Genomic DNA, 72,089 nt, shown 5'->3' on the forward strand with positions numbered 1-72,089 from the left:
TGGCCAGTGACTAGGTCTGCCTGTGAAGTCCCAAGTCGCTTCCCTCCACAGCTGTGATTTGACCAGAATGTCTGGAAGTGAGCTTACTTGGGCTTCTCTCCACTGTGTCTCCTCAACAGATTTGGTTGAGACCTGGTCTTGTGTCACTTTCAAAGGCTTCTGGCTAAAGCCTTCTCAGAATGTTCCCACACTCGAGGAACAGCAAGAGCCTCTTGCTAGTGGGAGGGAAACATGCAGAATGGGAGACTTATTGCAGTGATGGGAAAAAAAATCTTGTTTTTTTTTTTTTTCTTTTTCAGCACCAGGAATGTCAAGTAGGAAAGAGAGACTAACTCAAGTAAGACTATGATTATTGACACTGTGATAGAAGAAAGATTTTGCTAAGTTAAGTCAACGGAAGCTGCTGAGTTCCTGTATCTGGCTTGGTATCACTTCATTGGCTTATTTGTTACCTGAGCACGTGTAACTATTTTAAACTACATTTTGCTTTGGGGCACCAACGTGCAAGGTTTGCTCGGACATTTCCCTAAGTGTTTGTCCATTTTGTTGGTATTGACAAAGAGAATTCTATCCCTTACCCCTCTTTTCCCTCGTTGGCTTTTATGTCCACTGACTGGTATTTATATAGTATCTATTATTTATGTGTCTAACACTGGTTCAGATGTTGGAGGTACAGAATTGATCAATATAAACTCTCTGGGATTAAGGAATCCACATTCTCCAGATTTCTAAAAAAAAAAAAAAATCCCTGAGCAAGGCAATGGTCTAGTTATGACTAATGGGAGTTGGGGATTAAAACAGAATGTCTGTAAGACTCTAATTGTATGACCAGAAATATTTCCCTCTTAACCAGCACATAAACACATTGGGAAAGCTCATTTCTTTTGTACATGTGGGGAAAATAAAATACATTGAGGAATGTTGAGGAAAACTTTTTGGGATTTCTGGAGTGACATTAGATTTGCCAGGAGGCTGGAAACGAAACAAACTTCTGCATTCACTGGACCAGAAAAGAGCAAAGTGGGAGCAGGCAGTTCTGAGAAGCCTCCGAAGCCCACTGTTTGTCCTTTCCATTCCTGCCTGCTGGGCAACCCCAGACTGTAAGTTACATTTCATCAAAGTCCGAAAGAGGGAAGTCAAAGCACTTTTGAACCTACTGGCAGGCACACCTTGCTGTCTCTGTGTCTTCACACACAGGCACACCCACAGGCAAAGTCTACATAACCAGGAAGTAAAGACCGATCACAGGCTAGGAACAATCGTAAGTTCCACTTTTCTTTTTTGAATTTAATGCCATGAGAGCATGCATTTTTCCCAGCTGCTAAACACTTCTGAAGCCATGAGTCCTTTCATAGTATGAACACACCAACCCACGCACTATTTACAGTTTCCTTTGTTAGTGATACTGCTGGGGTTAACATCTGTGTCTGGGTCTGTGTTTAGATGAAGCTCTGATTTTTTTCCCTCCTTAGGATAAACTCCTGAAAGGGGAATTTCGTAGTCAACGATACAAACACATTTAAGGCAAACATCTCTAACTCTTCCTTGCACATAAGAAAGAGGGATTTAAATGTACACTGTTTACTTCTAAAAGTCACCCAATGGCTGTGTGTGATAGTGTCCTCTCATCTTGTTACCAAGGAGAGCTTCATGCTCCTTGTTTTGGATCTTAGGTAATTTCTCAACTAGGGGAAATGCAAATGGAATCTGGTAGCTGCCTGAGAGAGCTTAGCTCAGGAACAAAGTCCTGTTTTGTTTTGTTTTTTTTTTTTTAATGATTTGCCTTTCAGTTCCCAAGTCAGAGTAAGAGAAGCAGACACTAAATTGGAGGTTGAAACCATCACTTACAGCTGCTCCTGATAAAACAGAGCAGTCTCAAGTGCTCTCCCACTGGCAGCTGCCTCCTCTCCCCTTATCTTTACTTTCCCTGTATCTCCTCTCATTTCTCATTTGGTCCCAAGCACAGAGCCAAGAGGGCATCTGGTCTGAAGCCTGAGATTCGCTCACCTTATCACTCTGCCTTGCTTCCCACCAAGAGGGCCTTTGCTGCCACTTCCCCTCCTCCTACCGCCCCCTCCCATCTTTTAGCAGTTTATAGCACGTTCCTCTCTTGGATACAGAAAATGCAGGCCCTCAACGGGATCTGAGTGTGCTGTTTGGAACTGTTTATGGCTGATTTTGGACTCTGCAGGCAGGGCCATAAATACACAGTTAATCTGCCTGATAGCAAGAGCAGTCACCTTGGCCCCAAGAGATTAACCACATGTGAAAACACAGAAAACCCATTCCTCCATACCAGTTGTGTGATGTCGTTAGCTGTGAGCCTGGCCTGAGAGGACTGGGCAGGGGACACAGATGCCACAGCTGCCTCACTGGGACCCTTCACAGTTGTTCAATCTCTGTGGTGCTCTCCTCAATCCTTCCCTGTCCTTGGAAAGGATCCATCCATGGTTTAAACCATGGTTTTGCCTCTCTGCTGTTGGTTTTTCAAAGCTTTGTCACTTCTTATTAGGTCGTTTTGGGGATGCAATGTCCAATAAGGTGGTTACTAGTAGCCACGTGGGGCTACTTTAATTTAAATGAGGTAAGATAGTGGAGGTAAGAAGTTCCCTTTCTCAGTTAGACTTAGCACATGTTAAGCGTTCGGGAGCCGAGTGTGGCAAGCGACTCCCGTAGATGCAGGGCATCCTGCGGTTACTGTAGGTTCCCTTAGGCAGAATTGATTTATGGCATTTGTATTGGGAAAGAAGGGGAATGTATTCCTCTTCACTGCATATTTTGGACTTTTCTTGGAAGCGGATAATAGCTGACATTATTTGAGCTTTTACCCAATAGTGGGAATATGCTGAGATCTCCACCTCATGAAACCCCAAGATAAGCCTAGAAGGAAGATGGATTATGATTGTGCCCATTCTACAGATGAGAAAAGAAAGTCTGCATAATGTTCATGGAATCTGCAAATAATCTCAAGAATTTTGAGGTTATAACTGTGCTATGACTTCACCCAGTCCGCGTATTACTGTGCTCCATAGCTGTGGGAAGTTTTGAGGGCCAGCAGCTGAGCTCCCAAGGCTCTACTGCAGTTTGGAGATTTCTCAAACACTACAGGGTCCTGGGAGCGATGGTCTGGTACTGGGATAGTGGTTTCTCGGAACTGGAGTCAGGGCTATGTAGTCTAGTTTTAGCTGGTCTTGGAAGAGAACATTCTAGAACTCATAACTTCAGCTTTGTGGTTCTCGTTGAGAGTCATCTGAAATGGGGGTTTTTCTGGTGGTTTTTAAGTTTTTCAAGGTTAAGACAAAACTTGGCATGGAGACCAAAATCCTTGGAGAGAATGGCTTCAGTCACTCTGAATATTCTCATGAGTTTGGGGTCCTGGTCACATGGAGGGGTTTGTGGAGCACTGAAAGGAGGGAGACATAGCACAGCTGCTGAGTAGTTCTGCGGAGGACCCGCTCACTTTCACAGGAAGGCTTCCCGTCATCGATTGCTGTTTCTTAGCAACCCTGTTTACTAAAGCGGCAAACACAACCTCTGAGCTTTCATGCTCTGCCATGTGAGATTTTAATACAGTGTGGAATAGTAGACAGACCTACCTCACTCTGTTTACCTACTAACTCACGCGCTTATTCTTTCTTTGTGGTATGGAGGTGAGAGGATGACTTCTGGGTCCTTCACCATGTGGGCCCTGGGGACAGAGCTCAAGTCATCAATCAGGCTTGGTGGCAGCATTGTTTATCTGCTGAACCATCTCGCTGGCCATGTCAGAAATGGCAGAATTTTATTCTTTTTTTTTTTAAGGGTGAATGGTGTGTATATCCTACATTTTCTTCATTCATTCATTCATTCATTCATTCATTCATTCATTCATTCACAAAGGGCACTTAGGTTGATTCCATGGTACTGTTACTGTGAACACTGCTGGACTGGTCTGAGAGAGTACAGATGTCTTCTTAGCATATTGACTTCATTTCTTTTGAATATTCATATGAAGAATGTGCTTCCCGAATGTATGGTAATTCTACTTCTAATTTTATAACAAGTTCACACTGCTGTCTCTGGGAGCTGGACAGTTTACCCCCCACCAGCTGTGCACAGGTAACCAGTATCTGCCTTTCACACAGCTCTGGTCACATCTCCCGCTTCTCTGGAGCGTCCCTTTGGCTGTTTGTGGCACTGAAGTTTTCTCCTCTGACTGAATGTGCGGCAGCACCCCAGCACTTTGTGAGCTGAGTGTCAGGACAAGGTGTGATCTGATTTCCCCGAAATCTCCCTTGTCCTAGAGATAGCCTCCTGGGCCAGATGGCTCTTTGGGAACAAAGTTCAGTTCCCACCACTCCTCATCACATTGGCAATCTCAGAAGGTGCAAGTTCCACATATCCTGGTGGTGACAGATCAGAGGAGGGCCAGAGGCGACAACACAGCTGCTGCTGGAGGGGCTGAGAGGTGACTGATTAGGCCAAGCTTAGATGGAGGGCCCCCATTCCCACCCTCTCCAGCATGAAGCCTAAGCAGAGGCATAGAACTTTCTGTCCTGAGCATTTACAACCTTGTTTGGTAAAAACACTTTTGCAGACTTTCTCATCCTATCTGTGTGAATGAATAACTCTTTAACCAAAATGTCATCTCTGGGATGACAGGACGTGGGTTTGTGTCTCTGTATTTGTGAAGTTCTGGGTGATACTTAGCAGTCACAACAGGGGAAAGCCGGGGGTGGGGCTTAAAGCAAGAGCACAGAAAGATGTTCAGGATGTTTTAGTCAACAAAAAAGAATTTATTAACCTATTTATACAATTCCATCCACTTTTAGAAAGAAAAGTTATCTCTGTAAAACATACCTTTCTGGCTGGGCACTGGTGGTACATGCCTTTAATCCCAGCACTTGGGAGTCAGAGGCAGCCAGATCTCTGAGTCTGAGGCCAGCCTGGGCTACAAAGCTAGTTCTAAGACAGCCAAACTTACACAGAGAAAGCCTGTCTCACCCCCAAATAACCTAAACCCTCCTGCTTTCTTTTTCATGCATGAAGCCCCTCCCTCTCCCCCTTCTCCTCCCAACTCCCTCCCCTTCCCCTCCCCCTCCCTCTCTCCACATAAGGGAAAAGCCCAGAACATTCTGCAAGTATGTTAATTGATGGTTAGATCTCTGGGTTCTGGTTATGGCAGTTAAGCAACATTTGAGCAACTTAAATAGAGGTGGTGGGGCAGGGTGCAGACTCCAGGACAGCCCAGTACTTGGCTATCAGAAGGTCCATGTTGAAGGGATCTCCCAGATGAAGGAACCCAGAAATAAAGGCTGGCTGGTGCCTGCTCATTGTTCAAGCACTTTCCCAGCATTGTATATGGGCTTCCAGAGCCAGCTTCTGAGAGGGAGAGAAACTGCTTATCCTAGCCTGGTTCACATGTCCTCCTGTGTTCCATGAAGGCCAAACAATGATGGGAAGCCAGTGCTATTATCAAAGAAAGGAGGATGGATGGATGCTGTGAGGGGAGAAATAAGATGATGACTGCCAGAAACCATTAAGGGTCTTTTTTTCACTGCGGCTTCCTGACTTTTTTTTTTTGTAACAAAAATTTAAAACTACTTCTATTGTGTGTGTGTGTGTGTGTGTGTGTGTGTGTGTGTGTATCTATATCTTAAATATATCTTATACATATATATCTTAAATATATCTCATACATATATATCTTAAATATATCTCATACATATTTGTTGAGATAATACACCTTTTAATTGTTCAAGGTCCACTTTGGACCTCCCTGGTTGCTCTGAATTATTTATTTTGTATAGCTCACCTCATTTAGAATAAGCTGCACTAAGTTATTCTTTGTTTACACATGGTATTCTTTTAGAGTATCTGTGAGTTTCTCAAGGTTAGGATCCATGCCTAATATTCCTGCCTACGTGTTTAAGCACCTTGTACATAGTATTTACTCAATAAATGGCTTTTTCAATGTTATTGCTGATGACGTCTGCCAACATCACTGCACTGAGCAAAGGTCTTTGTATAAAGCCTTTCAGTTAATCATACATATCCATGGGATATGTTAGCACCATGACCCAGAGCCAAGAAAACCAGAGCTTAAAGAAGGCAATGGCACCCTCAAAGCCACCGCCGATTTGCAGTAACTATCATATCCTCCTTAGACAATCTTTTAAGGCAAGAGCTCTTCAGTGTTTGACTTTTAATTTTCTACTTGAGACCATTGTGCAGTGAGTAAATAAAGCTTTATACTATGTGGGTGAGATGACATGAAGCTTAGTTCACAGAAGGGTTAATGAAGGATTTGTGAGGTCAGAACTCTTGGCCCATGTCAAACCTGGTGGCCTCAATGAACCTCAATGGTTCAGAAGGGTAATGTGGGCTTGGAACGTAGCTGGGTGGGTTTGAGCTGCATCAGGGACATTCTCAGGTCCAGAAATACTGCATGTAGCCAGTTCCCGGTTGCTTTGTGGGTTGAGAAAAGTTCCTGATGGGGCCAACGTGCATTGGTATGTTGTCTGATGTGAAAAGAAGACAACAAGGAAAATCTATGGGAGAAACACTGGAAGCTTCTGGAGAAAAGGATGATTGTTTATGACCAAGAAGAAGTAAAGAAAAGCACATTTTCTGTAGGACAACTTGGAGACGTGACGTTGAATTAGCAATATTCTTCCTATTTAACTGCTGATACGGGGCCACAGATCCATCACCAAACTGCTCGAATATTTGCAAGCATACAAAACTATGACCTCTGCAGAAAAGTATGCCAGAATGTGTTTTAGGATCCATATCAATACGGCCCTGAAGATTCACAGAAATGGTGTTCTAGTTCTTGGATATTCTTCAGTGGGCTACATCACCACCCGCCAAGTATGTTTACTGCTAAGAAGTAAACAATGGAAACAGGAAACAGCTGTGGGATAAACATGATCCTGATGTTTTACTCCCACATTTCACAGGGGTCAAGGTCTTAATGTGACTTCATGCTTCCTCCTCTTAGTAGTTTAGCTCTCCATACTTCTCTTAATTGACAAATTATAGTTGTGTATATTTATGGGGTACAAAGTGGTGTTGTGATTTTGGGGGCAGAAAGGAAAAGGATGAATAGGAGAAGGGCATTCCTTAGCTACACTTTAGATTGTGATCGCTGGCCAGCTGGCTTGCCTTCATAAACACTTTTGTCATCAATAGCATGGACTGTGATACAGAGAGCTTATCCTCATGTCAGGGGAGTGTATACAGCACACGACCATGGCCAGATTTCAGCAGCTGCATCTTGCTCTTTCTCTGAGTTCTGATTGGCCAGATTTAGCTGGGCTTTTCCTCTGTTTCCTAATACTACAACCACACCACAGAAAGACCCTTTGACAAATAAGGTCTTTTAAGGCCAGTTCTTTCTTGTACGAGGGGTAGGACATTAAGTATCTGTTGAGCAATTGTTCACTATCATCTCTCTATGTTATGAATGTTATGAAGGCTATTGGCCATCATTGTAGGCCACAATGTCATACAAATAAGCGCTCCCTGGCTTGAAAATGAGAGAACTATTACCTTTGGTTGTTAATTTCTTCCTTTTTGTCCTCTTCCTCCTCTCTTTTTTCATGCTGTATAGTTCTTGTTTTTGTGTACTAGCTGTACTTTTCCAATAATTATTCAACCAATCTTATTCATGTGAACATGTTATACATGCAAGTAGTTTCCTAGCTTTGGCTATCTAAAGTCCAGGCCAGAGAATACTCTAGTGTGTTTTTTTTAACGTAAATCATGTGTTGACTCTTTAGGCACAGTAGATAAATCAAAAGGCATTCTTGTCCTTAAGACTATCATCTATCTATCTATCTATCTATCTATCTATCTATCTATCTATCTATCTATAAATCATTTATCTCTATCTATAATTTGGTTCCTTTAGAAAATGTCTTGTTATGTAGTTCTAGTTGGTGTAGAACTCACTGTGTAGATGATACTGGCCTTGAACTTGCAAAAGTCCTTCTGCTTCTGCATTTGAAGTATCAGGATTGTAGGCATCCACCACCATACCTGTCGCAAAGCTCAGCTTCTTACAGACTATTCCTTTCTTAGTGTCTCAGCAGAAAACTTCTTGAGAATCTAAAACCCATGGGCTTTGGTGATTCAGAAGATAATGAGAACAAGGAATCGTAGACACAGATTAATAGATAGACTGAGAAGACAAGTGGGGATCAATGAAGCCAGCAGAGATCAACAACGCCAGGCAATCTTTACCATCCCTCAATAGGAGAGAGTGAATGAAGAGCCAGCCTAGAGGAATCAACTCAGGTAAGATGGAATTCCGTTGAGCTCATTCATTGGAAGGAGCTCATTCATTGGTTTTCAGTTATGCTGGAGATACAGTTTAGGAAGATGCTCCTCCCTCTCTTCTCTTTTCCCGCCTTATGCTGCAATCTGCCACCACACAAACTAAGTGAAGATTTTGTAGATAACGTTGCTGTGATGGTTGGTGATTGTTTGCTCATCAGATCTTAGCTTTCAATACTGTGTTTTGCACTCTTTCTAAAAAGGAGTTATTTTATCATTTATTTATGACTTTGTGTGTTTTGAGTGCCTGAAAAGGTCAGAAGAGAATATCAGATCCCCTGGAGCTGAACTTACAGGTGATTGGGAACCACCTGATATGGGTGCTGGGAACTGAATACCTGTCCCTTGAAAGAGCATCATATGCTCTTAAACACTGAGCCAATCGCCAGCCCTAGAAACTTAAAAAATATTATGTATATGTCTAATATTATATACATATATAATATTTTTTATTATTGGAATATTGGAAAACAAAATGCAATTGGATTCCCTGAAACAGGAAGTATAGGTGGTTGTGATCATGGGAAGTGGTTACTGGGAACTGAACTTTTTCCTCTGTAAGAACAGTAGATGCTCTCAAACACTGAGCCATCTCTCTCACTCCTGTATTTTGAGCCTTAGAGACTGACTGAGCCTGGGAATTACAGTCTGCACGGATCAGTCACTGAGATCCCCAACAGGAAATACGATCTGTGTGAATAGAGGCTTGAGGTGGCGACAGGCTCTTTCTGCAAACCTTCCACTTTCTACTCACTCACTTTCTAGTCAGGATTGGTGACCTTCCCTATAGAAAGACTTTTCTTGATTCTTCCCTTCTGGACCTGACATGCTTCTGCTGCCCAGCATTGTCCTGGATCCTCCCCTTAGGATGTGAATTAACCTGCTTTGCTTCTTTCTATCATCCGTAGTTTTCTGTGATGGCATTTCTTATCCATCCTCTCTGCCTGTCCCCTACCAGCAACCTCAATAGAAACACTAGATAAAGAAGCGCCTGAGTGGGTTCTTTAAATATTTAAATATTTATTTATTTATTTAGACAAGGTTTCTCTGTGTAGCCCTGGCTGTCCTGAAACTCACTCTGTAGACCAGGCTCACTTTGAACTCAGAGACCCACCTGCCTTTGCCTCCCAGTGCTGGGACTAAAGGCGTGCACCACCACTGCCCAGCTACTATTTGTTTATTTACTTTTGTACACCGGTTTTGCTCTACATAGCCCTGGCTGTAAGGGAACCTACTATGCAGACAAGGCTGACTGCAAACTCTGAGAGATTCACTGGCTTCCTGAGTGCTGGGCTTAAAGGTATGCACCACCACTCCCAGCTCTTGTCTGAGTGTTTTTTTGTTTCTTGTTTTTTAAACCAAGATGTATAAGACATGCAAGATGTCAATGGCCATCTTCAAAAATGTACATATTAAAATGGTATGGCTCACTTCATTCTTTTCTTGTGAATGCGTGGATTTATTTTTGGAGCCAAACGTAATCTCCATAGGTGGAGAGTTGGATCCTTTATCATTAATTTTGGATGCTAAATGTGTGTCTTTGGCAGATGGAAGTTGTTGACAGATTGCTGGAAAGGCAACCAGAGATGACAGAAGTGTGAAATAAATGGTCTTGGGAGCTGAAAATTGATCGTCTGAATGCGCCCTTCTTTCCACTGATGATCTGTGGTATAACGAACTGATTTGTCTCTGCTCTCTCCCTTTATTCTGACACAAATGGGTTGTTGGAATTTGAGACAGGAAACAAGAAAACAATTTTACATCAGTGGATGGAGAGAGTGTGTGACCTTCTTGTCTGGATGAGTAAACTTTTTCCTAGTGATCTTCTTTTTGACTTCAGCAAGCTCTGCCCTTCTCTACTAAGGTTGATTTGCTGGTTTCTTTTGTAAGCTGGATGATGCTTGTCCTATCTTCACCCGGAGTGCATAGTGAATGGGCTGACACACTTGTCAGAAACATCTCCTCTTCGTCTCTGGAGGATTTGCCTGTCTGTGAAACAATTAGACCGTTTATTTCATAAACTTGCCTTTTTGATTTCATTTTTAAAAGTTAACCTCATATAGTAAATACTGAGTCATAAGAAGTTTTCTATCTATTGTATAATTAAATAGGTAATTATAAACACACATTGTATTCTGTACTTCAAAGATATCACTTTCTCATTCTGCTTTTTTTGTTTCCTTAGCACTCTTTTGTAAAAATCAACTAGTGTTTCTTGTTGCTCGTTCACCTTTTCAGAATTATTCCACGTTTATAAAATCAGAGTGTACCCCGTTCTGACCACACACGCACTTCTTACAAATGGAGCATACTGTACATGTTGCTTGAACTTCTGACTGATATGACACATGCCACTTTGCAAGCATTTCAGGAGGTCCTCTTTTACCCTGGCTTTCCTAAGTAGGTCTATTTTTGATCATTTAAAGCTAACAATGTTGTATTTTTCCATAGGTTAAAATCTGCAACCCTGAAGAGGAAGCATATTAAACTCCCAAGTAACTTAAGCTCAGATATAGATTGGTTTATTGACAAATTAGATCATCATCTTTCTTATCTGTTTGTGGGAGAGGTGTTGATCTTAGTCTTTGGGAGAGAAAGATGCCTAAGATGAGAGATGCCGAGAGGAAATTTCCATTCCCCCCCAATTTGCAGGGTTCCCTTCAAAAATGTAAAGAACTCAGAGGACCAATGAGAGCCATACTTGAACCAATATAGCAATAGCTATATGGTTTCCAAAGACAAACATATCCTAGCCTTGGGAGAGGTGAGTGGTCTTATGAGTACTATTAAGTGTGGTTGGAAAAATGGAAAAATATATGAGTGATTTCAGGGGTCTTGTTTGAAGCATCTTACTTATAGTCAACAATGTAGTTGTTTCATCCAATGCAGCATTGGATGAAAGAGGGAACCATTTAACAATGGAAAAGAGACAAGGGCATGAGGGCACACCTGTATCTTATCTCTTTAGCTCATACCTGAGTACTGTGCTTACTTATAGTCTACCCTTCCCCTCCTTGTCCCAGCTCCTCTCCCATGCACTCCCAGTCTCTTTGAAACATGATCTCTTTAATAATTACTGTCACCACACACCCCTGCTCCCTGGAGAAAACTAACAAAGGTTCAGGTTCTACACTTGTAGGATGATGTCACAGGTGAGGCAGGTACAGGATAGAAGGAGGCCTGTCATTGGAGGAGAAGGAAGGATGGGTGGGAGAGAAGTTTGAAGGAAGAGGAGGAGACTAGGGGAGAGAGGAGGAGACATGGCAGAGGAGAGGGAGAGAAGCCTTGGCAGGTGATGTTAAGATTCTGCTCTGTGTATTTACAGGTTGTTATCAATGTTCCTAAGGGATGGATGGTACCGGGCTTTGTATGTTTAAGTGGGCAATTATATTTTATCAATTGGATCTAAGATTACTGTGTTGTGTGTTCTTTTATGTGAGGGTTTGAGTGTAAGAAAGTGTGCGGCTGGGCTGTGTTTCCGCCAAGATATCTAGCAGATATCTTGGGACACCCAAGGTGTAGACCCAGCAAGGTAAAAGATAACCATTACTCTTTATTATTTTTATATTTTTACAACAACATACACTCATGTCTAAAGATGAAGAACCAGTTTCCACAGATAAGAGAGAACATCATCTTGCTTCCTGAGTAACAAGGCTGGGTTTGTTAGTAACGTTAAATGAAGAACACTGAGCATGTAGAATGTTGCTCGATTTTGGCGAAATACCCTTACTATCCGTTTTCTTCTAAGGAGATGTACTCATAAAAGATACTTACATAAGCAAATCTACATGGTAGGATTATGGATTACTGATTTCCCCTTTGTTTATCCATATTTTCTAATTTCTCCAGTAAACATGTCCATTTTGCAAAAAATAATTTTGAAAAATGAAGGCCCAGTTAACTGAAAGGCATGTAAAGTGATTTATATGGCTGATTTCAACTCTACTCCTATCTTCTTGTTTGGCTGGATGTCCCGTTTAGGTATGGCAGTTTACTGTGACCCATCAAAGCAATAGTTAATGTGGCCTAACAACGCTCAAGAGAATGCAACCTCCTGCCTTGAGTTTAGCTCCTGAAGGTTCTGTTCAGCATCATCTTTGTTTTCCCCCCAGCTTGGAAAATCCCACTTGTTCCTCATGTTATGCACAGTGGCTTTATAAGGAAATGGAAAATTGTATGACGCTCATTGAGTTTTGGAACTCATGCCTATTTCCATTCTGTGAGACTAAGCTTTTCTCTCGCAGCTTACACTGGTGCATGTTTGCTCTCATTCTAGAGATACGGATGCTTTCTAAAGAACCTGCTCTTTATTTTTTCAAGGAGTGTTGGTGGTGGGTGGTGGCAGGGTCCCTAAGTTCATGTTTGACTCTAGTGATCTACACAACAAGGTAGTCACTATTTTTGTTTTTGTGGCCATCTGAAATCTGAGAATGTAGATGATAGAGGTGACTGTCCAGCAACCACAGTTCTTAATTTAAGTCCTTACACAATACCTGCTAAGGAAGGAGGGACAAAAATTATTTACACGGAAAACTCACAAAGCCTTCAATAAAGCAAAAATCTTATTCAACAAAACTGAAACAAAATCATCAAAAATGTATGAATGAATTTCCTGAGAACTGAACTCAGACTGCGAAGGAGGACATTCATTAAATTATAAGGCTGGAAACAATTCTAGCATTTAGTAGGACTTCAATGCCTACTAAAGTAGCTGTTGGTTTCTCTTTTGACAGCCAGTTGATTGGTACAGATGGTTTTGTCTAGGTTTTCCTGCATCTATAATCAGTTGGAGCTTTCTCTGCTTCATGTGGCCTCTTCTAGATGGCAAATCATACTTCTTTGTCATAGTGAAAGCAAAGGTTCAAGTGATAGCAAAAGTTTTTAAGACCCCTCTAGGTCTAGGCTTGGAGTAGATACGATGCCATTTCAGGCATATTCTTTCGGCTAAAAACAAATCACAAGGCAACTTCAGAATCAAAGGTTGGGGCTAGACTCTTGATAAGCATGGAAAGACAGACTGCTAAGAGCATGGTCAGGGAAAAGAGAGAACTGAGAACAAACATACATAGTGTGTGTGTGTGTGTGTGTGTGTGTGTGTGTGTGTGTGTGTATGTGTAATATTGGCCCTTGTAGAATACCTGGGTTGAGTTCTCTGTACCCACATGATGGCTAACAATTTTTCTGTATCTCCAGTTTAAGGAGATCTGACATCATCTTTTGGTCTATGTGGGTACTAGGCACACAGATGGTGCACATACATACATGCAGGCCAAACTCTCATCTAAACAAAATAAATCTTTAAACAATGTAAACTTGTGAATTTGGTGATTGCACGGATGACATTTTCTGATTAGATGGGTCATGCACAAGACCTTTGGTCACTTGATGATTCATGGGATAGCCAATGGGAGGTTTTCTTCACAGTGACTCTTGTAGTGTCTAATGCCTACAGAAGGACAAGTGGCATTGAATAAGATGAAGAAACAGACTAATTTTCTAGTAACAACTTTTATTATAAATGTGACAGAATTTAAAGTCCAAAATAGTTTTAATTTTTTCTATAACTGAGGCTTAAAATTAAGAGAGTGTTAGTAATTATAGGGCTGACAAGGGACACTGGAACCTAGAGATACCAGTGACCATATACATGGCTTGACTTTTTTAAAATTTAATTTTGGTTTTACTTATTCATTTTATATCCTGATCACTGCCCTTCTCCTGGTCATCCCCCAATCCTTGGCCCCCTCTCTCCACTTCTCCTCTAAGCAGTTGGGGGCCCCCTGTGTATACCCTGACCCTGACACTTCAAGTCTCTGCTAGGCTAGGTACTTCCTCTTCCATTGAGGCCAGACAAGGTGGAACATATCCCACATACCGGCAACAGCATTTGGGATAGCCTCCATTCCAGTTGTTCAGGACCCATGTGAAGACCAAGCTGGACATCTGATATATATGAGTGGGGAGGCCTAGGTCCAGCCCATGGATGTCCTTTGGTTGGTGGTTCAGACTATGAGAGCCCCAAGGGTTCAGGTTAGTTGTCTCTGTTGGTCTTCCTGTGGAGTTCCTTTGGGGGCTGCAATCCTTCCTCCTGTTCTTCCATAAGAGTCCCCAAGCTCCATCCACTGTTTGGCTGTGGGTGTCTGTATCTTTCTGAGTTAGCTGTTGGGTGGAGCCTCTCAGAGGACAGCATGTTCCTGCCTGCAAGAGTTACAGAGTATCACTAATAGTGTTAGGGAATGATGCTTGCCCATTGGATGGGTGTAAATTTTGGCTGATTATTGGTTGGCCATTCCCTCAGTCTTTGCTCCATTCCTCTTGCCTGCATATCTTGTAGACAGGATAAATTTGGGGGTTTATAGTTTTGTGTGTGGGTTGGTGTTGCTCCACTGGGATTCCTGCCTGGTTACAGGAGGTAGCCTCTTCAGGGTCTATATCCCTAGTGTAGCGAGTTACAGTTAAGGTCACCCTCATTGATTGTTGGGTGCCTCCCTTATCCCATGTCTCTGTCTCATCCTGGTAATGCCTCCCACCTCCTCACCCCTGAATGTGGCAGATTTCCATCCATTTTCATGGTCATCTAGCCATCTCCCCTGTCCGTCACCACACCTGATCCTGAATCTTCCATTCATCTCTATCTAAGTGAGATTCAAGCTTCCTTGCTTGGGCCTTCCTTCTAGTTTAGTTTCCTTTGGTCTTGGCATATTACCTATATTTTATGGCTAATATCAACTTATAAATGAGTACATCCCATCAATGTCCTTTTGGGTCTGAGTTAACCTCACTCAGGATGATATTCTCAAGTTCCATCCATTTGCCTGCAAAATTCATGATATTTGTTTCTAATAGCTTCTATTGTGTAGATGTACCACATTTCCTTTGCTATTCTTCAGTTTAAGGACATCTATGTTGTTTCAAGTTTCTGGCTACTAAAAATGAAGCTGCTACGAACATAGTGGAGCATGTGTCTTTGTGGGATGATGGATCCTCTTTTGGGTATATGCCCAGGAGTGGTATATCTGGGTCTTGAGGTAAGAACTATTTCCTGTTTTCTGAGACACTAACTTTTATTTTTAAGAACCTCATATTCAACTGTAAAGAATTAAAAATTCTTGTATGCATATGGAAAAGTTAAGATTTCTGGCAAATATTTAAATTATTTTTGCAATAAGAAAACAGAAATTATGCCCCTTTTAGTTCAAGAAGTAATTGAATTCTTTTAAAGACATTAAGTATTTCTTTTCCAAACTGTCATCTAGATTTATTAGTTAATGCTGAGATTTCATCGTGGACTAACTGCTATTTCTGTTTTTGATCATTGTTATTATTTTTTTTTTTTACTTTATTTCTTATGTTACTATAGTTCTCCTTGGCAAGCTTCCAGAATCACATTTTTAAGCTAAAATATATATATCTGTATGGTATAAATTTTCTTTCTGTATATTATATCTCTTATCATATTAAAGACAGTTTCCTCAGATTTATTTTTCTAATTCACTAAGTCTTTCTTCGGCTGTACCTAGCCTTTAATATAGCCATTTTTCGTTCAATACTTTATTTTAAATTTTGATTCTCCTATTTGGCCTAAAAACATACCCTGGAAATGACACACATCTCTGTGGCATGTACAATTGCTGCTAAATTGTGGTTTGGGAGTAACAGTCCTTGTTTATCTTATCTGCTTTTTGATGACGCTGCTGCCAGGGTGGATGACTGGATTAGAATTAGAGTTTATCTGTCAGGATGCTAGATCACAGCCTTTGGTTTCCCAGTTGCATTTTCTTTTGATGTTTAATAGCATTGATGACAAGGCTCTGTCACAGTCATCTCTGAATGGGCTTACCACTTAAGGGAGGCTATAAGCAATTCCTTTTTTCTTTCCCCTTTCCCAACTCCTAAATCTTTCCCACATCCTACCCATGCAACTTCGTATTCTTTTTCTTAATGTCCTCAAATCAAACCAGATCAAAACACAACAAAAAAGAAACAAGACAAAGCATGGATTCTGTTTTGTGTTGGCAAGCTACATCAGGGCTTGGGTCTATCCTGGAGTACAGTTGATATACTCAGTGTTGGTCCATTGGAGAACATTGATGCTCCTTCTCCTAGCAGGTATGAACTAGAGGTATTGGCTAGAGGTAGGACTTCACATCCACTGTTGCAGTCATCTCTGAATTGTCTTACCATGTATTCCTTTCTGTGTGCTAGAATTTTGTCTTGCCTAAGCTTGTACAGGTCATGTGTGGGCTGTCACAGATATTGTCAATTCTTATTTCCTTTAAACATGATAGTTCAAGTTTCATTTAAAAATAGCAGGGCATGGTACTATGCACCTTTAATCACAGCACATGGGAGCCAGAAGAGGTGGACGTCTGTGTGTCTGGGGCTAGCTTGGTCTACATCTCAAACTCAAGCCAGCCAGGGCTACACAGTGAGACACTGTCTCAAACAAAGAAACTTGCACTCATACCCTTAAGAAACATATAAAAAAGTAAAACAAAAATCTCTGGTTTTATAGTGTCTCTAACATTTCATGATAAACTATAGAGGGGCCAAAGGTCAATAAAGTGACTGTGTTTTGTATTAAAACAACCGATGTATTTTCTATCATTAGAAAGCAAGTACGTAAATCAACACTAACTTTAGTTATTGAAAGAGGAAAATTAATTTCACACTTTTTGTATACTAGGGATTGTTGCCCATGAAATATGGAGACATAATATACTGGAGGGCTTTGAAACTAAAGGAAGAATTACTTTAAGGAAAATGTAACCGACCATAGTGAATGCCGAGGAGGACTGAGCACAGATGGAATGAAATGCTACTTAACTACACTGGACTCATTTAAGTAGACATAAAAGTCATGGTTTGAATAGTGAAGAAAGTGGGGGATGAGGGCTGACAAAAAGAAAGGACAAAAATCAACGACAGTGTCACTTTGAGGACTCCTGCTATGAAGAGAAGCAGAGAAATTCAGAGAGGTCGATCGGTAATTTGAAAGTCTTTCTTCAACATTGTGATATATATTGCACCGAAGGGGATTGAAAATACAGAAGAGAGCATCTTACTAAAGAATATATGGGAACACTGCTAATGAAAAGTCTTACTTTTAGACTGAACCACATCCATCATGATAGGAAGCCAGTTGGTACCAGCTCAGGGTTTTCTGATTTGTCCATCTTCCCAATGAAATGAAAATGGAACTCTTCAGTTGGAGTGAAGTGTAGGAAGGGGTTAGACATTACTAGGGCAGGAATGTAGTTTTGAAGATTATGAGAGCCACTGAGCCATGTCAACGGACCACTGGAGCTCTGTTAATAAGCATTTCCCATATAGGAGCAGCCATCAATGGGCAGAGGTGAGTCTATGGAGAGTTGTAGACATTGGGAAACTGAGGAATCCTGAAAAGAGGAGTCATAATGACGGTGTGAACTTCAATTTGGGTAGTGAGGAAACTGTGTTTAGAAGGCAGTGCATGTATTGATAACAGCATATCTTAGAGTGTGATGAGGAACACAGGGATAGAGAGAAAATCCTGTGACCCAAGCCGCAGGCAACAGGGCAGTGAAAGGATCACCCAGCGAGTGAGGACATGTTGGGGCCAGGAGACAGTGGAAGAGAGAAAGATGGTAATCCGCATTCTGAACTCTGGAAGAAATGTACTGCGGTGGTGGTAGGGGGCTTCTGTGTGTGTCTGGTGACTGAGAGAGGGAGGGCTACTGAAGAGAAACCACAACAAGGTTCAGGTTGCTGGGAGAGATGGAGGAAAAGCACAACCTAAGAAGAAATATTACAACAAACTATAAGAGGGGGAAACATATTGGTAAAGATAAAATATGATATTAAGTAGAGCAAATACAAAAATAGACAGGAGTAAAAAAAAACTAAGAATAAGTTCTATGTGTACTTACAAAAAACCCTATTTTTCCAAATATAGTAATAAGAAAAAAAGAGAAAGAAAATATACTAGGACTAAAAAAAATGTACTTATAAATGAATCTAAAATACAATGAAACCTCGATAAGGATGTTCTTTGCATAATTCTCTGGCAGTCATCTAGTAGAAATTCATGATATTCTAGCAAAGCAGCAACCAAAACTGACCACAAAGAAAGTAGAAAACCTGCATAGATTATCATACAGGTGTATGAAAGAAAAAAACATACTCAAAAAGCCAATGGACTCCATTGATTTACAGCAGGCTTTTATTTTTCAGAATTTCAATAAAAATCAATTTCTAAATTGTTCAAATAACTTCAATTATAAAAAAAGAGGACAGCACATATTCACTTAATGAAGCTATCATCATCTTAATTAAAACAGTTAATGATAGTTTGAGAAGGAGAAACTATGAGCAAAATTTGCTCATAAAAACATGGATTTTGAGGGACAGACTGGATAAACAGTTCTCTGCACCCAAATCCCGTGGGAGGGAGAGCTAAACCTTCAGAGAGGCAGACACGCCTGGGAAACCAGAAGAGACTGCACTCTGCACACATCTCTGACACCAGAGGAAAACACCAAACGCCATATGGAACCCTGGTGCACGGAGGCTTCCGGAAACGGCGGCGCAGATCTTCCTGGTTGCTGCCACCGCAGAGAGCTCGTGGGTAGCACCCCGCGAGCAAACTTGAGCCTTGAGACCACAGGTAAGACCAACTTTTCTGCTGCAAGTGACCTGCCTGGTGAACACCAGACACAGGCCCACAGGAACAGCTGAAGGCCTGTAGATAGGAAAAACTACACGCCCGAAAGCAGAACACTCTGTCCCCATAACTGACTGAAAGAGAGGAAAACAGGTCTACAGCACTCTTGACACACAGGCTTATAGGACAGTCTAGCCACTGTCAGAAATAGCAGAACAAAGTAACACTAGAGATAATCTGATGGCGAGAGGCAAGCACAGGAACCCAAGCAACAGAAACCAAGACTACATGGCATCATCGGAGCCCAATTCTCCCACCAAAGCAAACACAGAATATCCAAACACACCAGAAAAGCAAGATCTAGTTTCAAAATCGTATTTGATCATGATGCTGGAGGACTTCAAGAAAGACGTGAAGAACTCTCTTAGAGAACAAGTAGAAGCCTACAGAGAGGAATCGCAAAAATCCCTGAAAGAATTCCAGGAAATCATAAATAAACAAGTAGAAGCCTACAGAGAGGAATCGCAAAAATGCCTGAAAGAATTCCAGGAAAACATAAATAAACAAGTAGAAACCCATAGAGAGGAGACACAAAAATCCCTGAAAGAATTCCAGGAAAACACAATCAAACAGTTGAAGGAATTAAAAATGGAAATAGAAGCAATCAAGAAAGAACACATGGAAACAACCCTGGACATAGAAAATCAAAAGAAAAGACAAGGAGCTGTAGATACAAGCTTCACCAACAGAATACAAGAGATGGAAGAGAGAATCTCGGGAGCAGAAGATTCCATAGAAATCATTGACTCAACTGTCAAAGATAATGTAAAGCAGAAAAAGCTACTGGTCCAAAATATACAGGAAATCCAGGACTCAATGAGAAGATCAAACCTAAGGATAATAGGTATAGAAGAGAGTGAAGACTCCCAGCTCAAAGGACCAGTAAATATCTTCAACAAAATCATAGAAGAAAACTTCCCTAACCTAAAAAAAGAGATACCCATAGGCATACAAGAAGCCTACAGAACTCCAAATAGATTGGACCAGAAAAGAAACACCTCCCGTCACATAATAGTCAAAACACCAAACGAACAAAATAAAGAAAGAATATTAAAAGCAGTAAGGGAAAAAGGTCAAGTAACATATAAAGGCAGACCTATCAGAATTACACCAGACTTTTCGCCAGAAACTATGAAAGCCAGAACGTCCTGGACAGATGTCATACAGATCCTAAGAGAACACAAATGCCAGCCCAGGTTACTGTATCCTGCAAAAATCTTAATTAATATAGATGGAGTAACCAAGATATTCCATGAAAAAACCAAATTTACACAATATCTTTCTACAAATCCAGCACTACAAAGGATAATAAATGGTAAAGCCCAACATAAGGAGGCAAGCTATACCCTAGAAGAAGCAAGAAACTAATCGTCTTGGCAACAAAACAAAGAGAAGAAAAGCACAGAAACATAACCTCACATCCAAATATGAATATAACAGGAAGCAATAATCACTATTCCTTAATATCTCTCAACATCAATGGCCTCAACTCCCCAATAAAACGACATAGATTAACAAACTGGATATGCAACGAGGACCCTGCATCCTGCTGCCTACAGGAAACACACCTCAGAGACAAAGACAGACACTACCTCAGAGTGAAAGGCTGGAAAACAACTTTCCAAGCAAATGGTCAGAAGAAGCAAGCTGGAGTAGCCATTCTAATATCAAATAAAATCAATTTTCAACTAAAATTCATCAAAAAAGATAAGGAAGGACACTTCATATTCATCAAAGGAAAAATCCACCAAGATGAACTCTCAATCCTAAATATCTATGCCCCAAATACAAGGGCGCCTACATACGTAAAAGAAACCTTACTAAAGCTCAAAACGCACATTGCACCTCACACAATAATAGTAGGAGACTTCAACACCCCACTCTCAACAATGGACAGATCATGGAAACAGAAATTAAACAGAGACGTAGACAGACTAAGAGAAGTCATGAGCCAAATGGACTTAACAGATATTTATAGAACATTCTACCCTAAAGCAAAAGGATATACCTTCTTCTCAGCTCCTCATGGTACTTTCTCCAAAATTGACCATATAATTGGTCAAAAAACGGGCCTCAACAGGTACAGAAAGATAGAAATAATCCCATGCGTGCTATCGGACCACCACAGCCTAAAACTGGTCTTCAATAACAATAAGGGAAGAATGCCCACATATACATGGAAATTGAACAATGCTCTACTCAATGATAACCTGGTCAGGGAAGAAATAAAGAAAGAAATTAAAAACTTTTTAGAATTTAATGAAAATGAAGGTACAACATACCTAAACTTATGGGACACAATGAAAGCTGTGCTAAGAGGAAAACTCATAGTGCTGAGTGCCTGCAGAAAGAAACAGGAAAGAGCATATGTCAGCAGCTTGACAGCACACCTAAAATCTCTAGAACAAAAAGAAGCAAATACACCCAGGAGGAGTAGAAGGCAGGAAATAGTCAAACTCAGAGCTGAAATCAACCAAGTAGAAACAAAAAGGATCATAGAAAGAATCAACAGAACCAAAAGTTGGTTCTTTGAGAAAATCAACAAGATAGATAAACCCTTAGCCAGACTAATGAGAGGACACAGAGAGTGTATCCAAATTAACAAAATCAGAAATGAAAAGGGAGACATAACTATAGATTCAGAGGAAATTCAAAAAATCATCAGATCTTAGTATAAAAGCCTATATTCAACAAAACTTGAAAATCTTCAGGAAATGGACAATTTCCTAGACAGATACCAGGTACCGAAGTTAAATCAGGAACAGATAAACCAGTTAAACAACCCCATAACTCCTAAGGAAATAGAAGCAGTCATTAAAGGTCTCCCAACCAAAAAGAGCCCAGGTCCAGACGGGTTTAGTGCAGAATTCTATCAGACCTTCATAGAAGACCTCATACCAATATTATCCAAACTATTCCACAAAATTGAAACAGATGGAGCCCTACCGAATTCCTTCTATGAAGCCACAATTACTCTTATACCTAAACCACACAAAGACACAACAAAGAAAGAGAACTTCAGACCAATTTCCCTTATGAATATCGACGCAAAAATACTCAATAAAATTCTGTCAAATCGAATCCAAGAGCACATCAAAACAATCATCCACCATGATCAAGTGGGCTTCATCCCAGGCATGCAGGGATGGTTTAATATACGGAAAACCATCAACGTGATCCATTATATAAACAAACTGAAAGAACAAAACCACATGATCATTTCATTAGATGCTGAGAAAGCATTTGACAAAATTCAACACCCCTTCATGATAAAAGTCCTGGAAAGAATAGGAATTCTAGGCCCATACCTAAACATAGTAAAAGCCATATACAGCAAATCAGTTGCTAACATTAAACTAAATGGAGAGAAACTTGAAGCAATCCCACTAAAATCAGTTACTAGACAAGGCTGCCCACTTTCTCCCTACTTATTCAATATAGTTCTTGAAGTTCTAGCCAGAGCAATCAGACAACAAAAGGAGGTCAAGGGGATACAGATCGGAAAAGAAGAAGTCAAAATATCACTTTTTGCAGATGATATGATAGTATATTTAAGTGATCCCAAAAGTTCCACCAGAGAACTACTAAAGCTGATAGACAACTTCAGCAAAGTGGCTGGGTATAAAATTAACTCAAATAAATCAGTAGCCTTCCTCTACACAAAAGAGAAACAAGCCGAGAAAGAAATTAGGGAAACGACACCCTTCATAATAGACCCAAATAATATAAAGTACCTCGGTGTGACTTTAACCAAGCAAGTAAAAGATTTGTACAATAAGAACTTCAAGACTCTGAAGAAAGGAATTGAAGAAGTCCTTAGAAGATGGAAAGATCTCCCATGCTCATGGATTGGCAGGATTAATACAGTAAAAATGGCCATTTTACCACAAGTGATCTACAGAGTCAATGCAATTCCCATCAAAATACCAATCCAATTCTTCAAAGAGTTAGACAGAACAATTTGCAAATTCATCTGGAATAACAAAAAACCCAGGAGAGCTAAAATTATCCTCAACAGTAAAAGGACTTCAGGGGGAATCACTATCCCTGAACTCAAGCAGTATTAGAGAGCAATAGTGATAAAAACTTCATGGTATTGGTACAGAGACAGACAGATAGACCAATGGAACAGAATTGAAGACCCAGAAATGAACCCACACACCTATGGGCACTTGATTTTTGACAAAGGAGCCAAAACCATCCAATGGAAAAAAGATAGCATTTTCAGCAAATGGTGCTGGTTCAACTGGAGGGCAACATGTAGAAGAATGCAGATCGATCCATGCTTATCACCCTGTACAAAGCTTAAGTCCAAGTGGATCAAGGACCTCCACATCAAACCAGACACACTCAAACTAATAGAAGAAAAACTAGGGAAGCATCTGGAACACATGGGCACTGGAAAAAATTTCCTGAACAAAACACCAATGGCTTATGCTCTAAGATCAAGAATCGACAAATGGGATCTCATAAAACTGCAAAGCTTCTGTAAGGCAAAGGACACTGTGGTTAGGACAAAACGGCAACCAACAGATTGGGAAAAGATCTTTACCAATCCTACAACAGATAGAGGCCTTATATCCAAAATATACAAAGAACTCAAGAAGTTAGACCGCAGGGAAACAAATAACCCTATTAAAAAATGGGGTTCAGAGCTAAACAAAGAATTCACAGCTGAGGAATGCCAAATGGCTGAGAAACACCTAAAGAAATGTTCAACATCTTTAGTCATAAGGGAAATGCAAATCAAAACAACCCTGAGATTTCACCTCACACCAGTGCGATTGGCTAAGATCAAAAACTCAGGTGACAGCAGATGCTGGCGAGGATGTGGAGAAAGAGGAACACTCCTCCATTGTTGGTGGGATTGCAGACTGGTACAACCATTCTGGAAATCAGTCTGGAGGTTCCTCAGAAAATTGGACATTGAACTGCCTGAGGATCCAGCTATACCTCTCTTGGACATATACCCAAAAGATGCCCCAACATATAAAAAAGTCACGTGCTCCACTATGTTCATCGCAGCCTTATTTATAATAGCCAGAAGCTGGAAAGAGCCCAGATGCCCTTCAACAAAGGAATGGATACAGAAAATGTGGTACATCTACACAATGGAATATTACTCAGCTATCAAAAACAATTACTTTATGAAATTCGTAGGCAAATGGTTGGAAGTGGAAAATATCATCCTGAGTGAGGTAACCCAATCACAGAAAAACACACATGGTATGCACTCATTGATAAGTGGCTATTAGCCCAAATGCTTGAATTATCCTAGATGCCTAGAACAAATGAAACTCAAGACGGATGATCAAAATGTGAATGCTTCACTCCTTCTTTAAAAGGGGAACAAGAATACCCTTGGCAGGGAATAGAGAGGCAAAGATTAAAACAGACACAGAAGGAACACCCATTCAGAGCCTGCCCCACATGTGGCCCATGCATATATAGCCATCCAAGTAGACAAGATGGATGAAGCAAAGAAGTGCAGGCCAACAGGAGCCGGATGTAGATCGCTCCTGAGAGACACAGCCAGAATACAGCAAACACAGAGGCATATGCCAGCAGCAAACCACTGAATTGAGAATAGGACCCCCGTTGAAGGAATCAGAGAAAGAACTGGAAGAGCTTGAAGGGGCTCGAGACCCCATATGTACAACAATGCCAAGAAACCAGAGCTTCCCGGGACTAAGCCACTACCTAAAGACTATACATGGACTGACCCTGGGCTCTGACCTCATAGGTAGCAATGAATATCCTAGTAAGAGCATCAGTGAAAGAGGAAACCCTGGGTCCTGCTAAGACTGAACCCCCAGTGAACTAGATTGTTGGGGGGAGGGCGACATGGTGGGGAGGATGGGGAGGGGAATACTCCTTAAGAAGGGGAGGGGGAGGGGGATGTTTGCCTGGAAACCGGGAAAGGGAATAACACTTGAAATGTATATAAGAAATACTCAAGTTAAGAAAAAAAATATATATATAAAAACATGGAAATTTTCTAACTAAAATATTACTGAAGATGTTTTTTAAGTGAGTAGAACACAACTGGATTTTTAGAAGACAACTTGTTGTTTCTCCACTATGATGACAAGACTTATCTTTGAGTAACTTTATAGCTATTTTTCATGATAAAAAATCCTTGTGTCACTTATGACTATCCAAGACAATTTAATTTTATGATCAAAAATTTGAGATTGAAATCCTGGGACAGCACTCAGATGACAATGTTTAGACTTTATATAAAAGTTAAAGAGCTTCATTTAGTTTGATTCAGCATTAGAAACAAAACGAAATCTCAATGTTCCTCTAAATAGTCCCTGAAACACTAAACACACACACACACACAGACACACACACACACACACACTTACACAATACACACATACATTTATACATACATACACAACATATATGCACCTATATACATGCATACACATATATATACACATATGTACACACATGCACACATGCATACACAGATACGCACATATAAACAGACAAAGACACACCAACACACAGGCATTGTGGTGGTTTGAATATGATTGGCCCAGTGAGTGTCACTGTTAGGAGGTGTGGCCTTGTTGGATGAAGTGTGTCACTGTGGGGATGGTTTTAAGACCCTGGAAATCAATCTTTTCCTATTTACCTTCAGAACAAAATGCAAAATTCTTAGCTCCTCCTGCATCATGCCTGCCTGCCTAGATGCTGGCACACTTCTTTCCTTGATGATAATGGACTGAACCTCTGAACCTGTAAGGCAGCCCCAATTAATGTCCTTTGTAAGAGTTGCCCTTTCTTGGTGTCTTTTCACAGCAATGGAAACCCTAAGACAGACAGACAGACAGACAGACACACACACTTTCAGCAGTAAGATCAATCACATCTAAAAGTTCCAGATGTGTGTGACAATTAAATGCTAAACTCAAAATAACTCCTTTCTTAAGCTATGGCTAGCTCCAGATAGCTGCCATGGAGGGTAGAGGCTTCTATTTTTCTGCTTCCTGGTTCTCTGTTTTCTCCTCAGTCTTCTCTACTCTACTCGCTTTGACCAGATTCTTGCTCCTTCAGGGTGATGAGACCCCTTCTCATGGTGGATCCAAAGTCTTAGGCATATTTGTAGAGAAATATAGGAATCCATTTTTCTAATAATCTCCTTACAATGCCTGCTCCAACAACAGAGATAATCATTTCAGTTTTGCAGCTATTTATATCATAATTTCCATTAGAACAAGAACCTCACCAGCTCTGCTAACCCTAAGCGAAAGATATGCAAAGAAGTACTGGCTTTGGAGGGTCATTTTCGCACTGTCCTTACTGAGGCATCCACTGAACGTGCTCAGTTTTTAAAACAAAGCCCAGTTTTTTTAGTGGTAAATGAGATGGGACCAGTTTGCAGAGGAACTAGTTAACACTACACAATTGTCAACAAGAATGGACAGTGAATAGAAGCGTAACTAATGGTATGCATTATTGAGCATGTTACATAGCTGGTTATTGAGTAGGCTACGTCATTAATGTAAGAGGAAAGATGAGATAGAGCTCTGAGAGGAGATAGCTGGACAGAGGTGCTAAGAGGGGGAAATGGGAAAAACTGGAGAGGATTTAATTAGGGAGGAAGGAAAGGGATATCTATGTGTCTGTCTGTCTATCTATTTATCTATCTATCTATCTATCTATCTATCTATCTATCTATCTATCTACCTACCTACCTACCTACCTACCTATCTATCTATCTATCTATCTATCTATCTATCTATCTATCTATCTATCTATCTATAGAGAGAGACGGAGGAATATGTAACGGGAAAAATCAATAGGGAAATATTATTTCATGTTTATTTAAAATATGCTATATACAAATATTTGTGTAAACATAAATACATTGTATATGCTTACATGATATATGCAGTATTTATGTGAAGATATGCTGCTTGAGGTGATAATGCGTTCCACAAGCACCATAGACTATCCAACAAAACCCGTAGTAGCAGGCATAGAGATCCTTCCCATGAGCTGCTGGTCAGAAAAGTTGAGAAGACTCCCAAAACAATACAGGCTACTGCCATTGCCTTTGGTTGCCTCCCTGGACTTGGTAAAACCCTGCTGCTGAAGACACCACACACTTCAGACACAGGGCTTAGGAGGCGCTGAGCTGGACTTTATGCCTTTTCCCTGAGGACTAGCTCTATGCAATCTGTCAAAGGAGAAAAGCAGTCAATAGTTTCACCTGGTTTTAAAGCTTACCAGCATGGTAAAATATCACCAACCATGTAGTAGTGACATTTATATCTTGGGGACAACTAATAGATGTCTCATTGGACTTAAGGCCTGCTTGAAAAGAAGGAACTCATGCCTTCTGTAAACCTACCAGTAGGTGTTGAGGACACAGAAGTGGACCTACTACTATATTTCACAAATCGGTATAATTCCTAACTACATTCTAAATAATTTATCTTTATTTCACAAAGATAAATACAGCTTTCACCCCTCACCAAGGAAGTTTCTTTTTTTTGCTACAAAGAGCATTATGGGAAATCCCAATTAGTTAAAAGGCAGAGAACACCTGTTTATGGACCGCCCAATCCTAACTAATGTGTAATAGATCTACAGCACCACCTCGATACTTAAAGTTCAGGAAACCTCTTAGATGAGGGGCAGAAAAATTGTACAAACCAGGGGATCAGGCTGTGTGCTGTGAGATAGTGTCTTCTTTATGACAAGGAAGTATATTCATGAACTATCCACAGTCTGGTCACCTAACAAGACCTGCCCAAAAACAGCAGCGGACAAACCAGTACAGATGGGGATATCTCACAGGGTCCCAGCCCAAGGTGAAGAGTCACAGGCGATTAATGGTTTTCAATGAGAGGGAGGGAGAGAGAAGGGGGGGAGGGAGAGAGACGGGGGTAGGGAGAGGGGAGGAGGGAGAGGAGGGAGAGAGGGGGGAAGGAGAGGGAGAGAGAAAGAGAAAGAGAGAGAGAGAGAGAGAGAGAGAGAGAGAGAGAGAGAGAGAGAGAGAGAGAGAGAGAGAGAATGAATCTATCTACCAGTCTTCTTCATGGATGAGCTCTATGATCAGATCCCTAGAGCTCTAAACAAACACAATGTGCGAAACACCAAATGGGCTAAGTAGATGTGTGTGTGTGTGTGTGTGTGTGTGTGTGTGTGTGTGTGTGTGTGTGTGTTGTAATTAAAGGAAAATAGATCATAAATCTGGGGGGAGAGGACACAGAAGGAGTTGGATAGAGGAGCAGAATGGGTAGAAATGTTAGAGTATTCATATATGAAATTCTTTGAAATGTGGGGCAAAATGCAAAAGAAATAGGTCCATGGGGAACCATGGCAACTAGGGAAACCTCTGAGAAAGTAAGGCTTTTTAAAAACCATGTGATTGATTTCATGCCAGAAAAAGTATTTTCGGTCTCTCCTGTCAAGTGCGCTTCAGTGCACAGAACTATGGGTTGGCAGCCATAGGATTGAAGGGAAATAGGCAGCACTACTGGAGGTTGCCAGTAGATGGAGCTGTAGATTTTTAGAAATTCTGATTGAGACCTCTTCCTATGAAACAAAGGTTTCAATACCACAGTCTAACTTTTTTTGTTTCAATTAATATCTCTTGGGACACACATCAACCATACTAAAAAGCAATAGAAAATAAGCTCCTAGGTATGAAATTCATTTCTTCAAGTCACTTCTTTTTATGGATAAGTCTTGCATTTTTTTTCTTTCTTATTTTTCATGATTCTAATGTAAGGAAAATATAAAGATCTAGAAAATAACCTTCTTCTAACCCCTTAAATAAATATAAGCACTGTAACCCCTGAAGAAAGGAGTGTTGCTGAATGATCAAAGAACAACACTATCATCACGGTACCTGTGCTTTTATTTAAAATGTTAGCTGCTTGCACAGGCCTCTGGGATACGGGACTGATAGAATTTTTTGGTGGAATTTTGCATTGCCTCAAGGCTCACATGAGTAATACAGCTCAGGCTGAACAGACATCAAGTGGAGATGAAGCTGATAACTAGACAGTTTAGAATTAGAGAAGGCTAGGTCTTCCAGTGACAGATGACCCTTGACCCAGCTGAGTTCACTGAAAGATGCTGATGGCCCATCACAGAACAGCCACCTCTAATAACTGCCACGTAGTCAAATGGCCCACGTGTTCCCAACAGGACTGAAGACGTCCTTGCTTGTTTGAAGGCAGGTGTGTTCCTACATTTTCCTTATGGTCTGGGTAGGATTTCTGTTCACTTTCTTCAGTGGGAACATGTCATCCACAGTCTGAGTCAAATTGGTCTTCTAGATACCACCTCAGACCCAGTTCCTTTTGGTTTGGAAGGAGGTCACACTCTTGAAAAATAACGAAGTTACTAACAACAAAAGTGATATTTTAAGAATGGCTGTGGGTGCTAAATTGAAAATCTTCCTCTATCCCTTTCTGTTAACTCTACTTACAGTCTGAGGATTTAAACATCACATTCTGGTGGAGTCGGATGCTCTATGCTGGGCATCAAGGCCACAAAAATAATCTTTTTAATCACTGAATTGGGAGATATTGAACCACCAGAAATACAGAGTTAGTTTTCTGCAAGCTTCTGTCAGAGTTTTTATCAACCAATTATTAATATAACCTTGTTTAATATGTCTGTTCTCTTATTTAGTATATATTGTTGATCTACTCACACTGAACTCTTTGCCAGCAGCACTAGAACATACACCGGAATGATGTTTAACATACATGAACTTTTTGAGAAGTCGATCTGTAGCCTTACAGCTAGGAACACTGCCCGAAGCAGACTGTTTGGGTTCCATCCTAACGCAAGAGAATTAGCCACCCAAAGAATAAAAATGACCAGAATGGGACACTCACTGGTTGTGGAAAGCATGTGTGTCTGTGGCAAGAAAGCCAAAAACAGGACAATAGAGGACATGCTTGAGAGACTGGGAATCACACAGACTCCCTCTTAGGTGGATGGCTGAGGGACCATGTCTAGACAATAAAGGTGGAGCATTTTTAAGGGGACCAGCATTTTCCTCATGCTCCTGACTTGAAGCCAAACCCTACCAGTTTCCAACAAAGGCTTTTGTCTCCCTCCAACAGGCTTCCTGCTGGTGGGTGGGCTCAACAGGCTCAAGACCAGATCAGGGCATGCCACTTGACAGCTGTGGGCCAATCAATTATCCCATCTTTCTTCAAACTGACCATCCCTCAATTAGGGGAGCAGCTCTTCAGAGGTCTCTTGGGAAGAGACTGCATCTTTTGGCTTTTCTAGTCCCACTTCTGGTTCATGTGTGTGTCTCTCCTCACTCCCCAACCTCCACACCTTTCCTCTACAGCTGAGTCTGTCTGCTACTCTTTGCAGTGTTTGAGATTTCTCTGCTGCTACCTTTCAGACCCCAGATTTTCCCTGCCTTATAACTCTTCAAATGACTGAGAGAATGAACCCAATCAAGATACCTGGAATGCTAGATTTAGCATGTGACTGTTTGACCTCAGCTGAAAGCATATGGATCAATTGATTCGAAAGCTTTGCTGCTTTGCAAATAGCCATACAGAGTCATACAAATGCTGGGTTTGTTTGTTTGGCTTGGGTTTTCTCTTTGAAGGGGTCTCAGCGTGTAGCCCTGGATGGCCTGAAACTCTCACTGTGTAGCAAGCTGGACTCAAACTCACAGAGATCCACCTGCCTCTGCCTTCCGATTGCTGGGTTAAAGGTGTGGGTCACCATGCCTAGCTCAAATTCTGTTCTCATTCTGGGGTTACTAATACATTTAACAAGCACGTGACTTGAAATATATTTGTGTAAGTGGCATCCATGGATAATGAAGGCAGTTACTCTTGATGAGTTGCTACTGTGTGTCAGTGTTCCATCTAGGCTAGCGAAGGACAAGCTGTTAATGCTATTTGCCTCTTTTTGAAACTAGTGTGATTGCTGGGCAGATTGGGAATAGGTTACACATCTGTTCCAGAACACAGTGAGGAGTAGAACTGGAGCTCCCAGGATGTGGTCCACGCTTTTTCAGTCAGGTCAGGTAACTTCCATGATCCTGGAGCCTTTAGGTGTTTCTTCTGTTCAAAATCCTCTAAGAGGGCACCAGCACTCTGTGGGATACCCAGAAACCTTCCATTCACACTCAGACTTCAGTTCATGGGTCCTTTGGGATTTAAAATGTGACTTGCTCCCTTTAAAAGTGCAAACAATAAGACGCTGTGCAAACCAAGGGATTAATCAGGCATGTGAGTGTCCATTAATAGATCATATGAGGTAGCCTCGAGGTAACTAAGCTCAGAGCTGGCTGAGGCAAAGGTGGGGGACTCCCTAGGAGTCAAACCAGCTCAAAGAGAAACGTGCTAGCTCCAGAGCCTCCAGCATTCCCACCGGGGAGGAGGGAGGAAGTCTCCCTGCCAGAAAGTGACTAAGACAGGAGGAAGCCAGTGGGAAAACCTTCCTTATCAAAGCCCAGGAACTCTGCCTTGTGGGCTTCATCTTTTGCATAAGCCCCTCTGGGATTTTCTCTCCAGCTTGATCGCTGTGGATCACACAGCATTTCTGTTTGATTCTTACCTTTTTTTTTTCTTTTATGGGGCTTGCCCTCTTTTGCCCTTGGCTTCTCTTTTTGGCATTTACACCTTGTTTCATGTTTGATTATCCAATGTTTGACGTTCCTCCTCTGTTCTGTGGAGAAAAACAAATACTTCTATAGCAGCGAATTCTGTGATTAATTTTCTTAGTTATTTCAAAAGTGATTCCTCTATTGAGGTCAAGAAATGTACGTGTGGTATACATTTTAAAATGCTTAGTTTCTCTGGAAGAAAATACTAACCATTCTTGCCAAGGGAAAGTTCTGTGCCCAAAAGCTATGGTAGCAGCTCGATTGACCATATGCACTGCTGTGCCTGCTGCCCCTGTGACACACACGGACAACGTTCAGTTCTCTTCACAGATAAGGAATTATATTAATACTTGGAAATTGCTCTCTTAGGGAAATCTTGGTTTCATTAATAAAATTATTAAATAATGGATTCAAATAGAAGAACAATTTAATCGAGTCTAAAAGAAAAACAAACAAACAAACAAACATAGGCAAGCTATAAATTGTGTCAACTTCTCAGAGAAGAATGGATGAGAGAAAGTCAGAGTTATGTGAGTTACTGGTGTGGAGGTTAGGCACATGGTAGACAAGCAGCCACGTGATGGGGGAGGGGATGCTTTGAGAAAGAGCAAGAAAACCTGAAGTACCAGAAATAGCATTTTTAGGTTCTGTCCAGCATCCAAAAGTGAGATAAAGAAAGAGCAACAGCGAGAACAAAGCAAAACAACAAAACAACCAAAAATATAATACCAAAACAGATGCAAAGGAAAGGAAGAGGCAGGCAGCAGACAGACAGACAGACAGATGGACAGACAGAAAGAGAGAGAGAGAGAGAGAGAGAGAGAGAGAGAGAGAGAGAGAGGAATATTGCTCAGAAAGATGGACAGACCTAGCCAAACCTCATGATGCTGGGCTTCTAAAAACTGTAGTAGGAAGGAATCCTGGGAGGGCTAGCACTGTATCTCATTAAAGGAATAATTATTCCATCTATTTAGCATATATTAAAGTGAACCTCTCTTCCTAGCAGTGGTCCATTAGTGAGGCCACCGATGTTGTCCAAATGGAGTGTTAGGTTCCCATTGGACTAGAGATCCTCTTCTCTTGACCAAGTGCATAGTTACTGTGTCTATCTCAACAGGAAAGTCCCATTTTACACAGTCTATTACAGATAACACCAATGTAAGAAGCTTTAAAAGGAGAAAGCAGTATGGGATGACCTGGTTACTTCTTCCAGTTTGATGCAAACCTAGACATAGCCGAGAGAATGGCAGTTGAGGAATTGCCCGCATGAGATTGGCCTGTGGACATGTCTGTCTGTGGCGGGACATTTTATTGGTTGATAACTGATGTAGGCAGGCCCAGTTCGTTGTGGGAAGGTGGTACTGGCTAAAGATCTGTGGGTAAAAAAGCCTACCAAGCAAGCCAGTAAGTATTGGTTTTATACAGTTTTTGCTTCAATTCCTGCTTCCAAATTCCTGCCTTGATTTTCAATGATAATGGATTGTAACCTGTGAGCCAAATAAATCCTTTCCTCCTATGGGCGGGTCTTGGTCAATGGTTTATCACAGCAACAGAAAGAAAACTAGGACACAAAGTCAATGTTTCTAAACCATCTTGGCCAAGAATTCCATATAGTTCCACTTCACTTTGTGCCAAAACTCATCTTTCCAGTATTTGATCATTCGTTCTATGCTTTAAATATAGTTTTTGAATCTAAAAGTTTGAATCTAAGTTTGTTGAAGAGATATTAAAAAGCCCAAAGCAGTTGAAAATAGACAAAAAAGCCACCTACATTATTTCTTCAGAGATGATCACTGTTAGCACCTATTTTCTATTTAACATGTTATTTCTCTAGAAATTATCATACTGATAGGGGAATATTGGGTTGTCTTTGAGGGTGGTGGAGTCTTCCTGAGGCCTTATCCTTTTCTTGAGAGGTCTAGAAACTCAGTGGCCTCCAAAGTTAACCTAAGTGGCTTTCAAGGTCTTGTCTTGTGAATTCAAGGAATGAAATCCACAGACCATAGAAGATGAGTTTTAGAAGGAAGTATTTTGAGAGGGACCTTAAGAAAGAGAAATGTGTTGGGGCTCTTGTACAAGGGGAGGATACTTTTGCGTCTCTATTCCCTGGACAGAGACATGGGTGGGAAATGAGCTGGAAAGTCTATTCCCATTTAGAGCTTGGAGTTTCAGTCACACCCTCCATATGGCTTCCTGGAAAGGGTGCTGCTTAGAAGAAAAGGTAACAGGACTCCCTTCGGGCTTCTTTGGACTCTGGCAAGAATAGAATTGCCACTAGGCCTAAGGACATTTCAGCTTTTAGCCAGAAAAGAAACTGTTTACTTTTCTTTAGGGTTTTTTTAAACTGTAAACTGCATAGCTAATTCATATCTGCTGTTCAATACATTCTCTCTGTCTTTGTCAGACAGTGGTTTCTGCCACTATGATATGCAGGTCAAGCATATAGTGTCAAACAACCATGAAATGAACCATCAAACACTGTGGGTCAGAACAATTTCATCCCCCTTGAACTGTTTCTGTCAAGTGTTTTGTCACAACAATAGGAAGTGACAAAACACCAACGAATACACTTTCCTACCAGACTACATTAGAAAGTATGGAACAGTATTGTACTACATGAATTTATCATTTATATGTAAACCAAATTTTGGCTTCTTGAAATCCTTCTCACTAGAAAGAAGAATAATATTGTTGTTTTCTCCTTTGTCTGGTGTTACTAATGAGAATCTCAATGTGGCATACCATCCTACTCTTTCCTAGAAGATGCTCACAGACAGCATCCTTGTTGTGTGCTTTCTTGGGTTCTGCAGTATTTCCACTGGGGTTGGACATGTTTTAAGCATCTTGTCAAGGACTCAATGGCCTTTTCTATCTGGGAGTTCCTGATTCTCCTCTCCGGAACTATGGCACCCACTGGTCCCTTGTAGGTGTCTTTGATTTCTCTGACATTTCTTTCCTATGCGTCAGTTCCTCTCCCTTTTGAGATTTCTTTGGCAAACTTCTCTAGCTGCCCCTTTTGCCTGTGCTGTCACTCCTGGGCTGTGCCCATTCAGCCAAGACCTCTGCACATTGAATTTTTCAGGTTTTAGATTTAATTTATAGCCCCTGACTGCCTTGGTTACTTTAGCATTTCACAAGGAAATTATTGGCTTTGTCTGTTCTGCTATTTCTACACATAGGAACCCTTCCTAAGTTCACTTCTGAGTTTTACATTGGCTTTCTTTCCATGTTTGGTAAGCATTTTATGACTTATCTATGCTATCCGACAGACCAGTTTATTATAAAAATCCATTTCATCCCAAATGAGATATTCTGCTTCTTATGGGCTGAGCAGTCCTAACCTGAAAACTCTAAATCCAAAATGCTCCGAAATCTGAAAGTTTTAGCTCAAATGTAATATTTCAAGTGAAAAACTCTATACCATGAAACTTTGTTTCATGCACAGATTTATTAAGATACTTTATAAAATTAGCCTGAAGCCACTTATTTTGAGGTATACATGAATTTCATTTTAGACTGGGTCCTATAACAAGGAATGTACAAATAGTCCCAAATCTAAATCTTCTGACAACACTCCTATTAAGGCTTTCATGTAAAAGGCCTCCAACTTATACAGCAGAGCACCCTGCTAAGACATGAACGGGTTCCTGACTAAGTGGTATCATCCTTTTCTTTATGTCTAACACGGATGTGTGTCTTGCTCTAAGCTTGGTTTAGAGAGAATGGGGAAGAGAATATGGAGGGACTCCCGGGTGCTTTGTGATTTTTCCATACTCTCTCATGTGTGGATTTGATTGGAGTATTCTGGAGACTTTGTGTCTTGTACACTGGCCCTCTCCAAGAACATGTGTTGAAGGTTTTATTTTTTACTTTTAGTTTTTGAGACTGCATCTCATGATATAGCAGAAGCTAGTCTTGAACTCAGTCTTCCTCCATCAGCCTCTTGAGTGCTTGGATTGTGGGTATGTACGATCACGCCAAGCAACATTGAAGACGACAACAACATTTATGCTTTTACAAATTGCATTTGCGGTGGATAGAGTGAGAAACAGTATTAGTTGCTCTCGGAAAATGCAAGACTACAATTAAATTTTGATACACTTTCATTTTGGGGTGAATATTTTGATGTGGTAACTATACTGAGTGTCATGGGCATTAAAATGCTATGACAATATTCAAGCAACTGCTGATGAATTATTGTTAAACGAAAGTTTTAGTGCATCAATAGCTGGTTGTCCTCAAAGGATAATTCTCCATGATGGATTTGGTTGTACACACAAATTGGTTTTGTCATATTTCTGAGTTTAATTTTAAATGTTAATGTATTTAATAGAATTATAATGTTTTCTCTGCCTTTTTCTGGCCCTGTGAAAGTCTGTACAAGAAAGTAAAAGTTGTTAGCAGTTGATCTATTATTCAAAGGTTTTTCTCCTTCATGTGTCATGTCATCTCCAATTTTAAGAAAAAAATGGAGAAAATTTGCTTTGTGGTGAACCTTTGTATACATTTATAGAGTAGTGTCCTTATCTGTCGAATATTAATATATTTAATATAGTCTTAAAGTTCAATTTTCGTTACTGAGCTTGTGGGTGTTTGTCTTGCAGTGTCTCAGGAACTTTCTAACACAGTGGGGATATTGTCTATTTTGTGGTACAATGTCCATATGTTCTTTTTTGCATACTGGTGGAGTATATGCGGTATTGGCTAGATCCTGCCATGCCTTTTGGTAAGTTCACAGAGTGAGCTCCCCTTAATGCTCATTCAGTTATAGGAGAGCAGCCTTGGTTTGAAAATGTTCCTGGGAAGTTTGAAATAACTCATTTTATAGGTTGGGGGAATAGGCCAGCGGTCATGTACTTTCCCTGTCCGTGTGAGACCCTAGGTTTGATCTCAGATCTGAGATCAAATAAAACAGAAGAATAGAACAACACAACACAGCGAAAAGAACAGAACAACAACACAACACAACACATCATCAACCAACCAACCAACCAACCAACCAAACTCAAACTGTTGAAACCCCACCCAACTCAGCCCAAATGAAAAAGCACTTCGGTTTTAAGTGTCTTTTTGAGTAGGGTAAAGGAAGTTTATGTCATCACATTGTATCCTGGGTGGATCACCATTTATCACACATGTCCACACTGTATGTACTACTCTGTGGCAATCAAGAGGAAAGGAGACTCTAATCACATCGCCTTCAGTACAGTATATTGCTACATCGAACCTATTCTACTATAGTTACTGTCATTAATCTCTTGTTATATCACATTTGGAAAATAAACTTTAAGTATGTACATATAGGAAAAACATGAACACAGGAGGGGTACGTTTTGTCCTATTCCTGGTTTCAAATCCATGGAGAATCTTGATCCTCTATGGATAAGGGAGGCTATGCATTTCTGTTGACACTTGAGATTGGGCTTTGAGAATGGTAGGGAAAGTTGGCCTCCCACTCTTGAACTCCGCTGGATGCTGCTTTTGGCAGAGACTCACATTTGGGGACCACGGTCAATCTCAGCATTCCTGCTGCTGCTGTTGCTGCCGCCGCCATGTTACCAGCAACAATCCAGGCCCCAGCATGGCTTCATTCTGTAATTCTGCCCCATCCTGGACTTTCCCTGGATGCTAGTGAACATCATGTGGTCTGTCCAGCCTTTGTGGGAGACAGACTTGCTCTGCATACAGCCTCTGCATTCTGTACATGTGTGCTGCTAGCTGCCTGCCTCCTTTCCTCTCACACTTGCTCCTCTGCCTCATCGCTCTTCATTTACAAAACACAAATTCAAAGCAAAATTCATTATTAGTATCACAACTGTGACAGTCAACTATTAAGCTAAGTATGAGGCCTTTCCCAGTGTGAGCCATGAGGGGCTGCAGAGGTCATGTGTTTGCAGAGCCGCCCCTTATAGGAAGCTTACAGTGGGACTCCATTTTCCGGCATGATCTCTTGAGGAAAGGCTACGATGTTTTAGGAATCAACAGTTATTGGCACTGTAGTGCGCATGAGTTGACTTCCCCTATTCTGTGTTTTTCGGCTGGACACGGAACACATTGAGAAAGCCGAGAGAAGGAGTAACCTTAATACAGTGTTATCAACTCCTTCCCTTCCCTCCCCTTTTCCCTCTGTCTCTTCCCATCTCATCCCTCTTCCTTTATCTCACCATCTATCTCCCCTCCCTCTCTTCCTTCCCTCTCCTCATATCTTTTGAAACAGGGTTTTACTCTAGCAAGTGCTGGCTTGGAATTCAATACTGCAGTCGAGGCTTCCATCGGCTTTCATCGTCGGTGCTTGGATCACAGGTGTGTGCCATCAGGGCTGCCTTAAATCTTTCCTACAAGTGTAAAAATTAACCTTCATAACTTAGGATACAATATTTGCACCATTCAGGAAAGGCTAAAGAATGTGCATCAATACAGGCGGTCTTCCATGTCTGATCTTCCGGGCCTCAGAGACACGCACCCTATTCATCCTCTCAGTTCTAATTCATGGGTTGGTCTTCGGGATGGCCTAGGTCTCAAGATGATTTTTTTCTTTCATTTTCTGCTGCCGTACATCATCTGCTTAGGCTGCCTTGTTTAACTATCTGAGTGTAATGACAGGTACGTTGTGAAAATGGCTGAGATCCCGAAGCTCAGATTCAGGGGTCACGTTGATCTGAAAACTCGTTCACATCTACCTGCTACTGTTTGACCTAATTTTGGAAGAGAAATCTCTCAACATTTTTTTTTTGTTCTCCAGATAAGAAACAAAAAGCCAGGCCAGCTTGTTTAAGTATTTTTTTTTAACTTTTTTTGTAAGTGATGAAAGACGGTGAGTGTGGAGTCCTTCCCGCTCATCTTCAAACGGCCATTGTGCTGTGCTCTAATGCACCAGCACGCACACCTCCCGGAAAACACAAACCGCAGAAAACTCGTACTGTCACGGGAGGACAAAATTACAGCCAGTTACCAAGTAACCCTGAGGTTCTTTGTGTGTGCACAGATGTTATTTGATTGTCTAATTATGTCTTGTTTGATTAAAGATGGTTCCACCTAAACATATTTGGCAAGCTTGATTTTTTTTTTGTCAGACTGAAGAGATTAGAATTTACCTGAGACATATAAGCAACTTTCATTTCCTATGTGTCTGTGATTAAGGTAGTATCGGTTTTTGAAAGAGAATCCAAACAATGTATGCAGAACACGTGGTGTGTGTGTGTGTGTGTAGTGTGTGTGTGTGTGTGTGTGTGTGTGTGTCTGTCTGCCTGTCTGTCATTTCTCTGCACCTGACATTAGCAGAACTTTAATTTTGCATCGGAGCACACTATTATTAAAAATCCACTCCAAAATGTGCTTAGATAGAGCTAAGATTTGTTTTCTTTGAGAAGCCCTGTGATAGTAGCTGTTACTAGGGAGGGGTGTGTGGGGGGGGGACACAAGGACCCATTCTGCATGAAGAGAAGACAATCATGTTGAAAGTCTGAAGATACACTTTCCGGTTGGATGCTTAATTTTGAATTTTTTTGTTGACATGCTTGTTTTGATTTAAAAACTCCCTTTATGTTTACTCATGGTTCCTGACAATGTAAAATGATTTTCCTTTAAACCTTGCTTTTTACATTTAAAAATGATGAAACACTTGCGAGTCTTTGAAATTAAGGGAATAAACACGAGCCTTTTATCTTTGAGGACTTTGGTTTCAAACTGGCTCAGTTTGAGCTAAAGCAAGTATGATCTTGTTACCCGTACTTCTCCAAGCTTTCAGGGTGAGCAATAATTACGAGCCCCAAATCCTCCAAAATATGTAAAGACAGAAACAAAACACTTCATCGTAACTATGAAGGATATGCACATATGCTCATATAGACACATATCTACATCTGCATCTTTAGATATGAAATCATTACATTATATCTTTGATCGGATTAAAAATAATTACAGCCTCTGTGCCTATTAAAAGTTTTGGTAGAAGGAACAGAAAATGCCCTGTGCTGCCTTTCACAGCATTGCGGATGGGGAGGCTGGGGATCTAGTGAAGTTAGAAGTTATTCTGTTCCCTGGAAAGGCAACTCCTTACCCCTTTGGTCCTCACCCTACTAGAAGTCTATCTTATTGCTTACCAGCTGCCTATTTGGTAACTCACTGTTTTCCGTGTCTATTTGAGTTCCAGATTGGAAGCTAAGAAGTCATGTTTCAGAACATTTACATTTTAATGAGAATCATAGACTGTGGTTGAAGAATGAAGAGCTAGAGCCAAAAGTTTAGGGGTTGGGGATTTAGCTCAGTGGTAGAGCGCTTGCCTAGCAAGCGCAAGGCCCTGGGTTCGGTCCCCAGCTCCAAAAAAAAAAAAAAAAAAAAAAAAAAAGAAAAGAAATAGAGTCAAAAGTTTAATGGACAGGAGTCAGTTATACTGCCCTCAGGAAAGAGTCTTAAAATCTTACTGGATTCACTTCGGGACTCAGTGTTCTATAGTGTGGCCCAAGAAGCTACTGGGGAGAGCCAATTATTAGACACATTAATGACAATCTTTAGTATATATAACGTATAATATAATATATAATGTTAGTCTTACGAATTGGTACAGAGCAGCCTGGCTATTCTGGGGCATTGCTATTGCCATGTCTAGTGGTTTGCAAGATAATTGCTGCCTTTGTCTCTCTTACTTTTGATGGCCTATCATTACTTCCACTCTTAGCATGAGCCTGTTTGCTCTGCCCGCCCCCCTTTCCCACCGTAATCATTATGGTGACTTTGTACCAACAGGTATCTTGTTGATGGGAATGTCTTAAATGCTTCTTGAAGGGAGTCTTGAGTAATGTCCTTGTGAGAATGCAGTATAAACTTCAGGAATATGGGAAACCATTATTATCAGTACTACTACATATTGGCAACAGAAAAATATAAAACTTATTTCTGGACCATGTACTTGTGTCAACTGTAGATGAGAGAAACAGAAGGAAGATCAGAATCTTCAAAGGATTCACAGCTCTGAAATGACTTGACATCCTGTCCAGAGATAATTACGCTCAGAACATTAATTCTTCATTATTGAAAGTTTGTGAATATATGAATGATGATAATTTACTAAGCTACAATAAGAAATACAGCTGTAGTTGGGGGTGATGGTGCATGCCTTTAATTCCAACACTCAGGAGGAATAAGCAGGTAGATCTCTGAGTCTGAGGCCAGCCTGGACAGCCAGAGCTACCAGAGAAACCTTGTCTTGAAAACAAACAAACAAATAAACAAATAAACAAATACAGCTGTCACATGGGATGGAGGCTTACTGAGCTTATCAGAATTAGAAGCCATCAAGCTCCATTCTCTATTAAACCACTCTGTTGTAACTGGCTGGGTGACAAATTTGAAGGTTGTTTCCGGGAACAGAGATCCAAACAAGTGGAGGTAGATAAGAAAATAATCATCAGCAATATCTGTTCAAGGTATGCCATCAGTGCGCAGCACAGGCGGCCTTGTGAACAGGCATATAGAACACTCTGTTCATTGGCTTCACATTCCATCACTTCTACCCCAGGAGTGACTCACCACAGGGACTGCAATCACTTCAGCTCCAATGGCTAGACCTCCTTCAAGCATGGCCTGTGATTTGTTTAGCATTGGCAATAAACTTTCCTGACTAAGCAGTCTCTAATTTAACAGACATGGATTCTTCAACTCTTCTTATATGTTCTAATTTGCTATGCTCAAGTCTTTTGACCCAAGAACCAATAAGATGACTTTGTTTCACCTGCTGGGTCATGTTGTTTTTATATTTATCTTGAAAGGAGGCATTTTTTATGTTCTAGGGAACAGCCTACTTAGTTCAATTATGAACAGAAAATGGTTGCTAAGACACACAAGTCAGATTTACAAATATCAATAAACACTTGAAAATTATCCATTCTGTATGTCGCAGTATATGGGTTGAAATTTTAGGGTAAATATTTTACACTAACTACTTTTAAGTCTAACTTAAAAGTCTTTAGGTCTTTATATTAATCACTTTGATGAATTAAACTAAAATATTTCCTCATTGTTTTGCAAGCCTGGCTTCCTAATCAGTAGACCATATATTCTTAAGGATCACCTTAAAAGGGAAAATAAATTTAAACTCTAAAGCTGTTTGCTTACAGGACTCAGCAGTCATTTGAATGAAAATATTTATGAGCTATTACTGGTATGTAAATTTGTTAAATTTATGATGGTCAATCTTGATTGCTAAAATGTCTATTAATCTTCTAGATATATTTTTATAGCATTATCTTCACACACATACGCACATATGCACACACACACACACACACACACATATATATATTTACACACACACACATGGCTAGTTTCTTGGCATGTAGTCAAATTGTATTCATTGAAGAATGATAGAAAAATATTTGAGAACAAATTTTTGTTTTCCAAATTCTGTTAAATATCTGGCTCATTTTATAAAGCCCTTTAAACATATTGAAAATATTCATAATTATTATTATATAAAAACATTCTTTAAAACAATATGCATTAGTATGATTCCAATTTTGCAATGTATCCTTTTACATGTGTTTTTATATATGTGAAGAATAGGAGGAAGATGAGTTGAACAGAGTTGAACAAGGAATTTTATGTTTTTTAGTGTGGGAGTAGGTATGAGTAGGTCCTTTAGAGTTTCTTGTTTTCTAAATCTAACTTTATTCTATTTGTTTGTGTTGATTTTTAGTTTCCCCCCTGATTTTCATGCACAAAATTTATTTTAAAATAAAAATAATATGCTCTGTTTGGTCTAGGAAGCCTGCAAGTTAGAAGAATACTTAGATGTGTTCTTCACTAGAGAGTGTAACCTATTCAGTGATCACCACAAAGCTGGTCTCATCTACCCATTTATCCATTCATTCAACTTTCTTTCTTTCTTTTTGACTTAGAGTACCCTATATTTCTTAGCAATATCTCATTTTTAGGACAGATTAATCTAACACTATTGAGGCAAAAACCACTTTTCAACCCTAGTCTTTGAACTAGCCACCAATGATTTTGGGGGGAAGGGATTGTGGTTAATACAATTAATTTATTTTTGTGTTTTGCTAGTGTTAAGCTAGTCAGTGATATCACTATCAAATATTCTCATTATTTGGAGGAAATTTTGAATTACTACTAAATAGAATAGGCCATCTGTAGGCAAAATTATCATGGGCCAACCTCCTTCAGAGAAGATAGTCAACTTGTTAGATAAAGTTGTCATTACATTTAACTTGGCCTTTAATCATAAGCAGATGGGCGAATTATTTTAATCACTACTATATATCTCAACAGTACTTCATACATTGACACAGAGTGAAGAACATCAAACAGAAATTAAACGGTAGAGCAGGAAAGCAGCCAGCCTCCACCGGAAGCAATTGATCATAGGCTGTCATCTTTAAAGGCCCAAAGAATGCAAAATAAACATGCGGGATTAGTGCCCTAAATATGGTTGCTCAGCCTCCAGCTCAACCCTCTGATAATTCATCTATTTAATTTATTTTAATGCTTTACCATGTATCTCTCATGCTCTGTAATTAACCTTTTGAGTGTTCTCCACTTCTTACCATAACCTTTGAAATTGGGTGTGGAAGGATTCCCTGAGAAGACATTACTACTACACAGGACAAAAGAGGCAACTCTTGGGTCCACAGGCAGAAAGTCTTACTAAAATTTGGAAGGTGTATTGCAGTTGCTTGAAAGTCCTTCTATTTTTGGTTGTGCGCTTAGCCTTTAATGGTTGAGCCATCTCTGGCCATTTTGCCCAAAGCAATCTACAGATTCAATTCAATCTCCATCAAAATTCCAACTCAATTCTTCATAGAGTTAGAAAACAATTTGCAAATTCATTTGGAACAACAACAACAACAACAACAACAACAACAACAACAAAAAGCCAGGATAGTGAAAACTATACTCAACAATAAAAGAACTTCTGGGGGAATCACCATCCCTGACCTCAAGCTGTATTACAGAGCAATAGTGACTAAAACCTGTATGTTATTGGTACAGCAACAGGCAGGTAGATCACTGGAATAGAATTGAAGACTCAGAAATGAACCCACACACCTATGGTCACTTGATCTTTGATGAAGGAGCTTAAACCATCCAGTGGGAAAAAGATAGCATTTTCAGCAAATGGTGCTGGTTCAACTGGAAGTTAGCCTGTAGAAGAATGCAAATCGACCCATTCTTATCACCCTGTACAAAGCTTAAGTTCAAGTAGATCAAGGATCTCCACATCAAACCAGATACACTCAAACTAATAGAAGAAAAAGTGGGGAAGAATCTTGAACACATGGGCCCTGGGGAAAATTTCCTGAACAAAATATCAATGGCTTATGCTCTAAGATCAAGAATCGACAAATGGGACCTCATAAAACTGCAAAGCTTCTGTAAGGCAAAGAACACTGTCATTAGGACAAAATGGCAACCAACAGATTGGGAAAAGATTTTTACCAATCTTACATCTGATAGATGGTTAATATCCAAAATATAGAAAGAACTCAAGAAGTTAGACTCCAGAGAGCCAAATAACCCTATTGAAAATGGGGTAATGAGCTAAACAAAGAATTCTCAACTGAGGAATATCAAATGGCTGAGAAGTACCTAAAGAAATGTTCAACATCCTTAGTCACCAGGGAAATGAAGATCAGAACAACCCTGAGATTCCTCCTTACACCAGTCAGAATGGCTAAGATAAAAAACTCAGGTGATAGCAGATGCTTGAGAGGATATGGAGAAAGAGGAACACTCCTCCATTGTTGGTGGGATTGTAAACTGGTACAACCTCTCTGGAAATCAGTCTGGAGGTTCCTCAGAAAATTAGACATTCCATTTCCTGACGACCCAGCTATACCTCTCCTGGGCATATACCCAAAAGATGCTCCAATATACTATAAAGACATATGCTCCACTATGCTCATAGCAGCCTTATTTATAATAGCCAGAAGTTGGACAGAACCTAAATGCCCTCCAACAGAAGAATGGATACAGAAAATGTGGTACATATGCACAATGGAGGACTACTCAGCTATCAAAAACAATGACTTCATGAAATTCAAAGGCAAATGGATTTAACTAGAAAATATCATCCTGAGTGAGGTAACCCAATCATAGAAAAATACACATGGTATGCACTCCCTGACAAGTATATACTAGCCCAAAAGCTCAGATTACCCAAGATATAATCCACAGACCACATGAAGCTCAAGAAGAATGATGACCAAAATGCAGATGCTTCACTCCTTCTTAAAAGGGGGAACAAAAAATATTTATAGGAGGGGATATGGAGGCAAAGTTTGGAGCAGAGGCTGAAGGAATGGCCATTCAGAGCTTGCCCCACATGTGGCCCATGTATATACAGTCACCAAGACTAGATAAGATTGATGAAGCTAAGAACTGCATGCTGATAGGATCCAGATATAGATGTCTCCTGAGATACACAGCCAGAGCATGTCAAATACAGAGGCAAATGCAAGCAGCAAGCTGCTGAACTGAGAACAGAACCTCTGTTGAAGAAATTAGAGAAAGGTTTGAAAGAGCTGAAGGACCTTGCAACCCCATAAGAACAAAATGCCAACCAACCAGAGCTCCCAGGGACTAAACCACTACCCAAAGACTATATACATGAACAGACCCATGACTCCAGCTGCATAGGTAGCAGAGGATGGCCTTGTTAGTCACCAATGGGAGGAGAAGCCCTTGGTCCTGCCAAGGTTGGACCCCCAGTGTAGGGGAATGTTGGGAGGTGGGATGGGGAGGGGAACACCCTTATAGAAGAAAGGGAGGGAAATGGAATAGGGGGATTATGTCTTGGAAACCGGGAAAGGGAATAACATTTGAAATGTAAATAAAAAATATCCAATTAAAATAAAAACACTAAACATCAAACAGATAAAAAAATAACTCCAAAAAAGAAAGTCCTTCTAATTTATTTTTTAATCACACTGATTGACTGATTAATTGACTGATTGATTTATTTATTTTTACACTCCAGATTTTTTTCCCCTCCTGGTCTGCCCCCCACCCCGACTGTTCCACATCCCATATGTCCTCCCTGCCCCCTCCAGTTTCTACAAGGATGTCCCCACCCCACCCACCCCACCAAACCTCTAAACTCCCTGGGGCCTCCAGTGTCTTGAGGGTTAGATGCATCTTCTCTGAATGAATCCAGACCTGGAAATCCTCTGCTGTATATATGTTGGGGCCTTCATATCAGCTGGTGTATGCTGCATGGTTGGTCATCTAGTATCTGAGAGATCTTGGGGGACCAGAAGACTATTGGTCCTTCTACAGGGTTGTCTTCCCCCTCAGCTTCCTCCAGCTTTTCCCTAATTCAACCAGAGTGATCAGCAGCTTCTGTTCATTGGTTGGGTGCACATATCTGCATCTGACTCTTTCAGCTGCTTGATGGGTCTTTTGGAGGGCAGTCATGATAGGATCCCTTTTTGTGAACTCCCATAGCTTCAGTAATGTTGTCAGGTCTTGGGGCCTCCCCTTGTGCTGGATCCCCTTTGAGCCTGTCTCTGGACCTCCTTTTCTTCAGGCTCTTCTCCATTTCTATCCCTGCATTTCTTTCAGACAGGAAGAATTATGGGTCAGAGCTTTTGCTGTGAGATAGCAAACCCATCCCTCATTGGATGCCCTTTCTGCTGGAGGTGGGTTCAATAAGTTCCCTCTCCCCACTGTATGGCATTTCATCTAGGGTCCCCCTTTGGGTTCAGAGGCTCTCTCACTTCCCAGGTCTCTGGCACATTCTAGAGGGTCCACCCAACCTCTTTCCTCCCAAGGTTACCAGTTTCTATTCTTTCTGCTGGCCCTCAGGGCCCTCCCAATGCCAGATCATGTTCACCCCCATTCCCTTTCCCTTCCCTGTCCCTCCCTGTGGTTGCTTTCTTCTCCCTCCCAAGTGGGACTGAGGCGACCACACTTGGGCCCTTCAGCTTGTTGACCTTTTTGACTTCTGTGGACTGTATCCTGCGTATTCTGTACTTTTTTTTTTTTTTTTGGCTAATATTCACTTATTAGTGAGAACATACCATGTATGTCCTTTTGGGTCTGAGTTACCTCACTCATATTTTCTAGTTCCAATTCATATACCTACAAAACTTAGGATGTCCTCGTTCTTAATAATTGAGTAGTATTCCATTGTGTAAATGAACCACATTTCCTATATTCATTCTTCTGTCATGGGACATCTGGGTTATTTCCAGCTTCTGCCTATCACAAATACAGCTTCTATGAACATAATGGGACATGTGCCCTTGTAGCATGGTGGGGTATCTTTTGGTTATATTCCCAAGACTGATATTGCTGGGTCTTTAGGTAGATCTATTTCCAATTTTCTGAGGAACGTCCAAACTGATTTCCAGAGTGGTTGTACCAGTTTGCAATCCCACCAACAATGGAGGAGTGTTCCTCTTTCTCCACCTCCTTGCCAACATGTTTTGTTACCTGATGTTTTGATCTTAGCCATTCTGACTGGTGTGAGGTGGAATCTCAGGGTTGTTTTGATTTGCATTTCTCTGATCACTAAGGACTCTGAACATTTCTTTAGGTGCTTCTCAGCCTTTCAAGATTCCTCTGTTGTCAGTTCTTGGTTTAGTTTTATACCCTATTTTTTGATTGGGTTGTTTGGTTTTTTAGTAGTAAGCTTCTTCAGTTCTTTATATATTTTGGATATTAGCCCTCTATCGGATATGGGGTTAGTGAATCTGTAGGATGCTGATTTGTCTTATTGACTATGTCCTTTGCCTTGTGGAAGCTTTCCACTTTCATGAGGTCCAATTTATCAATTCTTGATCTTAGAGCATGAGCCATTGAAGTTCTGTTTAGGAAATTCCCCCCTGTACCAATGAGTTCAAGGCTCTTTCCCACTTTCTCTTCTATTAGATTCAGTGTATCTGGTTTTGTGATTCTTAAAAGCCCAAGTGGTGATATATTCTTTTAGGTAAAGATTTGCCTGGCTTATAGGTACATTATTTGATGGTACAAGAGGGACCTGGATTTAGGCTTACTGAATGCAAAATACTTCTTCAATTTAAAAAGTAAAACATGCTGAAATAAAAGCTATTAGATACTAGTACTTTATAGCTTTGTTTTGAAGACCACGTTCTTTGACTACAAAGAATGTTATCAATTTGCACCTAATCCTTGAGAGAATTGAGGCCCAAGGCAGGGAGGCCTGGTGGGGGAAATGTTTTCTCAGAGGTGGGGTAGGGGGTTGGAGGGTGGGGGGAGTGGTGACCTATGGAAGGGGGAACTGGGAGAAGTGTAATGTCTGGATTATATATACATAAAAGAATAATAAAAAAATATATGTATTCTTTTGTTATGGTGAATGGTCACATATATTAGGTTGGAGATGCTGCTGTACATTTGTTCTAGAACAGTAATCTTGCTAAGCCTCTACTTCAGGATGTGGCATTTACTAATATACTTGTCAGTCACTGGGTATAACAATGGTGAAACATTTTCATTATTTATTACTAAGCATTGAGATGGCGAGACAATGAGCGGTATAAATAGGTGTGTTGTTTCCACCTTGACATTATGAGATGGGTTCTAGTATTTGAGCGTGGACATGTCCAAATATGGCGCTATCTACACTACTCTACATACCCAAGAAGATGCGGTTTTCTATTTTTAGTTCACTTTCAAGTGCATGTTGTCATTCACTTTGCAGAATATATGTGACAAAATTTTAATCCTATGTGACTCCCTGTTGTCCCTCCAGGCTCCTGCTTTTTACTGTGTGTTGGGGAATTCCTATGAATGTCAGCTTTCACTGAAGAAAGCACCCATTTGGAACTGACATTTCATGCTCCCAAGTTAGAATTTTTTTTTCATTCTAAAGATTCAGTAGTGGTTAGTTTGTTTATACATTTGTTCCTCTTTACAGCTGAGGACTAACAACTCTGGAGGAAAATATTGTGAAGTTGGCACTCTCGGTGACAGCATGCAGCCTTTACATGGACAAATCGAAGTTTTGTGCAGAGAGGTTGGCAGCAGAGCAGTGCTGAGCCTTCGTGGAACTCACTTGTGATGCGAAAGGAAGCCCAGGTTCAAAAGCGGCCCGTTTACCAAACTCATTTCTTTGACTTGTAAGAAATGAGAAAATACTAGAGTGGTTCTACTCTGTTACTAGCTTCCATGCGACCCTCATAAAATCTGTTAATCTTTTGCAACTCATGTTTCCTCAGTTACACAACAAAAATGAAGAAAGATGAAATATCCGGAAATCAGTAGGCTTTAATCTACCTCTCTCCTTCCCATCCTTCCTTCCTTCCTTCTTTATGTGTTCTTTTAGGGGATGACAAACCCAGGCCTAGATTACTAGAGGTTGGTCTTGTAGCCATGACTGTCTTCTTCTACTCTTCACCTTTGGCCATAAACAGTTGTCTACACTGACTTCAGACAAGGCCATCTGTGACCTGATAGAGCAGCTAAATCATGACCCCTCCATTGTAATGGCAGAGGACAGACAAAAACAATGCTCCTGCTGGGGAAAAAAAGAAGATTCTGGCTAATGCAACTGACTACTGCCCCTTGGTCTACTGTAGATTGTAGTCACTTCATTTCTTCCTCATTAGATTTATTTGGTTCTCTCACTCTCTGACCTAATCAACATCTCATGTCTTTGAGCCTTCTCAGATGTCCAAACCTAGAGGTCCTTTGGAACATCCTTACTAGGCTGCTCCATGGGTCACTGATGTCCTGCCAGTGCCTGGCTGATAGTATTTAGCAATCATGGCAGAGTCTTCATTGACTATAACTGAGGCTTAGGATCAGTCTTCGCTTAAATAAAGGGGAAAGCAGAGATCTAGAAAGCTGTCTTAGGTCTAAATGTGACACTATCACTTTATGGCTTTATTTTATTCATTGAGTATTTCCCTAACGATGAGATTAGGCTAGGGAAACCTTGTAATTCATATAGCTTAACATTCTTGGGAAGGTTTCGTAGGAATCATGATCAGTACATTTGGAATTAGTCAAACTACGAACTACTTTGTAACTCTGGGTCAGGGCCTATTAGAACTTCCACCTGGCAGTGGTTGAGTAAATGGACAGAATTTGTAAGAGTAAGGGAATGCCAAGCTGATTCCTCCATGTTTTTAAGTAGCACAAATGTCTCACTAGCTTCTTACCCGCCTTTCTCATTGTTAAATGTTAAATCATCTCTTTTTAAACGAAGGGGGCATGCTATTTTTTTACCTGTCTTCCTTAGTAGGTATTAATCTTCTAGACAGCTGTGACAATCCCCCGATGTTTAGCACAGTGCTTTTATCCACATTACTGTTAATAACTAGCTATTTGCACATGGGTTATCTTGTTTATCACATACTCTGTCACCAGCTGCATGTATGAAAGTGCCCCCAGGAACTGAACAGTACTCAAAGCACGGGGCAAATGGGAGCCCATCACAACAAATTAAGTATCAGTACATTTTCATCTTGTAGGTACTGATTTATTTTGTAACCCCCACCCACCCACCCACACAGGGTCCACTTGCTGTACAATTATTAAATAAACAGCAGTAGCTATGAAGTATTGAGGGCTCAATTCACTGTTCCTGGTGACCTATAGAGCTTTATCCTTCACAGATGTCACAAGCCTCCAGTGAGGTCGGCAATATTTTCACTTCCCTCACAGTAGTCTAGCGAGGTGAATTAATCTGCCTTAAAGTGATGAGGGCAGAGAGTGATGGGAATACATGTTTCATCCCCAAACCACACCCTTTGTTTAGTCTATTGCTTCTGTGATCTTTATTCTTTTCATTTTTTTTCTTTTATGAAGCAGGATTTTTATGTTGTAGCTATGGCTTGAATTTGCAGTCCTCCTGCCTCAGCCCATACAGAGAACGAGGATTATACTCTAGACTCCTGCAAATAACCCCACACCCCACACATACTGAATATACTCATTGGCTCCCCAGGGGGAACATTGGTGGAATCGTGCTTTGGTTTGTTACTGGGACCTTAGAAAGAGTGAATTAATGTTGCTTGTCTTTCCGCAAGGAAGGAATCTTTCAACACTTGACATAGTAGGATATTACAGAATTGAAGAATTTGGGAAGAATAATGGCATTGTTTCTTCTCTGGGCGATGAAGCTGAGTGGTCTGAGAGCGGAGTATCTGCATGGGGATTCCTGATGTGGCTGTCTTACCCTATGTGGTATATACGGTGTGTCTTCTTGTAATGTCTCTGGCCTGGGTAAGGAGATGTGCAGGTGAGGGTGAGATGGCTTACAGAGGAGATTAGGTTGTGCTAGGAAAGGGTCTTTCAGCCACCACCCTCTGTGTTAGACCCTGGGTTGGAAGGGCAAGTGTAAAGAATGGAAGGGGGTGTGGCCCATCTATAGTAGCTGCGGAGCTGAAGAAAAAGAGAACACAAAGATTCCTTCCTTGGGTACACAAATATAGAATCCAAGGGAAGGGTCATGTAGCAATGTGGAAAAACCTGATTACCTCAGTGATTGTGAAAGAAGGGAGGAGGAGGGAGGTAACGGATGATGCCCTGGTCACTAGCAATTTGGCAGGGACATTGGAGTTGGGACAGAGCTGGAAGTGTTCACTATCTGATAGCCAGCTTCAGAGTGTGGAAAGGTGATATTAAATCTAATAGAGAGAATTCTGCTCCAAAGGCCTATTCTGCTACCCAGTATGTTATACTATGGAAATGGCAGGCAAAATACTCCAGCTGGTGTGTCCTTTTTTCCACCTGTGTTTTGTATTTCGATTACCTCTGATACATACGACCAGCCATGATGAGGGGACAGAGGGATCCTTGAGAGGGGCAGCAGGGTTCAGTAGCCTGCTGGAGATGAAGGGGATTATCAGAGTCCATGCCACCTCCTCTGAGTTTCAGGAACATTACAGAAGTGGGGAATGGAGAGAACGTAAGAGCCAGAGAGGTCAGTGGAGTGTTTAAATCTGCCCTCTGAGCAGATGGGCACTATTTCAAGTGTTAGCTATGAGTTCCTGCAAGGAAACATGAGCAGGACCTATTGATGGTTGACATTCCCTCAGAGAAGGGAGGGGTGAGGGAGGATATGGGATTCTCACCTGAGATTTTGGCTGCTACCTCCTGTATCTTTAGGCCAATGGTGTATAGTTCTGTCCTAAGTGTATGTAGACCTGTGGTCTTACTGGGTGCTAGAGTATGTGGACAGCTCAAGGTTCTCCTAAGGGGGATGAAGCCATCTGTGTAGCTCTGGGGAAGCCATAATCGATGTTCGGTGAATACCTTACAGTGTGGCTCTTTTAGGGTCACCCGTGATCCTGTGAACAGCCCCTTATCCTTGATCTGCAAGTATATCCAATAAACTCATTGGTTCCTCAGGGAGAACTCTGATAGAATCATGCTTCGATTTGTTTTGGAGGCTTTAGAAGAGGGGTTGGACATTGTTTATCTCTCCAGGGAAGGGATTTGCACAACACGAGGCCATGGAAAGCACTGAAGGTTCTTAGGTTGCTTGTGCTCTGGGGAAAAACAGTCACCAAGTTGGCAGGAAACTCAAACAGCCTGAGAAAAGGCTCATGTGGGAAGGACTGAGGCCTCCCACTCATACTAGCTCTGACTTGCTAGACAGAGTGAGCCATGTTGACTGCAGATCCTGAAGCCCAGGCAAGCTTGAAGTGATCACAGCCCTAGCAGGACTTTAACTCTCAACTCACTGGGCTCCAGGACAGAAGCCACTGAGCTATGCTGCCTTTAAATTCCTGTCACTCAATGAATGTGATAGATAATAATGATTGGAGTCACTATAGGGATAATTTGTTACACAGCAGTAGGGTGGGAATTATTATCAGGTACCCACTCCCTTTTGGAGATCCAGAGTAGGGTTACATGGTTTCTTTACTTTGGTGGTTTTCCTCATATGAGCAGGTAGCTGTATCTAGCAGATGTTTAATGGCTGTAATGCACACACACACACACACACACACACACACACACACACACACACACACACCTTTAGCCCTTGACAATTCTAAGGGTGTAAATATTCCCACTATGGCCAATTTCAAGTTACCCATATGACATTAGTGAACACAGAACTGGGGAGAGATGGCATGCAATTATGTAAATAGCTGGAAATAACATCAACAATACAGATAATAGGAGAATGAATCTGGAGAGACTTGGAACAGAACTTCAACCCTAGTCTTTAAGCTGGAAAACTCACTTGGCTTGCCAAACTCTAGAGTTTAATCTATTCAACAATGACAAGAATGATTCTGCTTCTTAGTACAGTCATGAAGATGAAATGGCAAATGAAGATGCTGCCTGTTAAGTTTTTAACATAAGAAGACCCAGCAATTTCCCAGGTGAATCACCCTGCGTAGAGAACACCCACAATGGGATTTGCTATTTCAAATGTTCTCTTTGCTTTGCCAACTGATATTTTTAGATTTCTTCCTGCATGTGGCGCTCCCTTCTTTCCTTCCAGATGTAGCTCCCAAGTCACCTACTAGCATTGTTCTTCCTAAGAATGTTCCGATTAAATTTCTAGAGCAGCCACCAGGGCCAAAGACTTGGGCAGTGTGCTGGATAGTGTTATGTCAACTTGACACAGCCAGAGTCCTTTGGGAAGAGGGACTCTCAAATAAGAAAACACCTTCACATGGAGACACAACTGAGTGTTCTTGTCTGATGGATCAACACACTTACTGGATAAGGAATCCCTCAGGAGCTACTCTGTCCCTCACTGGGTGCCTCAGTCCTCGGGAGGAGACTCCCAGCAAGCCTATGACCACCTGTTGCCTGTCAACATATACCACTGACACCCTTGGCCAGCTACACTCAAATTTGGTCTGAAATCACTTTTAGGGCAACTGCAACACAAAAGGAAAAGGGTTAGGGGGAGTGAGACCAGGGGGTAAACAGAAGGTTACGATGGGTGAATATGGTCGAAGTAAGTTACATGCAAGTATGAAAATGCTACAACAAAGTCTACTACTATGAATAATTTAATATAAATATGAAAAATGGAATCTTTGTAACAAATATAATAAATAACCATCCTTTCCACTGGGTGACTTCCTAACTCCTGTCACATATCTTGAGAAGTCAGTTGGTGATTGTCCTCTTTGGGGACTATCTCCTCATCTAGGATCATATCTCCTTGGAGGGGTAGCCAGTATTCATTGACTGATGTTTGTGGGTGATAAAGGCCAGCTCCATTTTTTTTCTTGAGAAAAATTGGAGAGATATTTGTAGGATTATCCCAAATTCTGCCCAAACCCATCCAAGCCCTTGATTGCCACTCATCAAAGACCTTGAGCATGCACCTGGACTCACCCTTTGTCTCCAGCCTTCCATAGGGGACTATTCCAGAGGATTCTGTAGTAAATGGTCTGCCTGCTAGACTGTATTCTCGATGGACCCAACCTGGACTGGGCTGGAGGGCCTGGTCTTCTTGGCTGACTGCGTACAGGTTCAGCCAAAGGAATGGGGTTAAAGGTGGAGAGGAAGAGACAACTTTACTCTGCACACTTGCCCTATTGATACCCTGTTCTCTCTCCACAGAAGCCATCTCTCAGAGGCTGTAGCTCTTGTCCACCAGATCATTGTCTCATGCCATCACTCACTCTTCAGGCCAGAGAGTAAAACCATTTCTCACTGTTGCTGGGCTCCGGGGCTCAACATTTTCGATTGGTTTTCTTTTTTCCTACTTCCTTCATTTACATAGATTCAGACTTCAATTGAACTACCAGTATGCTGGGAAATGTTTAAAAACTGGTTTCTAGAAAGAAAAAAAAATTAAAGAAAAAAGAATAAAAGAAAAAATGTACCTCAAAGCTCCAATTAATAGCATTTTCCAATTTCTAAGATTAAACATTTTCCCTATGGCCTGATGTGTTGCCATTGGACACAGAGTTACAAAAAGATGTCAACAACCAAACATGGTGCCACAGGCCTGCAATGGTCAGCGGGCAGAGGTGAGAGGACAAATAATTCAAAGCAAAGTCAACTCTGTGAGATTCTGTCTTACAAAACAAGTCAGAGCTAAAGGATAAAAAGTTTTATATTGCTAAAATATAGTACAAATAATCCCACAGTAGCACACAATATCGTATAAACTAAGGAGGGTGGATTTTGAATAGTTATTATCGCTGTTTAAAATAAATTAGCTCATTATGCATTAATTAGTTTATTTTTATTTTTAATATTTTTTGAGACAAGGTCTCACTATATAGCTCTTGCTGGCCTAGAACTTGCTATGTAGACGAGACTGACCTTAGTAAACTTACAGAGATCTGTCTGCCTGTGCCTCCTATTTGCTGAGATTAAACATCCATGCCAAGTTTATTCTTATTTTGTGTGGTATAGTGGATTGAATGTATGGTCTGGTGTAAACTAGGCAAATAATCTGTTACTAGTTATATTCCTGGCCCTTTATAAAACTTTTGAAACAGGCTCTTACTCAGTTGCCATGCAGACATTTGAAATCCTCCTGCCCCTTGAATAGCTAGGGTTATAGGCTCATGACACTAAGCTCAGGTTGAATTTTTAGTGATAGTTTAGCAAGTTATTTACAAAGTCTCTGAGAATTAACAGTTGACTTGTACGGCATGAGTTGGTTGCACCGTGATCCAGTGAATTATTCCGTGCTGAGCCTTAGCCTCGTGCAGCCAAGCAATAACTAACCTGGCAAGCCACAGTGAGTGACTGAGAAATGAGTGGTAGGGGGAAGGGTGTGGCTCCAGGGTGAGTAAGGGAAGGGGTGGGTGGCAGTATGGATTAAGGTGTGGCCACTGCCTAGATTCTAAGCATCCCAAAACAGAGAACTGTAAATGTCATAGGTCCTCTCCCTCCTCTGACAGCCTCACCCATTCATAGCCTTCAGCTGTTCCGGCACAGCATGAGTTTCAAAAAGGAAAAAACAGTTTTAGGATAGAAGCCGGAGGAAGGCTTTGACTGTTGACAGAGATTTGCCCAATTTCTGGGGGTTTGAGGCCAAAGACTTAGGTTTGAGTTCTTTGTGTTAAGAATATAGCTGTAGCTAGAGGAGAGGATGATTGGGCTGGGAAGAAGAAGTGGAATCCTCTCAGCCGGAAGACTCTGAGAGCGACGGACAGACTGAGCAGATAGGAGGACATTTACAAATACAGTTTTCCTTTACTTCTCCAGAATGCTTCTCTCCAAAATCTTGTATCTACACACACAATAGAAACCATGGCAAGACTCATCAATTTAGCTTCCATCCTCGTGCATGTGTGTGTGTGTGAGTACAAGTGTATGTGTGTGCTAGCTGAGTGTAGAGCCTGGGGGTTGACATGGAGTATGAGTCTCTCTCACTGAACTCACTCATTTGCCTAGAACGTTTGCTTGGCCAGCTCCAGGGATCTTCTTGATCCCTCCTCCCTAGCACTGAGTGTAGGTATCTACTGTATCTGGCTTTCACATGGGTGCCGGGGATTGACCTGAGATCCACGCATAAAAGCATGACTGACTTAGCCATGCCACCAACCCCAACAAATCTATCTTGAATAAGGTTAGAGCCAAAAATATAAGAGTGGGGAGACAGTTGACTCTGTAAAGACCCTGCCTGAACTCTCCAGCAGGATTGAGATTGCATTTTGGACACTTGCAGACTGGTAATACATACTGTGTATCAGCGGGTATATTAACAGAGTGCTCTGAACTAGTCTAGAGACTAATGAAGTATGTGTCTATGCTGCCTGTACAAGTGTGACGTCAACTCTGCCAACATCCTGAGAGAAAAAGACTATATTGACATCATGCTAAAGTTGAATAGGCACTTAAAAATGTAGAAAAAGTATGTTATAGGGTTGAAAAGAAAATGCATTTTCTCCTACCTGATTAGGGAAGACATCTTTTTAATACTATTGAGCAGACAGTTCTTACCCCAGTCTAGGAGCGTATTTCTTGGGCTAGGTGGATTAGCCGGAAAGTAATTCATAGGAACTAAACAGAAGCACTTCAAATTTGAATGTAGTTGCATCCTAATAATAGGTGTGTGATAGGGCCATACTTTAAACTGTCATGTGAAGGCAAAGCCATATATATATATATATATATATATATATATATATATATATATATATATATATATATATATATATAAATACTGTCATCAGTAGTGTGTGTGTTTGTGTGTGTAAGCCAGAGGACATTCTTGGGTGTTGCTCCTCAGATACTTCCCACCCTTTGTTTGTTTGTTTCTTGAGACAAGGTGTCCTACTCTCCTACATCTTGCCAAGTCCATGCTGGCTGCTAGCAAGTCCCAGGGACCTTCCCGTCTCTACTTTCTAGTGTGTACTGCCATGCCTGGCTTCTTCAAATGTGAATTCCAGGAGTTGAACTCACATTCTTGTGCTTGGATATTATTGTGCCCCAAATCCCTGTGTATTATTTTGTTTGGACTTTACACAGTTTTCAAAAGATGCGCTCTTCAAAGTAATTGACAAGGCAGTTTCTTTTAGAAAAGGACAGATCATGTTCATCTCATTGTCGGGCACACTTGCATCTTGAGGTCCTTGCTCCTAGAGAAGGGCATGGGGGAATGACAGTAGAGGAGGTCTCCATTGCCTTTTTTTTATGTTTTGATAATCAATGTATGCAATTGGATCTTGTACCATATATGGTATTTCATAATACATAAGACTTTCATCTTTCCCATTTCTAATTAGCATCATTATACAGATCACAAAGGTATCATTTGTATGGAGTTGATTGACAGTATATAAAGTTTTACTTTCATTTTAGACTACTAGTAACAAAGTCTCCATGTTTTATGATAGGGACCCTGTGTTAGAGAGTTTCAGCTACTTGCCCAGGTACAGCGACTTGGAAGTGATAAGGCTGAGATTCAGTCCCTGCCTGCTTCCATCCTCCCAGCATGCCCTGGTGCATATGGCAGTCACAGGTGTTCCTACAGTCCTCACATAATCTACTAGAGTGGATCTGTTCCTTATCTCTGTTTTCATTTTCAATGGTGAAGAGTGGGGTTGCTTGAACCAGTGAAAGTGTTCTTGGGTGTTAAGAGGAGAGAAGTGAATGAAAAGCCAATTTTGGCCTCTTTCCCTCTTTTTTTTCAACAGCATGGAGGAAATGAGATCCTTTAGAACTGTCTCCAGGATCCAGGAATCCCAAATGATGATCCTGAACTCATTCTGTTTTCCCATCTTCACAAGTTATCTTATAAGACCTCTCTCCATTTTAGAAATATTCGTAACACTTCCCTTTGGCTTCTCATTATTCTGGTGACTAGGAAAGGACTAGGTTCTTCAGAGTCCAGAAAAGAAAATGAATTGTGCTGATAAACTGTGTGCTTAGAGATAGGAGGTCAGGGGGAAGTGACAAGTCGTTTGGGGGGAAGCTGTTCTGAAGTGCTAACATGTTACTAGGCACTGTGCTAAACGTTTACTCAGTCCATTTGGTCCTCAGAACAATTTGAGGAAGTAAGTATGAGCAGTAGGTCCAGTTTATAGGTGAGAAAACTAAAACTGCAGGAATAAGTAAGCACCTTTCTCCGGTGGCCAAACCAGGAGCAGTGGGTCAGTGTTTCATGACAGTGTCGTCTCTCCTTTAGGTTTCTGTCTAGCTTGAAGTAGACCATCAGAGCATTGTCCGAACCCCTGGAAATGTCTCTTCTTCTGAATTGGACATGGAGTAGCCTGCCCCACTCTCTTGAGGAATCTGCTTAGCCTCTGTGTGTCACCTACAGTCAGGAGCCATGCTGTGTCTCTCAGTTCTAGATTAGGGGTGCTGGGCATCCTATGGCTCTCAGCACAGCACACTCTGCTGGCCTCTAACCTTTCTCACAAGGTAACCATGACAAGGCTGCCTCTCTTGCTTGCCTTTGTTTCTACCAGATAATTCTATAAAGTACACTCAATACACTCCAGCAGGAAATGACTGAAAATGTTTTTGCCTCCCAACCATCCTGCTATGCTATTTCTCCCAGGCCACCACTGTCTCGGTTGCAGATTGATTCTTTGATGTGTTTTGTAGGCATTCCCTTTTTCTGAAACCTCATACGGCTTGGGTTCTGCTCGGAGGTGTTTTGTGGCATCGCCTGTCCTCTCAAGCACATGATTCACCAGGCTCTCTGTCACCGCTTCTTATTAACTCTGGACTGAAAACTCCTTGAGGACAGAGTTCCTATCTTAATTACCACGCTGTTCCCACTAACCGTGCCTAGTGCAGTGTAATAACAATCGGTAGGATGAATGGATACATTCTTTCACACACTCGTAATGATGGGACAAAATGCATCCATCTTACAATTAGTAATTAAATGTCACCTCCGTGCCAGGCAATCGCCAGGTGAGAAAGGAATGATGAATAAATCAGACATGCTTCCTGGACTTTTGTCATTAACACCCCTTCCCCCCTTTTTAAAGGTAAAAATGGTGGTAAACATGGGAGACGATAGGAGGAAAGAAGCCCAGTGAAAGTTATCTGTTGAATATAATAATCAGCAGCCTTGATGAAGTCTTGTGTTTAAATAGCATCTCTTTCCTTCTTGGATCAGTGCTGAGGATAATGGAGGTGAGCACAATTTGTGTTTTAAAACAAGGGGATGGATGCCATATTTCCTGAAGGATAAATGACTTTCTCAGTTATATCAACTAAGTGTCAAGTTTGTCCCAGTTAACAAATCAGAAAGGTGTGATGGCAGAAAGTGTGAGCAGACCTATTAAATCCTCACCAGAAAAGGTGAGGTGCATTTTTGTTATGAGAGAAGGCACTAATTTCTGAGAATGTTCAAAGTAGACAATGGGATCCCAGAGATCTAGAGAAACATGGAGAAATGGGACTAATTTGGGATGAGAGGGATGAATGATTAGTGTGTGGTACTACATAAAGTCAAGCAATCACTTGATTAACAGAGTGAATGCAAGCAGGAAAAACCCCTCTGAATTCAGAAGGACCCCAACCCTAGAGAGTAAGAGAGATGAGGACCTGGCAAAGGTGTTGAGAAGAACAATGGCAGAACTTTGAAATCAGAGTCTTGATTAACAAGTGAAAAATAGCATTGGGTGATGATGATATATATCACATATACATGGAACATTTGCAATTGGTTTTTAACAATTACTCTCATCGACAGTTTTTACTTGTGACTTCGATATGACCATTTTTTGTGACGTGGTTTAATCAAAAATTAATTGCAATATTTCTAAGAAAGCACAGGAAGAGAGGAATGAAATTTTTTAAATTTAAAATTAAAATTCTTTCTGTTACCTGACATTTCTTTTCTCCCTCCATCAACAATGCTTACATTAACCTTTTGAGCCTCTGGAATGGTCCTCTTTAATTTGTCTTTGCCCTGTATCACCTATGTGCTGTGTGCAATGCTAATTACCCAGGCACAGGTAAGTTCTACAACAAAAATCTCCCTCTTCGCATTACTCTTGTTGATGTTGGCAGCTGTGCTATTGACAGGGCAATCCCGTCAGTGCTCTGCCCCCTCAGTTCCTTGACCTCCCTTACGCAATACTTTTTCCCTTCTTTCCACCTCTGTTACCCATCACAGTCAGTCTCTAGATCTTGTCATCAGTAGCAACCACAGTCAGCTTCACCTCTTCTGTGTCCTGGAAATCAGATTCTGCCCCATATGTCTTTCAGGGCCCATCGATCACATGTCATCTTCACTATCACTTTGTCCCATTCAGATTCTCCTCTCTTTCTCTGTTTTAGACTCGCTGGTATAGAATTATAGTTATTCCCTTGAAAGTGTCCTTGAAATTAATAGTTCTGACATTATGTTGTTCCACCCCAGGTATTTTGTCATATCAATGAGAAAAGCAATGAATATAAAAATGGCATTTAGAAGTGGGTGTATTGTGACAAACCCTCCATGTGGTTTTTAGTCTTTTGGGAAACAGTTTTTGAGGAAACTGTAGCAGAGTTTGGCACTTTGGGCTATTGATGATTTAGAATTCTCTAAGACCTTAGTCGACCATTTTTTTTTCTTTGTGAGAATTGGAAGGGTTGGAATGCTGATAGTCAAATAGTGGAGGCTCAGCTCACAACATTATGGAGGAGAACAGGAGTCTACTGATGACAGAGCTGGGTGGGGAGTGGTAAACCTATCCAGGGCCATCGGGATAGCTACAGGATCTGGTGTATTACCCACTGGAGTTTGCTCTGTTTTTGGTTAGATGGTTCTTTACTAAGTACCCATTCTTCCCTTTTGGAATGATAATGCTTACTTTGCCATTGGAAATGTGTAACTCAGTTTTTAACTTCACAGAAGCATGAGATTTCCTTGAGTCTCAGAAGACATTTTGGACCCTTGAACACTGTTGAGACCTCTAAAATCTATAGGGACTTTTAGAAGTTGACTACATGTATTTTAAATTATGGGATGAATAAGAGGGATGAATAATAAGATTTAATATGATGTGTGTGGATGTCAAATTAACAAGGAGAGGAGCTGACTAATCTTCGTTTTCAATTTGGCTGATTTAGAATCCCCACACACATGTTCTTGGGTATGTAAATGAAGGTATTTACAGACAGACTTAGGAGGAGGTAAGACTTCAAATGTGGGTAGTACCACGCCATGGAGTGGCATCTTGAACTGAATAGAAATGAGAATGTAAACAGAGTACTCGCGCTCACATCTCTTGATTCCTGACTCTAGGCAGTGTGGTGAGCGGCTTCAGCCTCCATCACCATGCATTGCCTCAACTCTGAGCTAAAACTCTCCCTTTAAGTTGTTTGGTCAAAGCAATCTGGAAATTAACCAATCAAATATACAAATGGTACATCTTATAGAGAAATGTCCCAGGGCACATGGATAGGGCCAGAAATGCTGTGGTTAGCAGAATACGGTGACAGTCTTCTGCAGTTATCCTTGATGGTGCTCCGTGTGACTGTAGACCATTATATTACATTGCTTTGGCTACATGGATAGAACCTTGAGTTCTTGTTAATGGGAAGTTATGCAGAGTGACATTGGCCACTGATAAGCCTGGCCCAGGAAAACTGCTATGCAACAATCCCGCTCTTTCCCCAGGACAATGCAGATTAGTACCCTGCCCCCACTCTCCACCCTCATTGGTTTCAGGACATTATCTTTAGTATTTTGAAGTTTTGAAAATTTGTGCTTAATACAAAGTTAACTCACCCTGACAGTACACTGGGTTTTAGTGAATGACATGTTCAATTTGACAAAGCAGGGGCAGATCATTTTCAAAGAGATTCTATTGGCTTATAACTCTGCCCATTCATGTATACGATTTTCAAGTGCCTTTGTGATATGATTATTCTCTTTATGGTGCTGTTTATTGAATGGAAGATCTCAACACAAGTATCATTTCATACGCCAAGGTTTTCCTTTAAAATATCTATCGTTACTTTTAACTAAGTCTATGTCTGCATGTCTGTGTGTAGGGTAAGTGCATAAAAGTTAGAGGTGTTGGGTGCCTGGAGCTGAAACTACAGGCACTTGTGAACCACCCCATGGTAGTTCTGGGAGTTGAATTCAGGTCCTTTGCAAGTGCAATATATATTCTTAACTCCTGAGCCATGTCTCCAGAATTCAATATTTTTTGATATATTGCATATTCTTATCAGTATTTGGTATTAAGTGGGCTTCTTTTGCCCATCTTGAGAGTGTTCAGCATTGTCTCTGAATTTTTATTTATTTCCCTAATTACCATCAAGCTTGATCAATTTTCCTTATACTTATAGGCTCTTTATATTTCCTTTCATGGGAAATGACTCAGTCTTCCTGTTAAATTACCTTTCATTTGTGTGCACTTGTAAAAACTTCACAGTACACACGCCTTTCCTGTCAATCACGTATTTGCAAACACCTTTCCCCAGGGTGTAGCTTGTAATTTTATTATCGTGTGATGTCATTTATTGAAAAGAAGCTCTTTACACTAGTATCATTGAATATATGAATGCTTTCACACATGGGTTCTATATTTTTATCTTCTATAAGAAATAATATAACGATGACAGTTATATTCTCTTGTTTCATTTTTACTTTGTATGTTACATTTTAAGTCTATAATTTGAGATTTACTTTGTGTTCATTGTGACACTGGGATAAACCTTCTCTTTCTCTTTGAAGATAGATAAATTTTCTAGCATCCAGAATGTTCATTAAAATTAGTACATTGAGAAATAAGAGTATAAAGGTATTATTCTTTTCCAGCTTTTGACTTGATTTGAAATTTAAGAGCAAGAGTCCATACCACATAATTTTGTAAATAAATTTTATTTGGACACTGCCCCGCTGGTTTCTTTACATTATGGTCTATTTTGAAACTTTTGACTATGACAGCAAAGTTACTAATTGTTATGAGAGCTATCTGGCCTCCAAAACCTTCAATGTTTGCTATATAATTTTTTTTAAATAAACACATTCAGTGTTTATAAACTTTTGTTACATGTTAAGAAAAATGCTCATTTACATATTTAGGGAATTGATCCTTTATGTCTATTAGATCACATTAGTTATGCCATTCAAATGTATTTATTTTTATCTGTCATTTACTATAGGATGTGTATTGAAATATTTACAGTGAAAGATTTTCCATGAACTTATGACATTTTCTGTGTTTGTGAATTTTTAGATTAACTTGTATTTATTTATTTATATTTCTTTTTTGTTTGTGTGAGGTGTTGTATGGGCATAACATATGCATGTGTATTTGTGTAAGAGTATGTGAGTGTGTAAGACAATGTGAAAGTATATGTGTGTACGTGAGTGTGTCTATGTACATGGGTGTGTATGTGTAAGAGTGTGTAAATGTGTGTATGTAAGTGTATGTGTAAGACTATGTATGTGTGTATATGTGAGAGTGTATGTAAGAGTATGTGAGTGTGTATAGGAGTATGTGTGTATAAGAGTATGTGAGCGTATGTATGTGTGTGTATAAGAATATGGGAATGTATGTGTTTGTGTGTATTTTTACATTCATGTAGAGGCTAGAAGAGGATCTTGCATCAGTTTATAATTCTCCACCTTTTTCTTTTGAGAAAGGGTCTCTCATTTAACCTGGAGCAGGCCAACAGGCAGCAAAGCCTACTGATCCTCCTGTCTTTGACTCTCTTCCTTCTATGCTAGGTTTATAGGTACACATTAGAGCACATAAACTTTTTACATGGGTTCTGGGTATTTGAACTCAGTTCCTCATGCTTGTTCAGCAAACACTCTTACCCAATGAGCAATCTTTCCAATCCTAGACTAATTTGTACTCAAAATGATTATCTTTGTTTTATTTTTTTATTTATGTATATGACTGTTCTGTCTTCCTGTATATCTGCATAACAGAAGAAGGCATCAGATCCCAATATAGAAGTTTGAGAGCCACCTGTGGTTACTGGGAATTAAACTCAGGACCTCTGGAAGAGAACCTGTACTCTTAATCACTTAATCACTGAGCCATCTCTCCAGCCCCCTTTGTTTATTTTTCATAGAGGCCTTTTAAATATTTTTCTGAATGCTTAGCTCATATTTTATTAAATAGCCATATAGATTTCAGTATTTGTCATCTCTTTCTCTATTTTTCTACTCTCATTCTCTCAATATTATTATGTTTTACATGTGCTTTTATTTGGAGAAATCTTGTCTCTGAGAGAGACTGCTAGCGTATAAGTTGGTATGTTGACGTTTTCAGGTCATCACAGTTGTCCTTTGAGACTGACAGGGGATTGGTCGCATGGCTGCATTGATACTACAGCCTGCAGATTAAGAGATGATTGCTTGCATGACTCCTCGTTGATACTGCAACCTGCAGACCAAGTCCCTTATATAGAATGACATGAGAGTTGCATGTAATTTATGCAAATTCTCACCTCTGTCTTAAATAACCTCTAGAGAGCTTTGAATACCTATGATGATGTGGATGCCATGTCAGATGCTGCTGAACTATATTGTTTAGGAAATGTCTTGCTACTTTTTTATTGCCATGATGAAATACCATGACTACAGCAACTTATAAAATAAAGCATTTAATTAGGGGCTCATAGTTCCAGAGGCTTTAGCATCCATGACCATTATGGAAGGGAGCATGGCAGGAGGCCGGCATGGTTCCTGGAGCAGTAGCAGGGATCACATATGATCCACGAGCATTAGGCACACCTAAATGGAATGGTGTGAGCTTTAGAAACCTCAAAGCCCACCCCTCGGCGACACACTTTTTCTCTAGCAGGCCACACCTCCTAGTCCTTTCCAAATCGTTCCATCAACCAGGGGTCAAGTCTTCAAACAGATGAGCCTATGGGGGTGCATCCTCATTCAAACCACCACAGGAAATAAAGAGAAGAGAAATAGTTGTAAATTTTCTATAGAAATGAATTTTAAAGAAATCTTTCTGAGTTATAGTTGATTGGATATGTGGATGGGAGACCTTGGATGTGGAGGCTGGCTGTATTAATGGCTGAGGGAATTTCCCAGAGAAAAACACATACTAAGCTGTTACTATTATTTGTGTGAAGGTCTGAAGTAAGTTAACACTCTTCCTTTCAGACTCAGAGTTTATACTTGGAACCTTTAGTTAGGGTTCAGTTTGTAGAATACAGTCTTCAAGGCCTGGGGATGAGGTTGCTCCTACAGTCCGACTGTTGTGTTCAGGGAAGAGAGGAAAGGGAAAGGCCTGACTGACCGGTCACTTCAGTCTGCAGTTAGTAGTCCTGAGGCACACCACTGTCTTTCTTTTCAGATTATTGGAAAACAGTCAGGCATAAAGAGAGCTCTGAGGGTCCACTCTGCTATTTATTCTCTTAAACTTTGGTCAAGTGAGTCAGATTTCTAAGTTTGTACCTGTTGAGTAGCCTTAGCATTTCAAATGCTCTGTCTTGGCTTTCTCTTTGAGTGACTTGGATTTTGAGTGTGTGTGTGTGTGTGATAGATATGCTACTTTTAAGTAATTTGCTCAATGGTTTTGAATGACAATTCTGTCTCATTTAAAATCAGATAGGGCCAGCATGATGGCTCAGTGGGTAAAGGAGCTTGCTACCAAGTCTGAAACCTGAGTTTGATCCCTGGAACCTACATGGATGGTAGAACTGACTCTTCAAAATTGTCCTCTGAGGACATACACATGTTCCCCTAAATACATACATACACACACACATACATACATACATACATACATACATACATACATACATATATACTAGTTGCTTCAAAAATGAGAGTGGCTTCAAAAATGGGAGAACAGTGTTCAGGATATACTGCAGCTTTGGGTAAGTAGCGTGTTTTGTTGTTATTCCTGTTAATATTATTTTATTCCTTCCTCAATATTTAGTAGGCAATGAAAGCCTACTAAATTTATTAGGTACTACCTTCGATACTTAGGAAACATCAATGACTCAAAGAGATAAATCATGTTCTTGTGGATCTGTTGCTCTGGAGGGTGACACACTTTAGAGGAGATGGTGTCCACAACAAACCACCTGAAATTCCTGCCCCTGTGAGAATGCATCTGACTGGTTGGCTGGACCTTCCTTGTGCCTGGGTATTATGGGTTGTGTCTGGCCTTGCATGGCTGTAGCAGAGTTGACTAGTCCGGGAAAACTTTGATTCCTCTCTGTATCTTTTTCACCAGTGAGTAAACACAAGGATGTGCTCATGAAGATGGCGGAGAGATGAGAGTGACGATGAAATATGTCAGTGCTTTTCTATCCTTTGCGGAGTGGTTTCAACATCTCCTTGGTCACCTTTAAACATCTGGCCATCTCAGATTGAGCAGAAATGGAAAGTGGTAGATTAGAAAGGGGGATACAACAATGGTGAGTACTATAACCATTTATTATAACCATTATCAGCACAATCAATTTATGTTCCTATATACTGGTGTGCTGCCATATGTAGCTGTGTGTATACTCACAGTTGGGGGTTACTGATCAAGCCTACTCTGATGAATCGCGGTGAAATAATATGAGATGTTTCTGTCAAGATGCATGGCTATTCTACTTCAGCACCAGCATTATCAACAACATTTGTGAGATATTTATGAAGCCAATATCATTCAATCCCCTGCAGTATAGATAGACACGCACACACACTGTTTAAGGAAAACTATTTGAGAGCCACACATGCTGTGTATGCCTATAATGACAGCACTTGAGAAGCTGGGGCTAGTCTGAAATATATAGCAAAGTCTATCTAAAAAGAAAAAAAAAAGAACTAAAGAAAAGATGGAGGAAATTATTTGAATCAAACAGTTTTTACAGCTTGATACCAGTTTGTGGCCCGTACAGATATTTGGCCATGAGGTTGCAAAAACATATTTTTGAAGATAAAAAAATCCCTTTATTTTAATGACCTTTATTGAAATGAAATGGAAACAACACCATACAGCTAGCTAGATTGATATAGTCACTCAAAAAAAACACTTGCCCAGATCCAAAGCTGATACATCTAAGTGAGTTCTACCCATTTAGAATAGCTGGTCTGAAGTCGTGGATCTCTGCACAGAACAGCCATTCTGAAGCCAAGGAGCTCTACTATCCAGGACAGCTGTTCTGAAACCAGGGAGTGTTGGTTCGGACTTTACACTATGACTATCAATTAGATTTTGTGCACTTGTCTATCACACAGAGAAACAGATACACACACACACACACACACACACACACACACAATCTATGACAGAGTAAGCGCTTGAAAAATCATTAACTTTATATCCTCTCTCAACTCTGTGTCTTTTGTCTGAATGCCATCCTTCCCCATCCCCTAATATTGGCCTTTCTCTCCTTTGTTCTACATGTTTCTATACACACATACATTTGTTTGTATATAGACTTGTACACATCATATGATAAAGAGCATGTGGGTTTTTTCTCTCTGAGATTGGATGGCATCATTCCAAGTCTACCCATTTTTTTCTGCAATTTGTATTTTTCTTTAGAACTGAAATGTTCCATTTTAGATATGTTCCAGATTTTCATTATCTATCCAACTGTTGAAGGATAAACATGTTTATTCTAGTTTTGTGTTGTAGTAAGTAGAGCAGCAATAAATATAGATATGCAAATATCTCTACAGTAGGATATGGAGTTCCCTGGGTATATGCCTGGGAGTGAAATCACTGAATCATATGGTAATTCTATGTTTAATTTTTGAGGAATCTTCAAACTGATGTCCATAATAGCTGTATCAATTTCCAACCCATCAGTAGTGAACCAGGGTTCCTCTTTCTCCATATCCTCTCTAGCTTTCATTATCAGATTTCTTGATGACAGCCATTCTGATTAGAGTGAGGTGATACGTCAAAGTAATTTTAATCTACATTTCTCTGACAGCTAGGGATGTCAAATGCTTTTAAAAATAGTTATTGTCTTTTTTAAAAAAAATATCTATACAATTAATTTGCCAATTTGTTGATTGGTGGTTTTGTTTCCTCGATATTTAATTTCTAAATTTCTTTATATATTCTAGATATTAGCTCCTAAAGTGTAGCTGGTAAAGACTTTCTTTCATTCTGTGGTCTGTCTATGTTCTGCTGATTGTTTCCATTGTTGTGCAGAAATTAATTTCATGTCGCCCCATTTGTTGATATTTGGGACTGGTTCCTGTGTGTGCTGTTGATGCTCTGTTTGGAAAGTTCTTGCCTTTCCCAGTGTCTTGAAGGGTATTCCCTATATTTTCTTCAGTGTTTCAGGTTTCAAATAAGGTTTTTGATATATTTTGTACAAGGTGAAAGATGACTTTAATTTCATTTTTCTGCAGGTGAGTATTTCCTTTTGCCAGCATCATTTGTTGAATATGAGATAACATGTATCTTTTTGTTTCCTGTGTCAAAATGAAATGAGAATAGATTTGTAGGTTAGCTTTAGGGGCCTCTATTTTATTCTACCACCTGACATGTGGGTAGTTGGTACTATAAGAATATAATGTTAAAGATCAAAAGTCTAAGTTGGATAAGCCAGCAGTAGGTTGGGCAGGCACGTAGGAATGAATAGGAATGAGGTGTGTCATTTCCAGAGTTCAGGGCCAAATGATGGGTCAGGAAGTTCAAGACAGGCGGGAGAAGTTAATAGGTGATGTGAATGCCAGGAGCCTGTGACATCACCTTGGTACAAAGCAACCCTTTGGCCCAGATGGCAGCGTAGGATGTTTAGAACCTATGTGTGGGGTCAGGAAAACACTTGGTTTGAGAGAGGGACCATATGGTTAAGGTAGATACAGGCATTTTCAGGGGGATCCCTCCATCTTTTCTTCTAGATATATTATTCTTGACTGTCTCTTAATGGTTTCACATGTACACACAGACACAGACACAGACAGACACAGACACAGACACAGACACACACACACACACACACACACACACACACACACACACACACACACCCCTTCTTGCTTGCCCACTAGTGGCTTTCTTGCCTGGGAGTCTTGTTGATGTATCTCCTTATTACTGCTTTGCAGAATGGAAGCTTTAATGGTGCACCTCTGCACAGGTGTGTGCCTCCCGTGACTTCATTTGACCTTGTGGTGAGTAGCTAGGAACAGTTATGATTCATGTCTCTACTCCCTTTCAATATCCAGCTATTAAGCCCATTGGAATAAGAACCTACTTTCCTATATTGTGTCTTCAAATTCTCAACCTTTCAAAACAATTTTATGTACCTCATACTGAGTATTAAAACAAACACTTGACCAACAGAGTACTATGTCTTGCTCATTATTTCTGCTTCCCTGCCTCTAATAATGAAAAGGTCATTGTTCCAACTTTCTGCACTCACTGTTTTAATAGAACAATGGCCCAGCCAAGACAGAAGTTCCAAATGCGGAGTTGTTGCGTTGTGTCCATGCAAAGAGTAGAGCTTCTCTTGGCTACAAGAGGATGTAGTTTGGTTGGTCCTCATAATAATTGCCATGGATGGGTTAATTATAATTAAGTCTAAGCCCTAGGTTATAAAATGATGGGTTTCCCAAAGCTGAGCTATAACTACCAGACTTGATGTGGAAGAGTGTTGCAGTAGGGCTAGCCTAAGACTTGAAGCCCAAACCCTTATGTAAAATTGCTAATGTGATTGCATGGGGACTTGTGTAGGTGGAATGACACCTTCTCCATTGCTCAATTTGTGTGCTTATGTTCAAATCCCCATTGCCTCAGAGTGTGAACTTAATGGAATAGAGTTATTAAAGTTATAGTTAGTATCAGAATAGACCAAAATAGGGTGAGCCCCTAATCCAATATGAGTGCTGTTCTTATAAAATTGGAACAATTGGAGACAGACACATGGGAGAAGGCCATGCAAAGCCTGGAGTTGTGCTGTCAAGAGAACACTCGAAGCTATCAGATGAAGGAAAATACAAGGAAGAACCCCTGCATAGGTTCAAAGAGAGCATGACCTTGTCAATATCTTGTATTCACACAGAGAGAGATGCACTTATTTTATTAAATTTTTTATCCAAGTACATGTTGTACATTGAATATTGTCCTTTGTCTTCTCCTGCCAGTAATCGTGTTGTTTCCCTAGAGACTTCTACTTTTATGTCACATACATACAGATGATTTTATGAATTTATATAGATTCTAAGAACCACATATGAGGAAGAACATAAGATATTTGCTGGTCCAAGACTGGGTTAATTTAATAATAAAGTTTCTACTCTTGCATCAATGTGCCTGAATATGGGATCACTTTGTTCTTCAAGACTGAAAATAAATTCCTTTGTGTATTTGCACCACATCTTTTTTAGTCCATTCTTCTGTGGTTGTGCACCCAGGTTGGTTCCATAATTTAGCTTCTATGCGTAGTGCTGGGATAAACATTAGTGTGCAAGTGTCTCTGTGGTATGTTAACTTGTAGGCCTTTGGTAAATACCCAGGAGTGGTGGCAGATCTATTGTTAGTTTGGCAAGGAACCTCCACACTGACTTTCATCATAGCCAGACTAGTTTACATTCCCACCAGCTGTTAAGGGTTCCCTTTTGCCTACATCCTGGATAGCATTGTTATTTGTTTTCTTAATGACTGCCATTCTAGTTTTAAAGCCACCCAGTCTATAGTACTTTGTGACAGCAGCCCTAAAAACCTTCTACATTAGTCAAAGGCTTTTGACATTTGGATACTGCTTGTCAGGGCATTGATCAACCCGAGGGATACCTAGTTCTTTATTGGCAAACTATGGATGCTGTACCCATAGATTGTCTTCAGAAATTAGTAAGAGCATCTGTCTGCTGATATTAAACATCCACCATCCACGCAATAGTACACATGCTATGTGTGTACTGTGGGTTCTCCTCATGAGCCTTTGTTGTCAAATCCAGAAATTTAACCCCCACATTACTGTGTGGGTTGTATGCATTTCTATAAGATGGTCCTCAGTCAAAGAGTTGGAGGGGGGATCTTTACTAGAAAGCTATTCCTTCTCTTTCCTTTCACAGTCTGGACCCAAACTGTGGGGGATCCCACTCTGTCATGTCTCTGATGCTCTGGAGTTCTTCAATGGACCAAATGGCTATACTCCAGCTGTGACCACAGTCCTTCTGGGTTCCATCCACTGTCCTCTCCCCTTTGCCTGGCTCTTTCTTTCAGAGTTCATTCTCCATAAGTCAGTCTCAGGCACTACTGTGGGGAACCTGGGTTTAGGTCTTTTGATACCCTCTCCTCAAAATGTAATGAAGGCAGACTACTCCTTGAATAAAGACTAAAGTGTGCAAGAGAGAAGATGTGTTTTATGATGGGACCCTGGTTCAGTGAGGCCAGGCACCCAGGTGTAGAAACCTGAATCGCCAAGGTGGTAGAGTTCACCTGAGTAGTTCCTTTCTTTCAGCGTGACATTAGCCAACAACTATGGCTGTCTCTATGGTCATTATAGGTTCCCACAACATCTTCTCATTGATTCCACCCTGAACTTTCCAAACTAAGGCCAGGTGGGTGAGGAAGCTTTCGAAAGACACTTTCCCAATCAGATGAGCTGAAGGGAGCTCGTCTGGCCACTTGCTCCTCCAGGAGTGGCCTTGTCTGCCCTATGTTCTTGGCATTGGTACTCACCAGCAAGACCCACTCAGCCTGACAAAGGAAGCCTTGGTGACCACCTTGCCTCAGGTGAACCCACAGCATTGAAAGAGCAGAGGAGGCAGGCCTGGCTGACTCAGACACACTGGGAACATAGGCTAAATGAGAAATAGAGTATCTAGGATCCAATAAAGAAGCAAGAGGTTTCTTTTATTGCTTAAGAGTATCATAAATATATTTCATGAATTCTTGTCACTTTACCCTCTCCTCCTTTTAATCCCCCTCCCACTGAAACCCTTATTCATAAATTCCCCTCCTACTGTATTTTTTGTGAGTGAACTACTGAGCTAAATTGAGGCTTTCTTTCCCTAGTATGGATGGGAGATTATTTATTATAGCAAGAACAACTTACCAATAGTTCCAGTAGAGAAGAAACTAACACCTATTCCCCCAAACAACTGTAACTACCAGTAGTTCAGAGAAAGTGAGGGCCTCATTGCCCCTCTTTCTATGAATCTACTATGAAATGTTGATGGACCGA

General features: G+C 40.6%; 2 long non-coding RNA genes across 2 annotated transcripts; one reads left to right on the forward strand and one right to left on the reverse strand.

Moving 5' to 3' along the window:
- Nucleotides 1-6,351: 6,351 nt before the first annotated feature.
- On the forward strand, nt 6,352-10,828 carry LOC134486448 (uncharacterized). The gene is made up of 3 exons (XR_015684975.1): nt 6,352-6,852; nt 8,065-8,280; nt 10,771-10,828. It is a non-coding gene; the product is annotated as an uncharacterized LOC134486448 (long non-coding RNA).
- LOC102554852 (uncharacterized) lies at nt 10,002-32,877 on the reverse strand. The gene is made up of 4 exons (XR_015684974.1): nt 32,840-32,877; nt 31,854-31,935; nt 31,595-31,705; nt 10,002-10,308 (listed from the first exon to the last, which is right to left on the reverse strand). It is a non-coding gene; the product is annotated as an uncharacterized LOC102554852 (long non-coding RNA).
- Nucleotides 32,878-72,089: the final 39,212 nt, after the last annotated feature.

This window comes from Rattus norvegicus, chromosome 3, assembly GCF_021556685.1.
Source record: "Rattus norvegicus strain SHRSP/BbbUtx chromosome 3, alternate assembly SHRSP_T2T, whole genome shotgun sequence".
Lineage (NCBI taxonomy): Eukaryota > Metazoa > Chordata > Mammalia > Rodentia > Muridae > Rattus > Rattus norvegicus.